The 72,089-nt window shown below is 37.5% G+C and overlaps 2 protein-coding genes across 2 annotated transcripts in view; one reads left to right on the plus strand and one right to left on the minus strand.

The window, feature by feature from the left end:
- LOC139742948 (uncharacterized) overlaps positions 1-462 on the plus strand; it is a 1,374-nt gene extending 912 nt beyond the window's left edge. The window contains exon 1 of the mRNA XM_071653455.1: positions 1-462. This exon is cut by the window's left edge and continues 912 nt beyond it. Within this exon, the coding sequence (XP_071509556.1) occupies positions 1-462 (462 nt within the window).
- A 6,705-nt stretch (positions 463-7,167) lies between these two features.
- Positions 7,168-35,253, minus strand: LOC139742959 (slowpoke-binding protein-like). The gene is made up of 15 exons (XM_071653466.1): positions 35,153-35,253; positions 31,388-31,461; positions 27,847-27,944; positions 26,284-26,364; positions 25,789-25,940; positions 24,833-24,943; positions 23,824-23,919; positions 23,080-23,165; positions 21,514-21,620; positions 15,169-15,266; positions 14,374-14,424; positions 12,652-12,717; positions 11,557-11,618; positions 10,973-10,990; positions 7,168-7,554 (listed from the first exon to the last, which is right to left on the minus strand). The coding sequence occupies exons 1-15, from the start codon at positions 35,168-35,170 to the stop codon at positions 7,227-7,229; spliced, it is 1,446 nt and encodes a 481-aa protein (XP_071509567.1). The 5' UTR covers positions 35,171-35,253; the 3' UTR covers positions 7,168-7,226.
- Positions 35,254-72,089: the final 36,836 nt, after the last annotated feature.

A 72,089-nucleotide genomic window follows, 5' to 3' on the forward strand; every position in this document is an offset into this window, starting at 1 on the left:
GATCATCCAGTTCCAGACTTGCGGGGTTGTCCGCGAAATGGAACCATTAACCTCAAAGTGTTGCCACACCAAGGCCACCATTTAAGAAGCACCTCAGTAAGAATTCACTTCACAAGTTTTGTAGCTACTGCCGAGGAACAAATTTGGGAAACGTCCTGCGCGACGTTAGATCATTCCACGGCAGTAGTCCGAAGTGGGCTCGTGGCAACCGGCTGCCCGGTTCACGATGGAAGTTCGGGCGCCGCGGTGTTCGCGCACTCCGGATCGTCGTCATGCTTCCTGGGTCTTATCTCACACGAAGTTCGTCTGGCGAGCTCGCAACATTATGTGGTCGTCAACGTCATAAATCATGTCCGAAAGCGGATTGTGTGTTCCATGATGGCAGCAGATGGATCCATTGAAGCTTGTTCAAACGTCAAGCCAACTAAACATATCGGATTCATCTCATACACTCGCTTGTAAATAGTGCTTATAGTCATCTCTAGCATTATCATACACTGAACTTTGAACTGACCACTGAACATTTTTTTTTTATTCTTTTCAATTCCTCAAGAAAGCGATTAGGCCGTATGTTATTATTCCACGTATTCACTTATCTAGTTTACATCATTAAGGATGGAGTGTGTGACTAATTGACAGGTGGATGATACGGCTCGACTGTGGAAATAATTATTGTTCATTAACCACTGGGAATTCATGACACCCTGTTACATCTATTGCAAATGTGCGTGTTCTTAAGTCCACGGAAGAAATCGACATCTGCAAACTCAGCTAGATCAATAAAGACAACAAACCAAACGGATTTATGTAATCAAAATGAGTTTACTTGTTTAATACATGTATGAAAATATACACCTCATCTTGCATGCATAAGCCTTAATCTGAAGACATGCTGTTCAGTCGAGTCATATTGATTGTTATATACACGTATAAGCTGTACTACTATCATTCGTCATACATTAAAAATACCCATGGTTTGCATGCAAAGCCACTATATTGTGTAACTTCCTCATTTCAGTACATTCAGGACATGATATGCATTCAACGAGTATAGGTCTGAACAATGCCTATACACCTTGTACCAGGGGCATTATTCGGTAATGTTCTTTACTGCTGGTGTACCATTGTGACCTACAGGGTGTGACACGTGTATGAACTAACAGAGTTATTCCTAGAGTAGAATAGATTAATAGAGAAATGAATGAGCCATGTCCTCTTCAAGAACAACCATGCAGTATCAGAGATGCCAAGTTCAAAAAACTTTTATGAGTGAGATTTTTATGACTCGGCGTCTCGGCGCTCGCGCGCATGCGCACGCGCACGCAAACGAGGAGGGTGTCCCGCTCCCATGGTAGGGAGCTTTTTTAAATTATTAGCTCTTAATGATGCGATCTGGTGCATACTGAAGTGACGATTTTTTTTACTAATTTTGAAAGGCAAAAGGGAAATATACCTTCAATTGCAAGTATCACTCTAATCCTTTGAGCTATGCTCCTTATTTTTGGCCCAAATTGCAGACTTCACCAGATGCGTGAGAAAAATGGGTGCCATGCGTGAGATCGTGAGACAGACCTTAAATGCTTGAGTCTCACGCAGAATGCGTGAGACTTGGTAGCTCTGCAGTATTTCATGGCAAACTTGAGAGTGGTAGAAATGCCCTTAGCACCCCCCCTTTTTTTTTGGCTTTTTACACACACTCAAACAAAGACACTTTACCACAGAGAGGAACATAATATTATCAAAATAACTACACTTCATAAGAAAAAAGTTAGATTTTGTTACCCTCCCACCACCACTTCTGAGACTGTAATTGATCAATTCATACTAGACATTGGCATTGGTGCCTATAATTATCCATTTTTGAAAACATTGCCACCAAATCTATTCTTTGAGGAATAACTATTGCCCTTTGTGCATCTGTCAACCCTGCAGCTTAACAAATGGGAGTACATGTATATTGGAGTAAAATTTGCAAAAATAACTATTACAGTGTTTTTGAGAAATATGATTCTTCCAAACTCTGTTCATGAAAATAGTCATAAAAACAGGATCGCAATACGTGATAAACCTTCCTCTTTCCTGAAAATATGGAGCGTACAGAATGCATTTCTATGATATATGGACAGTTAGCAGATATACACTTCATTCTGCATACTTCATGAGAATTCATCATGATTTACAATAATCATTAATTTTCATAGGAGGTTGGAAACCACAAATGACATTCCTCATTGAGATTTAACAAGATAAAAACATACACATACACACACACACATAATGGCAACACGGTACATAATACAGTTTGATAACATCGATATAACATTAAATATGAATAGATGTGAGATATACATACATCATATGATTAAAAACATTGCAATCTACTTTGGGTTCGCATTTCTGAAAGTTCAAATCACATGTTGATGAGCACTTTATATCAAAGACTGAAAACAAACATAGAATAAACAGACATACAATGTGATGTTCTTTTCTATGGAGCAGTGGAAAATTGCAGATATACATGTAGTTACGTGTCTAGAGTACACATTGATTCTGTTCTAGGAAGTTGCAGTGTAGGTAACATACTATGATCCTTCAAAGAAGCTGTACATGTAGAGTTGTACATGTACCTGTAATGTGTTCTAAACAAGCAAGAAAACACATTGTTCACATTTGACACACCCATAAAAATGGGAAGTACCCAGTATACACAGTGATTCCCTATGGAGGAATCCAACATTAGCAAAAGGTTCGTTCTCACTAATGCAGATGCAATGAATGTTTTTACAGTGCTCACTGTGTGGTTAAATTGTATTTCATCGTTCAACATCGTTGTTGTAGTCAGTTGTATTGTATTACATATGTATTTTCTAATTGTATTGTTATTATAGAAAATTTTGTAAAGCGCATAGAGACTTCAGTGTAACATGCGCTATATAAGCAGAATGTATTATTATTATTATTCATATAACGTTCACACAAAAGAAGTGGTGGTAAAAATGTGATTTTAGTGGCACTCTGAGTGTGTGAAAATGGCATCTTGTAAATAATTATAATGTATCCTTCTTCTGATTAAGCATGTGGTCATTATGAGTTTACTATTGTCCAAACAGTGTGGACACAGTTTGGCCACATTGTCACACATAATGACCATCCGATCACTCACCCTTGGCTCATACATTAATACCAAGCACCTGAGGAATGTAGTAACAAAATGACAAGTATTTCAAGCAATACAAGTTTGCATCCCTTCAAAAATCATGCAAAAAATGTTCAAGCAAACCAAGATATGTGAAAAATGAAAATTGAATTATTGCACAGCGATTGCATTTCTATGACACATTTATGATATTATGAATGCCACTGTACTATGCTATGTCTAGCTGACATTCCCTGAAAATAATTCTAGCTCACCATACTCAATCTACCAAAAGCAGTAACCAGTTGTGTGGTCATGCAGACACTGATATAAAAAACCTCACATCCATAAATGCATAAAAGTCAGTTGCTTGATTTTGATTGTTTTTTTTCTATGAAAGTACACACAATGTTTGACACAACTATGATATGTAGCAAAACTAATTGAACTCCAGAATGTAGTATTTGAATTTGCATACACTGAAATCACACAAAAGGTATTTCAATCTAATCAACTGTAGCACTGAGGCATAAGTGCATAAATATGAGACAGAAAAAGGGCAAAGCAAGACTGCTCTTCCTTTTGCCAGGTACAAGTCATGGTTGCTAATACATATGAGAAATATAACAGATTTAACTTCCTTATGCAATAAATAAAAAACAAAAACAAAAAAAAATAACCCACAAGTAATACATCTTTTTTTTTCAAGGCACAAAGAATTCTGGGCTTTGATTAATAACACAGCAAAGAATGCATTTCACAATCCACAGTATGATTAAAGTAAAGGGGCAATGCAGGAATGCTGCAATCAACTGCAAGTCTTTCAATCAGTAACCAATTTCCAATCAATTGCAACTCGACATTCATGCACCACTCCCCAAGTCTTCTCCATACATTTGCATGTTCTCTCTCTTGGAAACAAAGAATATTACAAACTTTGATTCTCTTGCATATGACATGGGCAAAGATATATCACACCTCTCCCCTAAAAAACAAAAAACAAACAAACATACAAAGTGAAAAGGTATGCAAGAAAGACATGGACACTTAAAATCATTTCATGGCTACTTCAGCAAAGACTTTGTGACCTTTACACAGGGCTGCAAACGAACCCATTTTTTCTACTCGTCCGACCTGACCCTATCTGACCAGTAGATACCCATTTTTCCATTTTCAATTAGTCTGAACCTAATATTTAATGGTCCTTATAAGTTTGTTTGTTTTTGTTTTTGTTTTTTGTTTTTTACTGGACCTGACAACGTTATTTATGTATCTTTTAAATGGTCATGTCAGACCGGTAAATTTGGCAATTTCTAAAAAGTTACTGATGCAACAGTGATTTTTACCAGTCTGGGAATGTCAGACCAGTGCTAGGATTGAGCCTTGCTTTACAGAACAAAACAGCCAACATTTTAGATCACAGTTCCCTGACATGTGTTCTCAGATATCTTGGATACATATAATGATGACAATAAAATTTAGACAAGCAAAATGGATAACTGAGGACGATGATAGTAACATTGATAACAACAGTCATGCATAGAAGTTTTGCAGGATGGCATATTCAATGTTCTTTTGATTACATGTACACACCCAGTTGCAAACAATGATGTCTTTTTTTTCTTTGAGAACTGAAAACAGCATTCACATTAATATTTGTGTGTCATACTGCAGTTGCATAATAATCCTTAGTTTTTGATAAAATGTAAGACCACATAAAATACAGACAGAGGTATAACAGTGCACAAAGTTATCGAGTGATTTGCATACATGTAACAATGAATCTCAAACACAAATGAACCAAATAGAGGAATCCATACAGCCCGAACAAACTTGTTATAGTGCACAGAACATATTACAAGTAGTGCCTGTGTGTAATTACAAAGTTAAGTATTTCCTGTTTAAGTATGCAGTTTAAAATACCTTACTACTCATTCCCCTCTCTCTCTTTTCAACTTACTTGGTTATCACAGCCTTTAGAGCTATGCCATTTACAACTTCAAACTGAAATTTACATTATCATACACATAATTCCTTTTTAGAGGTTAAATATAAGACTTGACATCAGTACAGGAGTATTATCCCCCCCCCCCCCCCCCCCCCCGAGATTACCAGTATACTTTCTCAGAAGAATGCAGTGCCGAGAGAAATAGCTTGCACTGAAAGGAAAACATACTGTATTCGAAAAAGCGGATACTTTCGCACAACTAATTTTTTCCCTCTCGGCCCGCGAAGAAAAGTTTCGTGAGTTTTTAATTCTGCAGAATCAAGACATGAAGTACTGGAACATATGGCAAGCAAAAATATTTGCATGCTTTTATTTTCACACTAGTTTCTACTGTAGTTGTGCGAAATGCACAAAAATTTCAACACCGTGAAAATTTCCACTTTTACAGTAACTCCAAAGGGACTGTCAGGTGTCATCATAATCATAATTGCACATAAGGCAATATGTGCTATTTGATCTTATGATCTACATATGATCTACATATATATTCAATCTACATCATTTCATTCTAGCTCATCAGTAGTCAGTCAAATTCTGGAATTACTCCCTGACGAGATGTCACTGCTTGCAAAGTAACAGTTTGATCCTCACTGCATTACTAGTAGTCACATGATTGCATTATGACCAATCACTGATCAGCATTTATGTAGAAAATTCTAAGTTCATTTGATTCAAGTTCATCTGAATTTGCATTTAAGTACATTTGATGTTGCAACAATTACATCACCTTATTAACAAGTGTATAGGGTAAGGATATTAAAGTGGAAGACATGATTAACATTATGAGAAGCAGACAGACATTAATGCAAACAGCATCACAGCTCTTCTTGCTCTAACATTTGATTTATCTTCTCTTGCTTTCTGCTTGTTTTGAAATAGGCATACCAGTATTTACACAGTGTACCATGTGTGACTACAGTGACAAGTTGTTGGATTTGTGTGTTATGCAAGGCAAGGAGCACAGTCACGTCCACCACTTTATGACATTTATCGGGACTAAAAGAAGAGCTAGATGTGATGATGCTATCACTTTTGACTTTAACATAGCACTATACACACAACACGAGTACAAAGCATTTGGTGGAAATATAAAGCAGACAATGTTTTCAGAGAAAATGCAAAAACTTAGCATAATTAATCAGTGATAGAGCTATTAGGTCAGTGCCTGCATCTTACAGAATTTTGTACAATCATACCAATCAGAAAGACACAAAAACAAAGATCGTGCTGGAAAGAAAACATTATTTTAAATTCAACTGACCCATTATGGCTGTACATGAATGTGCACTGTGACCTCACTTTGCGTTCACAGGAGTAATATTTCAGTAATTTGATATTCACATGCATTGTTATTTCTTTTCTGCATGATTTCCTAAACCTTATAGTCAGAGTTCATGCATGTCTCATCACCATGACCATTGTGAAATTCTGGAATATGTTTGAGGAGTTTCCTAGGAATATAGAATGCTAATGATGAACCTGATAAGAATTGAGTGTATTGTTCTTATCGTATATCTTTGTTCATCTCTTAAACACTGTCAAACAATACGCAACATATGTTCACCCTTCATAAAGCCACCAAAATGTTCATTTGTCTTTGTGACATTTCCTTAATTTTGGAATGACTGAAGAAGAGTATATCATCAGATGTAAAATGAACAATCCCCAGCTTGACCGATTTCTGAGGATTCCCCCTTGTGATAGCTTTTATTTGTGCGTGTGTGTTTTACCAATAATTCCTTTCTATCTCTCAGAGCTGAACTGGAGGATAACCTCACCAAGCATCTTTTCCCTGTGTTCCCACTGACAATGTAACCTCTTTTTATCCCCTTTGTTTAGATAAATACCGATATGCACCATTCATACCTAGTGTTCTCTTTAATGCCACCATACATATAAAATAATGTAAATTAAATGACTTTGTGAAGGAACTTGTAAGTAAGTCAGCAATGCATTCTTCACTGGACTAGAAAATGTTCATACCTGTGATAAAAAAAAGAAAAATCCCTCCAAAATACAGTGCACATGCAAATCCTGCAAAACATGTAGTAAGAGAATGCCATTAAGTGGTGATACTGGCGTTCACACTCTGGGATTACTTCTGTCATTGGTGCTTGCTTTTCGAAGGGTAATTCCCTTCTGAATATCACTCAGCAGGGCACCCCTCCCTTCCACACGTGGAATGTCGCGGGTTGTATTGCTGCTGCTGCCACTGGGGGCGAACCCAACTGCTGGCGCGGGCCGAGGCGGGGGTGCAGCAGCCAGTGAAGGGGGAGGGGGAGGGACAGGGGCAGCCGCAGGTGACGGCATCGCAGGGTGACTGGAGGCGGTACCATTCGGGACGTCCGCCAGTGATGCTTTCTTGGATGAACTCTTGCTTTTGTTCCTTTGATGGAAAAGCAGATAAAAACTTTGTACGTGCGGTCCATCATAACAAACACAATTACATTCAAATTCGTAAAATTCTTCCGTCGAGATATTTTTTATTGCAACTGATTGACAAATTGCCCTACATTGACTCAAATTAGCACAATTAGATTGTGTAATGAAATTTTGTCGCAACAAAGTGAAATTCAGGTCCCCAAATCACTACATGTAGCTTTTATACACTTCATTTGTTAGGTTAAAATGAAATTTGATATAATGAAAGATTCATAAAGATGAAATCCAGATTAAACGTAAAAAAATCAATAATTTATTTCATTAATTAACAAGTAAATGCACTGATTAATTTCAAGACGTTTTTGAAATCACTCACTTTAGAAATCATCATATGTTAGCCAATAATGACATGAATTATAAACATTAGAATAACAATACTGGCCTTGGTACAGACATGGGCTAGTAATGAACAGATGATATGCCCATACAGTTTTTCTTTATGCTACAAACCACGTGCAGTACAGCGGTATTAAATCTGCATCTGCATGTGCTTCTGCATGTCTCAATATTAAAGTGGGAGCACCCAATTCTTTGATAATAACCAAGTCATGTGTGTGGAAATGAGACACTTGCATACTTCAAACCACCCCTCTAGAGATGCCATGTTTGCATTTAGAATCATTGCAGCCAACTGTTTTTTTAACAATCTTTCTCCCCACTCTGCCCCTCCCCATGTTTTCCTACTTCTGCCTATCCCACGCACATGAGAAATGAAAGCTTGCGCTGTGTGGTAAGTTTGCACAGAAATTCTGTTCCTTTTTTTTCCATTCCTGAATGTTTGCCTGACCAGATCAAATGACAGTATGGTCTGCATCTAAAGGTCCTTTCGAGTCACTGTGCATAATTTTAATGTGTCTGCTTGTGGTATGCGTGTATCTGGACGTCAGCCAGACAGATACTGAGAAATAGAAATATTATGTTGAGAGAAGAGTGAGAGAGAGAGAAAGATAGAGAGAGAGACATTGATGGGAAGAGGGATTGAGACAGATTGATAGACAGACAGATAAAGAGAGGAGATTATGATACGTAGATGAAGAAAGATAAAGATAGATAGATGGATAGATACATACATACATACATACAGACATACATACATACATACATACATACACACATACATACATACATACGTACATACATGTCCAACACTGTAAAAGTGAAGGAAAAGAGTGAGATACAGATAGAAGTAAATGGAAATATATAGACAGATATATAGATAGAAAGATATATATAACCATGGACCTACAACGTCCATGATATAACTATACAAAAATATGCAGAATGTGCAGTTGCACTTCATACCCCTAAGGTACTAGTACCCCTAGGGCCTTAAAGAGGGTGCTTTTTAAATACTCTGAACCTGCAGGCATACACCCAGTGTGAAATGTACCGTGGTTGCCTGGAACGAAGCACCACAATACCCCCAATTGAAGCCTCTTAATGAGAACCATATTTAAAGGGATGGTGTAGAATTGGTTGAGGTGAGAATTCAGCCTTTAACTTTGTGTGAGATATTTCAAAACCTCTTTATGAAATGTTAAGAAGCTTACAATTCTAAGGGGAAGTTTATTTGATTTAAACCTTCTTTGAAATGACCCGAGATATTCAAAAAACAAAGTAAAACAAAGCGATTCTAATAAAATTTGGGTCCCCCTTTTATTAGGATTGCATTGTTTTGGATATTTCAGCCATTTGAAAACCAATTTCATCAAATAATCTTTGAATTCCTCTTACAATTATATGCTCTTTCATATTTCATAAGAGGTTTCTCATCTGAAAAAAAAAATCATCATCAAAAAATGTTGGAAACCTCAAACCCCTTTCCAACAGAAACTGTACCCTTTAACACACACACACATACATACGCACACACAAGACTGCCAATGAAGAGCAAGACTTTCTTTACTCACTTTGTCTGTCTGGAGGCGTGCCTCGTCTTTTCTGAGGAGCGATGTCTGCATTGAGGGTTGCAGTGTGGGAGGAAGCATGTTTGCAAGAAAGTCGGGTATTTGGCACAATTAAAGCAGGTCATGTAGGGCAAGCATGATTTTTCTTCATATTTTGTAAAAGGTGCGTTTGTCATGGGTATGATAAAGGCTACATATGGTTTGAGCTTATTTTTAAACTGGTCTGCAAGACATGTGGTTCTAGGAAACATGAGCAATATGTTGTTATCAATTCAGCCATGTACGTACAAGTATAGCAAAGTACAATGTAGATGATGTGCTATCTATGCATGAAATGATGGTATCAATTCATTAAAGGACAAGTTAACCTTAATATATGCGTGGATTGAATAAATGCAGCAATATTAGTAGAACACATCAGCGAACGTTTGAGGAAAATCAGACAATCTGTTCAAAAGTCATGAAGTTTTGAAGTGTCAGTGCCGCCATCACTAAATGAGAAGAATACTACAGTTTGCGACTTGCATGCGTAGAACGATATAAAAGAAATATAAAGAGAATTCCATAAAAGATAATTTCCTTTTAAAAGTACACATCCCCTCAACTTGTTTTCCGACGTATGCTATGGGTAATATTATTCCCCCTGCCTTCTTGGAGAGGCAAGTCAGGCGCTCTTTCATTATGTGAGAAAAGTGAAAATATGTTTAATTTTCTTGATATTTTCTTTATGTCATTCTATGCAAGTGACATCACAAACTGAAGTAGTCTCATCCAGCAAAGGCAGGAGGGAAAATCCAAAAATTTGTAACATCCAACATCTGAATGGATTGTTTCGATTTTCCTCAACCTTTCACTGGCCTGTTCTACTAATATGGCTGCATTCATTCAATCCACACATACATTCAGGTGAAACGGCGATGTAACATACTTTTTGTCTTATGTTACGACAGTCATCAGCAAAGAGTCACACTGGCTACACTCTCTGGCTGGTGGTGATTCATGGGTAATGACTGTATTCTTGCTAATACTGACTCATTTTTTGCTTCCAATGCTAAACATTTCAAAAAGATTAAATGATGATGGACTCTTTACAACAACTGGAAAATAAAAAATCTATAATGACCTCTCCAGAGCAGGCAAACAGCAACTCTGCCCTTTGCATTGGTAAGATTAACTTTAAAAAAAAAAAAAAATTGTATTCACAGTGCATCAAACTTTCTATTCTAATTGATCAAGAATGATTGCTCTATTTCTCGGATTAATTCAACTCTTTATGTGCCATGTTCGCACGCCCCATTCAGTCAAGGACATGCCAACTTTGCATATTCTACTCAAATGCACAAACCTGCCCAAACCGATAGATAAATCACCAAAAGCCACAGTACAATGGGAAGTTTTTTTTTGTGATTTCATTCCAGTCACTTGTAGCTTGTAGCCTGCATTTTATATGGTGAGTGACTATCAAGTAGTGTTTCCTACTGCGTTTGCGAATAACTTCTACGTTTCTGTCACTGTTTTGTGTGCAAAAGTCATGCCTGTGCAATAATGTAGCTACTGGTTATCTGAAAGAAAACAATCATAGATTTGTCATAAAATTTACATCAAAGCAAAGCTTGGCATCTCTACAAGTTTGCTGCTTACATATCCAGGGTAAGAAAAAAATCTATAAAAGTTACATAGATTTGCAAAACAGAATGCTTTCCCAAGGCATAACTACATTGCTGTCTCAGAATAATGTGGCACACTCATAGAGGGTTCACACCATGGCACATAAAGAGTTAATAAATTTTGTGAAACTTCAGTGATCTTCACTAAATGAACTCTATATACACTGCACTCTTGGAAGTAAATAAAAATAACTTCTAAATCTACATACAGATTAAGTGGATGGTTGCAGATGACTTGTGATTTTTCCTCTCCTTTTTTTTTTTTTTTTGTGAATGAGGGGGAGATTAGGGGAAAGGAGGATTCTAAGGAGCAAGACACCATTCTGGTTTGAGCTGGAATTTTTAAGGCTGGAGGCTGAAATTTTCATATCATAAGCTTTGGTACCGAGAACTCACTTCAGAGCTTTGCCCCTCTTGGTTGCCTTGATCAACGACTTCATGGCGGTCGTCAAGTGCACCTGTAAAAGTTACAAGAAGGTATAAAAAATACACAACAAATACATCATTCAACAATGTAATATGAGAATATGAAGTAATGCGAGAAAAAGCTTTCAGTGAGATTCTCATTTGTTTGATATTCGGGCAGACGGACAGTCATGGTATTTTGCATGAATTCTCGATAATTACGCAAACATCAGGTTTGGAGTACATTTGGGCATTGACATTCTGAATGTGATATTTCAGCACTTTCTACCTTTGTCCTTTCGCAAAACTTTCACTGTTCTGTCTGTTGTTTAGGGTCAGTCCTTTAAGTGCACTTTGTTGTCAACATGGACATTCAAGCCTTTCACATTTGAAGATAATGTTAAAGGCCTGAATTCCCTAAGGCAGTTTCAAATTTACGGTTCAAAGGGATGGTACAGTATTGGTGGAGATGAGAATTGGGCTTTTAACTTTTTGCGAGATACCAAGAAAACATGTATGAAATAGTACAGAGCATACCACTTTAAGAGGAATTCAAAGTTTATCTGATGAAAATCCGGTTTGGAATGAGTGAAAGCTGGGTCCAAAACTTAATCAGAATCGCTCCGTTTTGTACATGTCTGCCATCTTAAAACCAATTTTCATCAAATAAATGTTAAATTCCTCATGGAATTACATGCTCTTTCATATTTCATAAGAGGTTTCTCATTATCTCACCAAAACATGTAAGAAACCTGAAATTAGATCTCAAAGCTATATGATCCCTTTAAAATTTAGTCCCTAAAACAAGCATGAAATAGATACTCCAGTATACTTTTCACACGTGTGCATCAGCACGTGTTCATTATTGAATGTCTGTCTAGTGTTGGTGTATGCAATCTGTCATGCACATTTACGCAAATAGAATTTGCATACTGGTAATCCATGGACTAAATCTCAAACTGCCTTTGTGATTTTGGGCGAATAGGTTCTCTGTCTGATGAATGAAATGGACCATACTCTGAATAGGTCACTCAAATGCAATGATCATTCAGAGTGACGGCCTTGATAAAGCAGACTCTGACTCACATATTTTGGTTCTTGCTTTTGGAGCTCTTTCAGCCTGACCTCTGCAAAGAACTGATGATCTGCAACCTGTCAGGAGGAAACCATTCAGGACCAAATATTATTATTTTTATATCATAATGCATTAAAGAGTTTCTATTTTGCGTAAAGTGACAGCCACAATTAAAGTCATTATCTACTATTAGCAGATGAAACAAAAACCACGCTTTAGTGCTTCAAAATAGTTCTAAAATGTGAGTTAGGGATAGAAAATTTTAATTAGTACAATCAATGCTAGATACAAAATGTGAACAATAGTTATAATGATTGTTTCCAAAGTAAACCATTTAAAGTTGTGGTTTATTGAGAAAAATAGGGATATCCCCTTAGATTTTAGGCTTTATTGCAAAATGTTTATATGTAGGATGTTTTGTGATACAACTGACCTACACATAAGCATCGAATGTGATAACTCAAACATTTTTAAATCACTGTTCCCAATTATAAATAATACCTTCAATACTGAAATATTGTTGATGCAATCATCTTTGCTAAAGTCCTTGCATAAGTCAAAAGACTGGCTAAGTCAAATCAAAATCCTACCCTGGATGAATACAAACATGTGTATTAAATTCTTTTGTGTAAGTCAGAATTCAGGTGAGTCGAAGAATCTTCTCAGGTCCCTTTTGATTTGAATTATGCTAGTCTTTTAATTTAATTTTTTTCTTTTCTTGCATCTACTGTTTAGTTGTAATGGGAGCATAATGGTTCACGTTTCAGTCTGGCCACCCATACTTGAGAATGTCTTCAGGCATCCTCATCAAAACTCTGCTACATGTGTGTATGTATATTGACCGATTCTGGTTCGTTGAGGGCAGCAGACATTTCATGGCACTGGGCGCAGCCATAGTGGGTGTCTGAGCTGACCCCCCCCCCCCCTGCTCTCCCCCAACAACATGTTTATCACGCACTTGTAACAAAGGTTCGCGCACTAAGCAAGCATTCGCGCACTCAGTACGAGACGCCCATTGGCTAAAGCAGTTTTTCATTCTGCGCGCATGCTAATGTAGGGAGAGGGGTGGGGAATGGGAAGGGGGGGGTCGGCTAAGACACCCACTATGGCTGCGCCCATGCCAAAAATACACATAGCGCGTCACAGAATCGGTCAATAAAAACATGCTTGCCAACTTTACCACTTTGAGAGATTTCAAGCTGCCACTGCTTGCATAGGCAGCTTGGATTCAACCGCTTTTTCAAATGCAAATGTTGGCAAGTATGTAAAAACATATACATATATTTTATAGCACTAACATCTAAAGCATATCATCACATGTACTGAAGTGGCAGACAAAGCACAGTATAAAACATTAACCCTTTCTGAGTCAAGGACTTTGGACAGTGTGTACAATGCTATGGGGTTTTCTGTGCCAATCACCACTCAAAGCATACAAAGGCCCGAATTCATGAAGGTTGGTACAATCGAAACCATGGTTTAAACCATGGACAATTTGTAAGGAGCGCCAAGTGTCGCATGGCCTATTTCATTACAAAATCAGTCAAATAATCAGTCAAATTATCATTTCGTAACAAAATGACAAGATTTCATCGACGAACTGACTGATTTCGTCACGAAATAGGGCACGCGACACTTTTGGCGCTCAATACAAATTGTACATGGCTTAAACGATGGTTTCAATTGTACCACCTTTGTGAATTCGGGCCAAAGGGTTAAAGAAAAATACTCACATTAGTGATGGTGGGATAGTCTCCAGCAACATCAAAGATGAACTCCAGCAACTGGAACAAAAAAAAGGAAAGAAAAGGAAAGCTGGTGATGAGATTATCATAATTATGACTCAAAATTGACAATCCATGAGTAAGAAATATTTCATAACTTTTTTGAAAAGAAAGTCCAAGCTTCTCTAGCTCAGTGACTACTTTGGTGAAAGCATTTGACTCGATACTCTACGGAACTTTGTGGGTCCCGCTGACAAAGTCTATGAGGATTTTAGAATCCAGAAGGAAACAAGTTAACTTTAGTGAATCAATATATTGACATCTGGTTCCTGAGCTTCAACATATCTTGTCCAAATTATCCTCAACAGGATAGCTAATCCAATTTGCAACATCAGATTTAAAAAAAAAATTGCAAACACTTCCTTTTTTTAAATTGATGATTAGTTAAAAGCTTAAAACTTTACCATAACCTTGAGCCATAATCCTGCATTTGTCTCCTCAATCAATTAAGCCTACTACTGACATATGCCATAATCGTGCCAAGTTTACTGGACTTGTGACTTGTTCTGTGGGGTTATGAACACACAGATGAACAGATGAACTACAGGACAAGTGAAGACTGATCCTGGAAGATGCTTTAAGTGCAGAGATACTACAAGACCCCAAATTAATCCATAGCCTCCAGGAACCTGACAGTTTCTGTACAAAGGCTATGGAGATTTCAGATAGGTACAGAGAATGAGTTAAAAAGATAATTGCAATTCCACTAGACTTTAAGCCAGAATGGCCGTGAAACACACTCACCTGTATGAGCTCTGGGTATTTGCATCGATTGAGTTGCGCCCTCGCTGGGAATGCCTCCTCCAGTTCTCGTCCAGCTCCCATCTCGAACAGCACGTGGCCTTAGGAACGAATTTGTTGGGCACTGTTACACTGTAATTGTAAACTTAGTACTTTTGGGGAGGTTTGGCAGATTAAATTAAAGTCACCTATTAAATTATGTTGCCACACCCACATTCCAAGAGGTCATAGTTTACTGATGCTTAACCCTCTCACGATCACTAACCCAACACGCCATTGAGATTGCACATGAATTGCTGGTTGATGGTGCTGATAGGGGTATTGGTCCCAACCATTTGAGGGATTTCACTTTAAACATGATATCTAACGATGTGTGACTCAGTATTTTCTTCTGCGTTTATGAATTTTCCCTAAAAAAAATCAATGTACAAACATTCTGCAACAAAACAGACTTGCAAAATGAATACAAGTGTGCAAGACTCCCTCTTTAACCACTCCTATCAAACTTGTCAGTTTCCTACTACATGTAGGCGACTGTCGCGATGTTTTACCAGGCACTAGAGCGGCTATTTTGCTAAGTGCAAGAGAGGAAATTAAGATCAGATTTCCATATCCAAAGACCGGTTTACACAGCTTAAAGGCTACGTATCTGTATTTGTTTTATGTTTCCTTGTTGAGGTGTCATGCAATGGTCTTTGACATTAATGAAACATCAGGACATGATTTTTTTTTTAAATTCCAAAGTCTCATTTATTAGGAATGGGTTATATTGAATAAACATGGGAAAACAAACTAAACAAAATGGGGGGGAAAAAATGCGGATCTGGGGATTGCGTTATAAAGAGGCATGCAATTCTATTACATAACACTTCGTACAAGCTTTCAGAGGGTTAGCATATTCCTGCGTGCTTTGGCAGAGAGATCACACCAAGGAAATTCAAAGTCTTTTGTTATGATAATGAGTTTGGCACCCCAGTCCCTATAAATAGCAGGTATTCCCACTATTCGACATCTTTTCTTCGTGTGTTCGGCAGAGAGTTAGCTTGCACAGTGCGACTGTGCGTTATAAGCTTCGCTTACTGATCTTTTTCGACGTGTGACAAACCTGAGTGATACAGAAGACAACGGTTCACAGCCGCCGGTAACGGGGCTGTATATCAGGTAGAGCTACGGCCTAATCTTTCGGCGCAGAAGAGTGAGATTCAACGTTTATCGACCCAATTATCTCGCTTTATGGATGGACAGATGTCTGTCTCAAAAACCTCTGAGCCAGCCCGCCATGCGCTACATGCGGGAGCACTTCAGACTGGCTCCTTCGCGGTGTGACCGCGAAGTCGATCTACTGAGCACTTTGTGGAGACAATCAACCAGAATTCTGCAACCACTCACCTGCCCAGCTCGGACCCGAAGGCGGAGTTCGAGAGCTTAGTGCAGGCAGCACAGCCCGTGGGAGGCAGTGCAAACGCCGCTTCGGCGACCAGCTCATAGAGCTGGAAGCAGACAATTTGTATGAAGGCCATGAGGAATTCGGCCTTGCAGTTTCTGATGGATTGACCGCTCAGCTGACAAGGCGGTCACATTGCCCCCGTGAAAGGAGAGCGTGGAAAAAAGAATCCATGCACTACAGTACATGACGCCCTCGACGCCCCCTTTCGGTGTGTGCACCGAGAGTCGAGGAGCAAATGTGCACCTCGATCCCCGGGAAAACTGTCCAGCTGACAGAAGTGCAAAAGACGGTGATTCAGTGAATGTTCACTTTAGTAAATGCTAAAATCACCCGGGAGCTGCAGACAGCAGCTAGGGAGCAACGGTCAGTCCATTCAGCCCCCGTTGCTTGACTGGCGGTCAACGGAGTTACTCTGTGCGGTAACATCCTCGTATGAGATGAACATGAGAACCGAGAGGAGCTCAAACTTGCTTTCAATCAGAAGTACAGGGGCATAGTAATTTATGCAGTAGATCGATCTCCATAGGGAAAACGCTATTTGAGAAAGACTTGCAAACAACATGAAAAATGCTGGCGAGTCGCCCCTCGTGCGTGGGCCAAAAAGTCACCTTCTCCGACCGACCGCGTCGTCGGTCGTTCGGTAGCACGCGGATAGAACATACCGTCATATTTTCCAGCAACGCACCATCTAATGTAGGAAAACTAAGAAGTCCCCGTTTACATGCGGGACGACTCTGATTTTTCAGAGAGACGTGATCTCTCATTATTTCTGATCCCTGGATTTCAGACGCTATTTGTTGTTACAAGATCTTATTTGACGGATATCCCAACAAAAATTATTCCTCCTCAATTACTACTGTCGGAGGAGGAAAATGCGGCAATTAATTTGGAATTTCTTTCGTTGTTAACCAGAAAGGGGCAACATCAGAAATTCCCCCACGGGAAGCTTCATTTCTGTCCACTATATTCACAGTTCCAAAGAAAACCGAGGATCTCAGATCCTTCATTGATTTGAAAAATCTGAACTTGTTCGTTCAGTATGAGCATTTCAAGATGGAAATTTTTCGAAATGTTAAAGAAATCCTAATCAATGCAATCTGACTACTTAACGTCACTGGATCCCAAGGATGCATATTTTTCCATTCCTATTCATGAAGATTATCAAAGTATTTGTTCTACGTGGAATGGTCGTTTTTATTGTCTTACTTGCTTACCCTCTGGGTTAAGTTCAGCGCCAAGGGTATTTACTAAAGGAATGATACCCGTTATTGCTTCTCTTAGAAGCAGAGGCAAGAGAATAATGATTTATTTGGACGATATTTTAATTGTTTGCCCGCTCTAAAGAGGAGAGTATTGCTAACACGAACTGTGTTTTGGATTTACTGGCATCATTGGGATTGTCATTAATTTTGGGAAGTCACAACATCTCCGACCTACTCAGGCTTTAATTTGGTGGCGAGCCATCTAGGCAAAAAAAAAAAAAAAAAAATTGACAAGATATGGAATCTTGGGCATCCTATTTTGTCGTCTCCCTCGACAAAAATTCGAGATTTAGCAAAGTTCATTGGTTTCTTTCTTCTCCATTTGACCCCGTACCGGCGGGTCGTTGACATTATCGTGTTCTAGAGTCGTGCAGAACCAAAGCAGTGCAAGAATCAGGTGGTAATTTTGATGCATCTCTTTAATTCAATAAACAATAATGCCATTGAAGAAATTCGTTGGTGGCTTCCCTTGCCATGCAAGGAATTTGGGTACTGCATCGACATTCCTGTCATCCATTGACAATATTCGTACAGCTGCCAGCACCTCAAGATGGGGTACACTCTGTGTAAATGATAATTCCTTTGCTCAAGGTGTCTGGTCTGGGAGGAAGCTAATCTGCATATCAATGCGCTAGAATTACTGGCTATTCATCGAGGCCTTGCCTCCCTGTGCGACACCTCCCATAAGCAACACATTCATATTAAGTCAGATAACAGTGCAGCTGTCAGTAACGTCAGGAAAATGAGTGGTAGTATTCCATTACTTAATAAGCTGTCATATGACATTTGGGCGTGGTCGCTGAGTCGCTACTCTTGGCTATCTGTTTCCCACTTGGCTGGTGTTGCTCATATAGAAGCAGATAATTAATCTATCTCGGAGAGATATGAAGAATTAAATTAGCCTTCGTCCTGATATATATATTCGTTGCTCTTATCTATACCTTCCTTCAGACCCGAAATTGATCTTTTCGCATCCAGTGCCAATAGGAAATTGGTTACGTACTTGTCTTGGGAACAAGACCCCTAAGGCTATCGATGCCTTTTCAATATCATGGGAATTTTTACATCCCTACTATGTTTTTCCTCCACTTTGTTTTTGCCCACTGTCCAGGGTCCTTCCCAAGTCCGCAGGGACAATATTAACTGCCAGAGAGCAGTCTCGATCACCCCCTTTGTGGAGGACACAATCGTGACTCCCGCTCACCCGCGATCCTGGCAGCCCCACCCCTCCTACCAGGGGACTGCCTGGTTCCCCTTCCTATTCCAATGCCCGAGCTGAGGTTACTCACCTGACCCAGGGAGATATCTCTTCCCACGTCCCTGCCTGACCTATCTCAGTGAACGTTGGCGAGCATTAGGAATTTCAGAGCACACTTCCGAGCTCATCGCAAATTCATGGCACAACACCAAAAAACATAACTCAGCTTGAAAGCAGTGGATTAGTTGATGCCGCAAACAATCGCTTGAGCCATTTAGTTCATCCATCACCAATATCGTAATGTTTGTCTGACCAGCATGTGTTAGGGAAAAATACAGTAAGGTAGATTCGTATCGATCAGCCTTGTCATCTGTGCTGCCCTCTTCTGACGGATTTCCCGTGGGAAAGCACCCGTTTGTAGTACCTGTGTTGAAAGGTAGAACCTCCCAAACCACGGTACAACACCACATTTCTTAAGTTTCTCAATTATGTTCATTAGGTGATAATGCAAGACTGTTACTTCTAAGCGAGAATTTGATTGCCCTGGCGACTCTTGTTTCAACACAGAGATTGCAGACTCTGAGTTTTTTGGACATTACATAATGTCAATTCCTAATGACAGTACAGTCTTTCAAGTGGTTGAGTTATTGAAAACAACTACAGAAGAAGGGTATTGCCAACCAATCTATTAAATTGTCTTCTTTCCTCACAAACGAGAAGTTGTGTGTTTTATCAGTGCTCATGGAGTACTTAAGTCGAAAAGAACCCTTGCGTCAGGTTCAAGTTGTGACTAAACTTTTTATTTCTACTAGAAAACCTCACAAAGAAGTAATCACTTCCACCCTGTCTGTATAGGTGGTAAAAGGGCACATTGAATAAGCAGGCATAGATACATCGGTTTTCTGCTCACATTTGCCGCAGTGCCTCGAGTACTGCAGCTTTTAATCAAGGCGTTACCATTGAGGAGTTGCCAATGCCAAAATCTTTCGAGATTTTTATTTTAAGCCAGTTCAAGAAGCAAAATTCGCTTCAACCATTCTCAGCTCATCTTCACAAGTTATAAGGAAGATAGGGGACACGATACGTATGTAACTCACAGTTACTATACTGTTACAAAACTATACTGTTCTTTCCTCCTTGTGATCATGTGTTCATACGGAACATACACCTTGTCATGGTACTACTCAGATTGCTCATGAATAAAATTTGACCTATCATGAACGCCCATGTGCAGCAGTTTTTTTGTTTCATTTGCCTGAAACATATCTCAATTGACAGTTTCTGCGTATTACTTTGAAGATGCTAACCCTCTGAAAGCTTGTACGAAGTGTTATGTAATAGAATTCCTAAATTATGCGAATAATATTATGAAGTATAATTAGAATTCTATTAATAACAATGAAGTACAAGATGAAGAGGGTCCCACCCAACGCGTTGCGGGTTCATAACATATTGTTTGATAACCCTCCCTCTCTCTTCTCATCACAGAAACTGTCAACTCATTTGCCATACTACCTGCGGTCGCAACTTCCGTGACCAGGCTCGTTACTTTACTGTCTGGCTTCATGCCTGTAAGATATACATGTATATGACTGATCCAGATGAATAATTGTTGATACGTATTCTGTTCAATGTTAGTGGAGACTGACGTTGAGTGATCGTGTGAATGTTTGGATACTGCCTCGTATACTTTAAAAAGATGTCGAATAGTGGGAATACCTGCTATTTATAGGGACTGGGGTGCCAAACTCATTATCATAACAAAAGACTTTGAATTTCCTTGGTGTGATCTCTCTGCCAAAGCACGCAGGAATATGCTAACCCTCTTCATCTTGTACTTCATTGTTATTAATAGAATTCTAATTATACTTCATAATATTATTCGCATAATTTAGGAATTATCAGTAAGTTACACAAACTGCAATTGTCATTGTGGCAACGAGGAGACAAACCAATCACTTATCAGAGTTAAGATTGTGGCCACATTCTCAGCAATCAACGTGGATTACAACATTTGAAAATATTGCAACTGACTGACGAATTGCCCTTATTGAAACTGATTGATAAATTGCCCTACATTGAGGTAAATAAGCACTGAATTGATAAGTGTTTAAAAAACTGATCAATTCAATGCTTATTTATGTCGATGTAGGGTAATTTGTCAATCAGTTGCAATGAAAACATCTTGATGGAAGAATTTCATAAATTTGAATAAAATTGCCCTTAACTGACGTAAATAAGCATAAATTATTTGATGTTTTAGTAGAAGCTGTGACAAAAAAAAACAAAAAATATGGGCATATGTACTTGGGTTGGATTCAAATCAATGATCTCCTGATTACTTGACAGACAAACTTGAAAGTATCATTTTTGAAATAAGCAACCTAACTTGAGACATCTCTGGCCTCACGAGGTGAAGAAAGTGACCCCAGTGAACCTACCAAAGGATATTGTGTCGATAGCCTCAGCCTGGTCTTTCAGTAACCTCTTGATGCTGGGGTAAATCCTGGACGTGTACCCTAGGAACACATTTTCCAGTCCAGACAGCCTTCAGATAAAATGGACATAGAGAACTTATTATCTACAAACATGGCACCCACAATGTCTCTCTCTCTCTATCTCTCCCTCACTACCATATCCAAGGACTCACTTTTTCTGTTACTCACAGACTCTTTCTATTTCTGTCTCTATATCACACTAAGACTGTTTTTCTGTCTGTCTGTCTCATTCTCTCTGTTGAAAACACAGACATACACGCTTTTTTCTCTCTCTCCAAAAAAAAAGACATATCCACAAACACACACACACACATATATATATATATATATATATATATATATATATATATATATATATAAATACTTTCTCTTACTGTCACAAACACAGACATGCCCATACACAAACGGTTCCGTGACATTTGCGGCTGCGACAATTGTTTCCAGGAAATATCTGCACGCTAAGCCAAACATAACTTTTAGCCACAAACTTGTAACTCTAACCCTACATCCTAATCCTCATATCAAACTAAACCAAAAACCCTATGACAACCCTACCATAACCTTAATTCATTGGAGAAAAGAGCAAATGTTGTGTCACCCACACAAATATACGTACTTTCTCTCTCTCCGCCAAAATCACAAACATACATTGATATACCTATGCACAATATACACACGTTTTCTCTCCATCACAAACACAGACATACCCACACACACAAAATAAACACCCTTGAGAGGATCTCCACATGTTGACTAGCCTGACGGTTATGAGAGGGGGATGACGGTTAGCTTGAATAAGCGGGAGCAGGGTGTGGTGACAGTTTGCATGTGAGTATTCCAAGGGTGGCATTCTGAAAATCTTCCTAAGTTTCTTCCTACGTTTCTTCCTAAGTCAGAAACTTAGGAAGTGCGCAGGAAAGACAGAATTGGTATTCTGAAATTTCTTCCTTGGCACTTCTTAATGCAAATTAGGCCATTCTTATCCCCGCCCACGTCCTTTCTTAAGCTTATACAAAATGCTGCATCATAAGGGACCAACCAATGACAATCAAATCAATCAAATGCGCGAGTGCGCAGCATGTCCCCTTTCTAATGCTCATTTTGTGCATCAAAGTACATATTGCGTGCAGTGATTGACAAGCGCGCCTATCACAATGTTTGCAGCTTGCTATTCTTAACAACGTACTTAGGACAGGGGCGGAGCTTTCCTAAATATCTTCCTAAAATTCTTTCCTAAGCGCATTCTAGAATACCAGCTTCTTCCTAATTAAGAAATTTGCATATTCCTGCCCCCTTCCTAAGTTCTTTCCAAGTTAACTTTGGAAGAAACTTAGGAAGATTTTCAGAATACCACATAGGAAAAAATCTTGACTTAGGAAGAAACTTCTTTCTAGGAAGGATTTCAGAATACCACCCCGAGTCTTTCCATGGTCAATGCACAGACTTTGGCTTTAAATGGAAGTGTAAGGATTAATGGTCAGCAGGTCAGGGATTTAATATGTCTCTCACCTGCAAGCACCCTTGTGGACAATGACATTACCAGACTGGATGTGGCTGTGTGGTGGGAAGCCATTGTCCTGAAGATATATGACAGCCTGTGGGAGAGAAGGACATCACGTGTGTGCCAGATTTCTTTTTATTCATGAGCTGGCTCATATCAAAGGGGAATCACCATAAACACATACAGCTGTATGTAGATTCAGCAAATACAGACATATTACTTCTTTCTCTTACTATCTTCCCACCTCCTTCTGAAGGCAGGGTAAATAGCATCACCCTCAACATGTTATCAGTAACAAGTTGTGGGAATGTGTACTATTCATTAAAAAAGGAACTTTGGGGAATTCTATTAATATTTTCTTTACATCGATATCCTACTGCGATATCACAAAATGTATTAGTCTTCTTATCTAGCAATGGCGGAACTGGAACTTTAACTAGAAACATAGAACTCCATTTCTTGCAGACCTTGCCTTACCAATATACATTACATAACATAACCCTAGTAATCACACAGTACTTATCTTGTAGCCAGCAGTAATACAAAGTGCAGTGACCAGACAATCATACTTGTTCAAATGCTTGCTAAGTGTAAAAAACAAACAAACAAACAAACAAACAAACAAACAAACAAACAAACAAACAAACAACAACAAAACAAAGATAGTCCAATATAACAACGAAAATTACAAGAGCCCTTATAGGGAAGAGAGGTGGTTTTTTCTGGTACCTGCATTTCCCCCAACATCTCACCTTGAGGATCTGTAGCCCAAAGAGCTTGATCTGTTTGAGAGCCAGACCCCTGGACTGCATGCCGTACTTCTCTGACCAGTTGTGCCTCGGTTTGACCTGGAGACAAGGACCAGCAATAAATGTCTCACTTCTAAAGCCTCTCAGTACCACAGTCAACTTTAAACCCATTATAATGTTAATGGTACTTGACAAGCAATGCCCCAGGATGGGTAGCCTGTTGAATCTAAGCATACCAATTTATCACAAAACCATAATTAAAGAAGAAATCCACCCAAAAAATAAATCAACTTCAAAAGAAAGAGAAAAATATTCCCTACAGAATGATGCAAAAATGACAAAAATTGTATAAGAAATAAGGAAGATATGGTAGTTTGAAATTTCACACTTTTTTGGAACACTTTTCTTGACCAGTCCTTACAAATATTCAAATGAGCAAGTTGATTATGTCATACCCTCACAATTTTTCATGTATGTTAAATATTAAATTCAGAAAATTTTTTTATTTTTAGCAAAAACAAGTATTAAAGAGCATTTTACCATACCAAGATACAAGTGTACATGTATATCAGAGTTAACATCTGTTCTTTTCTTTTTTTTATTTCGGGTGGGTGTAAAGACAAGTTTTATATCTATACAGCTGAAATATGACATTTTTATCATATCTGTATATGAAATGAATAAAAAAATGTGACATCATGACATTTTTTTCTTTCTTTTGAAGTTTATTCATTTTTTGGGGGTGGATTTCCTCTTTAAAGTGACAAATTTTCTTTTAAGTTTCTTTCAGTACGCCTGACATGTTGTTCAGAGTCAATAATGATACGGTTGATGTTGGATTCTTGGCATTTTAACGTGCATCTGAAGCTTGGAAACACATCTCATTTGGGGACATTGAAGGCTCTTGGAGAATTGTGGGAGGAACGGGTTGGTTGAGAGAAGAAACTATCAGTTACAGCAAATAAACAAAGCAACATCTACAACAAATGCTACCAAAGCATTGGGTACTTACATTGTAAATGTAATCTTTCAGGGAGCCACTTGAGTTGAAATCCTGGACGACAATTACCATCTCATGCTCCTCCCACAGGTCAATGTCCAGGATGGGCCATATGTATGGATGCTGAGGAGGGAAATTTGTTTTGTTTTGTTTACATTTTGTTCTATTTCATTTTTGAAAGAAAATGAAAGCTCCTGGACAGTGAAGGCTATAACACTTGTATATTATCATAAGCACCAACACTTCATTTCAGATTTGTGATGGTACTTTCAAAATATCACCTGAAAAAAAAACAAAAAAACAAAAAACAAAAAACATAAGGATAAAGACAACAATTTGGCATCATATGATAGCTACAAGGTTGCACAGGAAATGCAATCTCTGGCATTGCCAGCTGACACAATTACTGTGCCATCATGGTCATCTTTTTTTTTAAGGGGTTGTTGAGTTATATACCGTGATTATGACATGTTCATACAAAAAATGATTGGTACTAGTATATTGCTTAATAATGGTTTTTATTGCATTTGTTAAAAGAAGTCAGCATGAAATTCATAAAATGAGAAAGAAGGGTGCAAAATGGAATGTACTCAAACTTTTCACACAATGACGTAATGAAATAAGAATGTTATGTTCTTTATGGTCTATGTGAGATATATTTACAAGTGCTATCTATCTAATCTATCTACGTAGCTATCTATTTCCAACTATTTCATGAGATTGCGGTTTGATAGTATCTCTAGCTTTACACCTGCCTTTCAACTTCTGTGTAATCTGAAATGGTGCCTTTACTGACACAAATTACAGTGTATTTGGAGCTGACTGTTTGGTCGGCTTCATCAAATTTAGGATATCAACATGGGATTGTTCATACAATACCGTGACAAAGATATTTCTTCCTAAGATGGAGGGATGGCAACTGAACCATGCAACGATGGGCTCCATGGTAACAAGGAGGTGTTTCTTACCTTCAGACCGAGCAGCAAATCGCGGATGGTCTTCTGGTTGGAGAAGGTGAAGGGGACAGGGCAGGTGGGGCTGCGACTGCACTGGGTCACCACCTGGTCCGTCCAGCGGCCCTGGGGTCGCACCATGAACCAGTGCTTGTCCATTCGACTCCCTGGGTGAGTCAAACATATTTGGACATATGCCATAAAGTGTACAAAGCAGGAAAGATATAACACACATATATACTGCAGGTATATTTACATGTAACATACATAATATCAATGAAGGTCAAACATAACATGTCAGAGATCTATGATTAATCTCATAGACAATCCCTTGTTTATTATGTAACATGGGGCCTGACTCTAGTCCACTTCCATTTCAATTTCAATTTACTTTCATATTTCTTATTTCTCAGTAAAAAATACATCAAATATAACAAAATAAAATGATACATGATATCTAGGTAGGAAACACAATCAAATGAGGCATTATTGCCCCCTCTCAAAGCTTACCCATATCTGGGAGATGCTGACTGAAGGCATACTTTCCATTTCTTGAGCGGATGAAGTACTGGAAGTTTAGGAGAGCATTTTCTGTGAACAGAGGGCAAGAAAAAGACAGCTTTTACGTTGTATGCATAGATTTGCACTACATCAGCATGGAGTTTGTCAAAGGGATGTATACTCATCAACTGTGAAAACTTTAGAAGTATGTCTGTTTATATTTTGTGAGGTGCAACATAATTTTGTCTCGACAACCAATGCAACAAAGAAAAACTTTTCCTCGCAAAATCCAGGTGCTGTATAAAATTTGCATTTTTTTGAATGAATAGACATACATAAAGATAATTGCAAAAAGTGAAAGCACACTCCTTTGAGTCATTTCAATTCATTTTTTTTTTCAGTTCAGTTCAGTTCAATTCAATTCAATTCAATTCAATTCAATTCAATTCAATTCAATTCAATTCAATTCAATTCAATTCAATTCAATTCAATTCAATTCAATTCAATGCAATTGAATCTATTTATTTCATAAATTCACATTCAAAATATTAAGAGATGTGTAGGTCAAAGGAGGAAATTACACAAAAGCCGAGGGCTTGGAAATGAATATCTCCTTTGCAATACACTTCAAATTAATTTTCCTTTCATTCCTTTAAATTGGCTTTGATTGATTAAAGTTTTGAAAAGTAAATGAGTAAAAAGACCTGATGCTACATTGTATTTGCTGACATATGGAAGGATCAGCTGAAGGCAGGAAAGTTCTAGTAGTCAAGAGAAGGCAAATGATTAAAATGTGTTACAGAATCTCATCTCATCCCCCGATTATCCAAACTCTTAATTTCATCTGTTTTTGATCCTCTAGTACCTACCAGCACTGTCATGTCAACAAAATATTCATACCATTATAAAGTGATTCGGAATTTGTAAGTTCTACAATTGTCTCTTGCAAGCTGTATGAGCTTAGGGATCATCACTGGCCCTACCTTTCCATATTGTTTGCCCACTCTGTTGCTTTAATCCCCTTCCATGCCTGATTGGCTCCCTGCTTATGACACAAAATCCACCCTCTTTTCTTTTCATTGCTATGTGTCCCTGGCCCCGCCATCATAGTGCATGTTATGTTGTAAGGTGTGTCTGTAGTCCACATAGAATGTAAGTGTGTACTTTACACCTTTCGTGTTTGCCATTTTGCCTCTGACAAAGATTCTGCTAGGATTAAAAGCTCAAGCCCCTTTAGACTCAGTTTTACTCTACTAGCTTGATACTAATGGATAAGCAGTTTTCAGTGGCTATTTGTTTGTGTATCTTCAGTCACATGAAAGATAGCAATCTCTCCTGAATATGGAGCATACTCCTAAGGGCATGATAGAAATATTTTTCCAACTTGCCCCATAAGGCATTTAGGCAAGGGCACCGATTCACTGCCAGACAAGGCCCAATTAATTTTAACTTGCCCAATAGTGAGTTGCAGTTGCCCTGGGCTAGTGAGCAGGTGGATTTGCAGCACCCCAAACCTGTACCCACTTTAAATACACCCAGTGATTGGGATATGGACTGGGGCCTACACTGTACCTCGCACTTCGTTCCTCTGAATCTGCCTCGCTTGAGACAGCTTCTCTGGTAGTGCCATGTCTTCTTTCAGCGGTGTGTAGTCATAGCGAGTGCAGCGTCTGAGAGCGAGAAGAAGAATGCAAGCTCATGATGAATGCACAAATACGGGATGCAATCGCTCCCACAGCCCTAAAACTACATCAAAGTTTGCTTTTTCTTACCCATCCATGCATTGATAAGTCATAAAAGAAGAGAGCATAACTGCTCAAGACACTAGCTGTATACACTGAAATATTTGTGAATATCCATCGCAAATAAGCTCACAGCCACACCAGTGAAAATACTGACACAAATATGAATAAATTTGCCCCACATGCACTGTCCCAGGCCAGCACACTTATGATACCACTAACATTCTTATAATGCCATTTATGAAATAATAAAGAGCATACAATTCTAAAAGGAATTCAAAGATTATATGATGAAAATTTGTTTTGAAATGGCTGAGATATCCTAAAACAAAGTACATGTAAAACGAAGTGGCCCTTATAAAAGGTGGGTCCCACCTTTACAATTAGGAACACTTTGTTTTTGGATATCTCAGCCATTTCAAAACCAATTTCATCACACATACTTTAAATTCCTCTTAGAAGTGTATGCTCCATCATTTCACTAGAGGTTTCTCATTATCTCACAAAAAAGTTGGAAACCTGAAGCCACGTTCCAACCAAAACTATATCAAACTTTAATGAAGACATTACTATTCTACATACATTGTATGATAACCTTTTTTCTCATATCTTCTTTGTATCTTAAACTTATGAGAAACCTGCAGTCACCATATTTTCCTTTTGAAAACCTGATTTCAGCAAATGTTATTTTCAGCTGGCAATTTTAAAACACAGAGCAAGTTCAACTTGGAATAAACTGGCTGTTCATTTCTCACATGAAAACTATATGCAGATACTTCCTGAAAGCCTTTACCATTTCAAAGATTAAACCTGTAATGACTACATCATCGCCAATGAAAAGCTCTACACTCTGAAGATGAATTAAAAGTCACTCATGAATGGGCCATCTTTTTTTAGCTAATTTACACTATTTCATTGTTGTTGTTGATGTTGTTGTACATTTACACTATTTCTGCTTTAAAACCTTGAAAATGACCAGTTTGCATGAACTGAACAGTTAAAAACAGCACAACTGTCTGTAGTTTCACATTACACGCATAGATGCCACAATATGATCTTAAGTATGGTCCAGCCAATATGAAACTTCTCGTTTTATAATTTGTTTTTTTAGCACTTCATGGTAATCTATCGACTTATTATATGTCTTTCAAAAATAATCTATGCCATTCATGGAATCATGCAGAATACAGAAACTCTACTTGACAAACCAGAGTCACTGTATAGGAGAAGTTATCCCACTTCCTGTAAAGTGTTTCCTCTTTTTTCTCTTTTTTTTTTAACCTGTTCCTTATGAGAACCTGGTATACCAGGTTCCCGTAGTGTCAACTCATATACTGAAACCTGGTATTCCCCAAACTGTAGGCAGGAGTGTCTACATTTGTGGTCTAAATTCATGTTTATAATTATAACATGCCACGCTGACCAGAAAATGACTTTGATTGAAAGATAAGAGTTTCTTCTATAAATATCTGTTCTTTTTCTGTATCAAAACTGCATGTATTTCTGTCTAATTCATATTTTCCAAAGTAGAAGTGTGAAGATGTACCATCGAAGCTGAGCTCAATAGCTTTTGACTTTCGCTGACCCCTTTCAGGTGCCCTTATTGTGTATAGCAAAAGAGTTTGTGAGCCCATCAGCACACAGCGTGTTCATAATCTCAGGTTAGATCGAAATTTTCTATTTAATGGCACATGCAATTGACTGTAAAAAGGGAATAAATGTACTGCTTGACTGCTTTCGCACAGGCTGATTACCAACCTGTCCATTCCTTGTCAACAGGCAAAAAGAGTTGCATTTGCAGTGGCAGATCTGGGGGGGGGGGGGGGGCCAGGCCTATGCCCCCTCTTAATATTTTTTGTTAAATAAAAGAAATAAAAAGAAAAGATGGGGGAGCATGTGCCCCCTTTCAATTTTTTAAAGGCGCCTCCCCTTAATGGAATTCCTGGATCCGCCCCTGATTTGGGGGCCTTGAAGTCTCTCAGAGAATCGTGGAAGGAAGGGGTTAATAGAATGACACAAATGTGAAACATTGGTCTAGATTGTGGTAACGAAGCATACCGTCATCTGGGTCTCTCAAATTACACACCCATTGTGACAGGTCTATGGATTTATATCTAGAAGAATTATACAATTTCCTTTAGTATGTGAAATCTTACTAACTTTAAACATTCCTTGGATTAAAATGCACAAAAGCCTGCTTTAATAGTCAAGGACATCTATTTCTTCAGGCATTTTTAGTCTGAGTGCTAAAGCAATGCTACACACTGGCACTGGTCTGACAGTCTGTGAAAAGATGAAAATCACTGTTGGACCATTAAGTTTTTCAGGAATGGATCATTAAAAAAAAAAATAAAAAAACTGGGTACAGACAGACAAGTCAGACCAGTAGAAAAAATCGGTTACTGTGCAGCCCTGGCTAATGTCTGATTTGGGGCCTGACGTTGCTTTACCATCTACCCGATTTTTTTTTAATGGTTTTACCCTATTTTGAGGGTGCTGAATCCAAATTTGGTTGATGCAACTCTTGTATCCTTGATGGTCTTGAGATATTCAAGTTTTTTGATGTTCATTTTGGTGGCCATCCTCACTATCTCAAAAAAAAAAGGTACCTTTGGAAATGTTTACATCACAATATGCAAAGTGGTGAAACACATACATTGTACAATGGATCACCAAAAATCTAAGTTTGACAAGAAATGCAAAAAAAAAAAAAGTTATGACCAATCAAACACAGGAAAGTTAGTATCATCTTATCTTAGCATTTGATAATCACCCCCAAATGGTAACCTTTGCAATGTAGTATGAGACATCACATATCAAAAAATGTCTTTATGTTGGGATGCCTGTTTGATGCAATTTCAACGCCAACCAATAAAACAAAGCAAAAAAAGGGGTAACATTATTTGGTCAGATTTTGTAAGGATTTTTTTTTTTCACTGATCACTGGCTATCAGGCGTAAGCCCGGTAGTATAGATATGACGCCTGTCTAGCATTCATCAGGTCATGGGTTCAAATTCCACCCGAGTATGTATGGCCCAAGATTTTTATCACAAATGTGGCTACTGTATTACCAGTACTCAAAACACTGAATAATCAGTGTTTCTTTCTGTTGAAGATTTAATTTGTCAATCACTTGTTCTGTTTGTTGTTTGTTTGTTTGTTTGTTTGTTTGTTTGCTTGCTTGCTTGCTTGTTGTTGTTGTTGTTTGTCTGTTTGTTTGTTGTTGTTGGGTTGGTGTTTTTTTTTTTTTTTTGGGGGGGGGGGTCGTGTGTGTGAGGGTATTTTTTTTTCTCATTGAAATATCATCCCCAAGTGTAGTCAACCCCCACAAATCTGACCAAAGAAATAAGAGCTGGTATCACACTCTCACCTGTATAGCTTGAAGAGCAGGAAAGCCAGACCCAGAGCAACAAGCACGCTCAACACCACTATCAGAGCTATCAACTGTAGAAAACAACGTCAAAATAAAGAATAAAACAATATTATTGAATGAATCAACTGTACAAAGACTCTATCGGGAATTCTTCAAATACTCAACAATATACCAATTAACTCATGTCTACTCAAATTTTATGGATATCTTTACAACAATGCTTGTTCCTCTCAATCAGATATCTTCCCTATAATGAGGCTATTTTTGACACAACAACAACTTAAGTGTACAAACTGGATTCCAAGTATCTATATATGGGTCTAGGGCAATTACCCTAGATCCTTCCCCTGACCCTAACCCTAATCCTGAACCTAATCCTAAGCATAAACCCAGACTCCAACCCTAAACCTAACCATAACCCTAACCATTGCTCTAACCTTATCAGTAACGGGTGGGGGGAGGGGGAGTGCCTTGACATGATCTTAATGTACTGATTGTACAAGTGGCTGGAATAGCTTGACACTACATGCTGGTCCTGAAGGGGTTACAAAACCCCATGAATTTACATACATCAGAACATTGGTCAACACGAGGTATTTTCTTATCCACAATCAAATGAGCAGCAAAACTTTTCTTTCTTTTGTTCATGAAGAAAGAAACATGTACTCCACAAGTGACAGTGATTAAGCTAAGAAATATTGATGAACATATGACTGTAGAAGGTCAAATGCAGAATTTTCAAACAAGAAATGAATGTGATATACTGAGCATTTCCATCAGATATAATTTGTCCATGTAAACAGTGTTCGACCTCATTGTTCTGACTGTCAACATGTCGAGAGGAAGAGTAGAGTGTAAGTTACTGGATTAAAACTTTAAATTTAGCCACTTTTCATGCACACAACAGTTTTCGCATAATCAAAACTATATCAAGCACTCCAGTATCTGTGAGAAAAAACAGTTTTCTGACATGCTTAAGCTCACCAAATCTTTTTAAGAAAGCTACATCTGATACATCTTTTCTTTCTGTCCTGAAACAGGTACACATTTTGAGGATGGACTGATTTTGCTGTAACACACATTTCCCATAGACACCTGCCCAAGTATTCTCAGGACTAGTCTTCAACAGGCAATCTAGAGGCCACTGAAGCACATGCAACATTGGAAAAATAGGTATGGGTATGCCCAATAGTGTACGGTACTGGTAACAGGGCCCGGCGCAGTGTTTTCAAAAGTGTGGGGGCCCACTTCCGGGTTTCATGAGCTAACAAGCAAAAAAGAAAAAAAGAAAAAAGAAAAAAAAAAAAGGCTCATCTCATCCCTCGTCCACTTCCGGGTTTCTTCAGCTGACAAGCAAAAAAAAAAAAAAAAAAAAAAAAAAAAAAAAAAAAAAAAACAGGTCCTCAGCTCTTCTCTACTCGTCCACTTCTGGGTTTCCTCAGCTGACAAGCAAAAAAACCAAAAAAAAAAAAGGTCTTCAGAGAAAAAACATAACCTTACCGCCGCCATACTTCAAGATCCCTAGATCTATTTCTATTTTAGTGCCACTTACGTACTTCCAGGTTAAAAAAAGTGTGGGGGCCCAAAGTGATGACACCTTTATATGTATTCCTTTGTATGGTGCACAAAAAGTGTGGGGGCCTGAGCCCCCACGGCCCCAACGGCTGCACCCGCCATGGGTAATGTCTCGAAACAATTTTAACTTTAAGTTTTGCAAGACCTGTTATATTTCAAAGAAATCAAGTATTTCCAAACTCATTAACATTATTTAGACCTAAAACGTGGTAAAAGATTGTGCCTCTAAGCCATTTTAGTTCATCGCAAACTTATCCACATGGTAGAAGTAACAAACTCTTCTTCAGAGTATGCAAAGTGTGCACATGCCTGATGTGTGGCATTTCAAAGCAGGCTGAAGTGCTTACATTTATGGAAATTTGTCACAAAAAAATCTTGCTCCAGATGTAAATTGACAATGTTTATTCCATTCATAATGGCAAGCTTGTTTTCTCTAAAGATTTCACTACTGTAGACGCTCTATAGACCTTCTAGTAATGTAGTTCTAATCTACACTGTAGTGCACTACAGTTTTCAGTATGCAATACAATTTGTATTACAATTTACTTCTGAAAATGTGCTTTAGTTGAATTGCTTTCTACAAGGGGCTAGAAGATTGCATGCTTTTGTATTGTATCATCACCTAACTGCGACCAGGCCGTGTACAAGCAGTGCCCAGATAAAGGGATGAACTTACTGAACTTACTGAACTTACTGAACTTACTGAAGGGCCGCATCCGTCTTGGTAGTGTACCAATGTAGTGCGGCTAGGGTGAGGAGGGCTTTTCGCCCTTAGTAACCCATTGATAATCTTAATTCTGTTTTGAAGCTGTTTATTGATGTTGCGTGGACTGCTGCTGGGGGGAGATTGTTCCAGTCTTGAATTACCCTTTGACTGAACGTATATTTCCTGGCGTCAACTCTCATGTGTTGCTTCTGGATTTTGAGTTGGTGTCCTCTTGTGCTCTGGTGTGTTGCTAGTTGGAAGATCTCTGTTGGGTTGATTCTATCAATCTTGTTGAATATTCTGTAGGTTTGGATTAAGTCTGCTCTTTTGTGTCTGTCTTCTAGTGTAGTGAGGTGGAGTTTCTGGAGTCTTTCTTCGTACGGAAGGTGTCTTATGCTTGGGATGAGTTTGGTGGTTCTTCTACAGTATTGGTGGAGATGAGAATTGGGCTTAACTTTTTGTGAGATACCAAGAAAAAACTAATGAAATAGTACAATGCATACCATTCTTAGAGGAATGCATACCATTCCTAGAGGAATTCAAAGTTTATTTGATGAAAATCAGGTTTGGAATGACTGAAACATCCAAAAACAAAGTAAAACGAAGCAATTGTAAAAAAAAGAGAAAAAAGTGTGGGTCCCACACTCAATTAGAAATAGAATCGCTTTGTTCTGGGAATCTCAGCCGTTTCAAAGCCGATTTTAATCAAATAAACATTGAATTCCTCATTGAATTACATGCTCTTTCATATTTCATAAAAGGTTTCTCATTACCTCACCAAAAAAATTAGAAACCTTAAATTTGGTATCATCTAAAAAAGAGATACAAGCCCTTTTTAATATAATAATAATCATCACCCTTCTTCTTCTTCTTTTTTTTTTCCTTGTTCTTCTTCTTCAAAATACTCCTCGACGTTCCATCTGAAACCAAACGAAGAGGAAGGGGGAGTACGTGATGTTGCTCTAGCTGCTAGTTTGTAGCTTGAGTATTGCCAGTCTTGGTTACAGGAATAAATAGCAGCTTGCACTTCGGTTGCAGTTTAAAAGCGTCGTTGTTGACTGTGCTCTGAATGTCAGGTGGTACCGTACAGTAACTCGTGATCGTGTAAGTAATTTAATGATAATGTTGTCGAGCTGGGCATAGGCCATAATATGTCAGTCAGTATTCCATTCAAACCATGAACGATTCATGAGTATTAAACATTGTCGTCATAAGGTTGTACATTACGCTGCGTCATACGGGCGCCTTTTAATACATGTGTATAACTTATAATTATAACCGCGATGAGCAGCGGGTTTCTTGACTGTAATCTTGTGTCGCATGCCGCCGTGGTAAACAAACTGCGGTTACAAACATACATCATTGCCTACGTACGGGACTGAGCGAGGAACTGACCAGAGCAAGCCGACATGCAGTACAATTTACGAGGATTCGTATATTGGCAAAGAACATTTACGAATTAACTTTCAAATGCTACCTACCCATGTCTGCATTTCCATTTTTGATGCGTAACTTCAGTCATTGGAGTATCAGAAGATGTGTCTTTTCATGTTTTCGGCACTGTTTACAATGTGACGTTCAGTATGAACAAGATCAGGGATCGGCTCAGCTTTCCAGCATTATAAAAAAGTGCAGTCACATGATTATCATGCGATCAGCGATTGCAGCCTCGATCTATAGTTTCGATCTTCACATGCACAGGATGACCAGGGAGGTGGGAATAAAACTGGCAAGATAAAGCAGGGATCATCTCGGCAGTTGGTTGACCATAGAGCCTTCAAGCCTGGAGCACTCCCTACCCATCCGTCTATGGAGGATGATAATGAAGAGGAGAAGGAGGAGGAGGAGGAAGATGATGGTAATGATGGTGATGATGATGGAGATATATGGTAAGGGTGATGATGAGGAGGAGGAGGAAGAGAAGGAGGGAAAGATGATGGTAATGATGATAATGGAGGGTGATGATGATGATGATGAGGAGGACGATGATGATAAGGATGATGATGATGATGATGATGATGATGATGTCGATGATGATGATGATGAGGAGGAGGATGACGACGATGATGATGATGATCAATGATGGTGTTGATGATGATGACGGTGATGAGGATGGCGGTGATGATGATGGTGGTGATGAGAAGGATGAGGATGATGAGGATGATAATGATGATGATGATGATAGTTTTATACTTTATCCATATTCGAGCAGCAGTGAATACAGTCTGATAATTATGGTTCAGATGATGGTATTAATGATGATACCATTGTTCTGGTCATGCAAAGCAGGCAGTATTTAGAAAACATGAAGTGAAATCCATGATTGTTGGCACAGATGTCTCCCTGAATGATGATGCCCATGTTAACCTATATTCCTCATTAAAACTCATCGTCTAACTACAAACTAATGAATGAACATTTGAGAAAGGGAATAAAGTGACAAGCGTGATACTTGATGATGATTATAAATATAATGATATGTTTTCCTGCTAATCTCTTAAAATTGTCATTATTTTCAAAGGAATGACTTCAATATTTAGCACTGTGTGTGTGTATATATATATATATATATATATATATATATATATATATATATTATATATACATTATCGATTAAAACATTTTTTTTTAAAGTATGCTGTTTAAACTTTTTATAATGAATGTTTTGCTATTCTGGCTTCGTCACTATATTAGTTATGTCTGTAGGAAATTAAAAGAAATATATATTGTTGACGTTCTCCTGTATATAGATTTGTGAGATCTTATTCACAAATTCTTTGGACGTTCATCCAAACCTATAGCATTCCATGCATTTATTTCACAATATCAATTTAAAAAACACACATTGAACGGAAGGAAAGATTAATTCGAGTGGCCAAAACAACAACAACAACATACAATTAACAAACAAACAAACACAAACAAGTTCGCATGTAGCTGCTATATTTTCTGCGTTTGGGGGCCTTCCGATAAATATGGCTTTTGTTCAGTGATTTTCTTAACGACAAAGAGCATAATGAATGATCCCCCTAAAACAAAATAAACACACACACATATACATATATATATATATATATATATATATACACACACATAATGTGTGTGTATTATAAAAGGGCTTATGACAGAAGAAGATTTACGTATGCAATTTTGTGTAAGAAAACAAATTCAAACGAACAAAATCAAATCAAATCGGGATACTATTACATCCTAAGATTTGATTCTGTGTTTCTATATTCCATCCATATAATTGAAAAAGATTAAGTGTAGATGACCACAAAAAAAAGAATGCATTTTGTAAGAAAATCTACGCAAATAAACGACAGAAGAGGCATTTGAATATGACAGCAGAAAAGATTCATCACAACTATAGAGTAGCGAAACAAATAAACATTGATATACACACATACAGACACACACTCACACAAATGCGGAGAAGTTTGCACAAACTATCTAACAACAAATCAATTTTGATACCTCCTCCTGTCAATACACAATCTTATGGTTCTAGAGCTTTTCAGTCAGCATCACCTCAACTCTGGAACAGTTTACCTGAATGCTTGAAACAAATAGACTCAGTAGACAAATTTAAATCCATGTTAAAAACGTATTTGTTTATTGAGTGGTAGTATGACTGTGTCTCATGTCTTATGCAGTTTCTGAAACTGTACCTTCTTCCCTTTCTACTGTTTTCTTTTCCTCATAGCGCTTAGATACATTTTATGTAATAACGCGCTATATGAATGTTGTGAATTATTATTATTATTAAACTGTACACGTACTATTTGTAATTTTTTTTTGACATCCGATAAATAAGATTCTTAGTCGGCGACTTGAAATAATAAAGAAATGAATTAATGAGCTCATTTAAAAGAAAAGCAAATATTTGAATGGAAAACTAAACCTGAGGAAGATATAAAAACACTTATATGGAACAGCAATTTCAATTCATTAAAATAATTGAAAGCACAAATTGAATGATAACAAGTTCAAGTTGATTTTTTTTCCTCCATGCATCTCAACATATTCAATAACATTAACGCACAACGTATACATCCGTATAAGTAAATGAATATCAGCACAAGACTATATTTTGATATTTTGATGGGGATTGCAGAAATAGGCATTTTGATGAGACACATTGGAGGATGAAGGTGAGGCCACTAAAAAGCGAATCTTGTAGATTGTAGGTCCCATTTGTTACAATATACTATGTCCGTACACACACACATACGCACACACACACACACACACACTAACTCAAGAAAAATGTGTGAGCACCAAACCCAGTTCAATCTTAATCAATTAATCAAATTAAACATGGATATATACATAAATTCATATTGTTTTTTAGGTTTTGAAAAAGCTAAATAAAATTCAAAATCCAGCACAGACGAAAGCATGAACAAGATTTCAATTTCAAGTGCAAACAAGGACACTTTACGCTATAAATTAAAACAATATAATGAAAATCGGGACAGAGAATAGAAAGAAGAGAAGGAGAGAGGAAAACAGGTATAAGAATCATTCACAATGCACGGCAATATAGAAATTCTGATTATACTAATCCATAAAAAAATACTCAGACAGTTGTTTTATACGACTGTAACAATATCCGCTCCAGTTTACTGTTAATTACTAATAGACAAGATTTTTGAATTATTATTATCACTTAATGCATGCCAAAATCTTTACCGGTCATAATAAACGTATGATGTGCTTTTCAACAAGGACATCGCCAATGGTAAATGATTTTCTACGGATCGTCTGGTAGGGTATTTATGAATGGACAAATATTTATGAAACATTATGTTCTATGTATTTCACAATGATACATTTCATGAAGTAGTATGTCATGCTTGATCGTGTCAAAGGCTTTGGAGAAGACCAAGGAAATGCCTACCGTGCGTTAAGATCTATCGAGAGCAAGTACACTACAGTATTTCTTTTTGTACAAAGAGCATGGGGAGTACTATGTTATTCTCTGAAAAACCAAACTAGAACTTGGAATGAATATCGTTCTTTTTCATGAAGTAGGCTGTCCTTATTATCTTTTTTTAAATACTTTTTAGACACGTGAAAATGAAGATATTGATCGGTAATTGCTGACGCCTAATCTGTTACCTTTCTTAAACGGAGGAATAACCTTATATTTGCAATCTTTATTGCATCAGTGACATCGCTTTTAAATAAAGAAGAATTAAAGATATGAACTAATTATAGATCAATAATTCAATGATATTATACTCAATGATATCATTAAGAATACAATTATCAATGACATCATATTATCGAAAACTTTTATTTGGCCGATTTCAAACAACCTCAAAACTTTCACAATAATCATGTTTCAAGGAATAAAAAAAAAAAAGAATTAGGGCTGTTATAGAGGGACCTAAAATTAAACAAAGTGATTATTTGACATTGTTCGTAGAAGGATGTTTATCGACAAAAATTTTGCGTGGTTCTTACGTTGTTCTTACGTCTTTCCCACGGCCGTCTTTAATACGAAAAGAGGGTTTCAAACAAATTAGAATATGTGGAAAAACCTTAGACAAGACCATTGACCAGGCTACGAACTTACGAACGGTTTGAGAAGGGTCTACGAACTCTGGTATATCGTACAGCCTTTTTAAAGAAGATCTTATGAAATGGTCTAAAATCGTTCGTTTGTGACCTAGCCTTTGAGATGGTATTCTAGCTTTATTTTTGCGGAGTTCTTTCTCATGGTAGTCAATGGCTGTACTCGGCGACTGGGCAGGACCTGGCCCCGTTACGACGGGTCCATCGGAAGCTGGCAACGGTACTCCCTGCGTTGGATTGGAGGTGGCGGTGTAAGGAACCGTAAGGTACCTCTTCGCTGCCGTTCTGATGGGAAGACGACACAGACCCCATGACGGTAGAGTAGTTTGGAGGTGGTGGGTAGTAGGTCGCTGGTGCAGGCTGCGTAGGATAGGCAGTTGAACCTTGTACAGCAGTTCCGGCGGCGTAGGGATAATTTCCACCACTCACGGTGAAGGCCGTTACAGTTTTCTGTGTCCCAGCTTGCTTCCTCTTTGCCGACGCACACGCAACAATGATTATGACGAAGAATGTGACAATGAAGACCAACGCAATTACAACGATAATAGCTATCACCCACGTTTCAATACCACTGGAACCTGTAAAGTGACACAAAGTGGGGTTTTTTTTTCAGTCATATCGTTGCCTATTGGCAATAAAAAAAAAGAAAAACGTAACAGCTAGAAAGACAGGAAACATAAAACTCTCGTGAACACTGAGCAGATCCGAAACGTTTCACGCCTAGAATAAAAAAGAAACAAAAAACCTGTGTTGAACAATGTTTAGACTTACCATACACTTACGCATTTACGTTTTTATCTTTTAGTTTCATTATTGTGACTGAATAACAAACCTTAGGGCCTAACACTTCATTTTCAGATTAACGAACCGCTGGAAAAAACGAACATCACCCGCTGGTTTACATGGTTTATAAGCAATTCAAAGGAGTTCCAGAGCAGTTGAAAGTAAGTCTGGAAAGAAGGAATAACATTTTTTAGCACAGCAATGAAAGTTTGATCAAAATGAGATGAAAAAATAAGGACATTATGACAGTTTCAAACTTCCGCTAATTTTTTAAGGGAACATTTTTTTTAAAATCTTAGTCAATATGTATATGGAAAAAAGTAAAAAATGAAGTGACGGATATCACTTCTCCTTACTCCATGCCAAATAGTTTGTAGCTACATAAATCTGTGAAATTTCCAGTTTTTTCATGCAAGCCAAGTTTAATTCGCCCCAGTCTCGAATACTGATAGGCCTATATTGAACTGATCATTGTTCTAAAGCTATTCAACCAGGAATACCATCATATTTTACACCTCAATCAAAGAAACATCTATTTTTCCCCATTCTTTATTTTGTGTGTACACAATCAATTAAAATTATCGTCAGGTGATGACATCATCAGTTCACTCATTTGCATATTGAATAATGCCAGCTATACGAGGACTGTTCTTCAGAACTTAGCGCAATTTCTCAATTTCGTAACATCCCAAATTTCATTCAATTTTGATCAAATCATTATGATCATTGTACTGGTAAGATTTTACTCTTTCCTGTAAGATTAACCTATTATTGGATTAGAATCTAACACACTATATGTAATAATAACAACAAGCAAATTACCCGGGGCTGTGGCGCTGCACTTCACTCCAACGTCTTCAACGTGCGTACAATCATTCTCCTTCCATGACCGATGAGAACACTCGGCCAACCTGCTCTCGTCCCCCAGGCAATCGACGTCGTCGAGGTGGACGGGGTCGTCACCGCTGCCGAAGTAATAGTCATGATCGACGACGTCGGGGAAGCCGAGCTGACGACAGACTACTTCGGCGTTGGAAAGATCCCACAGGTCGTTGCACACCGTCCCCCACTCGTTGTCGTAGTAGATCTCCACGCGACCTTCCAAGGAAGGCGATCCATCGGCCAATCGGACGCTTCCCTCGTCACCTGTTTAATACCGATTCGGAAAGCAGATTCACAGTTAATGGTCTGCAATGACCTTTGAACCATAAACCTTTTCAAGACACGGATTGAGGACCTACAGCCTTTGGAAACAGCACTGGCGTGAGTAAGGAAAATATTTCATACCGTCTCGAAATTTTTAGTCATGTGTATAACTTATGTTATATTGTATTTTCCTAACAAACTCTTGGAATCTATTGCATCATTTTAACAACATTTCACATGATCAGTATCTGTAATGCAATTACATAGCATATAATCAGATACTGCTCTCTCCCTGTGGGGGGGGGGGGAGGGGGGCTGCAGAGTTCTAATTTGATATTCATCGCATAATAATTGTGAAGGGTATTTTTTTTTTTACTTTGAAGTTAAGTTTATTATCATGTTGTGTAATGAATACCATATGCATTGTTGTTACGTTCATAACAACCTCTTGTCAGTTTCTGTTTCTTCATGTTCTCTGTGGAAGAATGCTCATATATTTTTTCTCTATGAGGTTTTTCTTTACTTCTGTTGTTTTTGTATACATAATATACTGTTATGTTTCTCTATTTACTTTTGTTGCATGCATGCACTTGCAAAATAACGGCCACTGTCTGTAAGCAAGTCCTTTTTTTCATTGTGCTGAAATGAAATGAAAATGAAAATGAATTTATCATGACTTCAATTGATATAAACTTGTATGAGAAATGATGGATGGGGCCTGTAGGCTACTTTTTGATAGATTTTGTTTATTACCATAGAGCCCGCCGAAGCACTGGACTGCCGCAGTGGCGTCTACTGAACATGCGATCACTTGCGCATTGGTGTAGCTACAGTCGATGAGTTCATCCTCAAGCCCGTGGCATATGACGGAGGTGAAAAGTACCGGTAGCCCCGGCGCAGAACCGTAGTCGTCATAGGTGACGTATCCCTCATCAAACCCAAGTTGACGGCACACAACTTGCGCGTCCGTGTTGCCCCACAGTAAATCTGGGCACACGGTCCCCCACTGACCGCCCGAGAAGATTTCGACCCGGCCTTCCCTAGGTTTCGAACCTCCTGACAGACGCACCTCTCCCTCGAATGCTGCCGGGAAGGGTTGAAAATAGATACGTGAGGGTTGAGTTTAAACCGGGGAGTCCCAGACACCATATCTGTCTGGTTTGGAGTTGTATATCTCCAGGTAATGATTTTTACTGTGCACTGTTAGTACTCAGTCATGTGCAATAAGTAGTTCAAGGGATGGTATAGTTTTGGTTGAGATGGAACTTATGGTTTCCAACTATTTTGTAAGATAAGGAGAAACCACATATTATGAAACATAAAAAACACACAATTCTAAGAGGAATTCAAAGTTTATAAGATGGAACATCGTTTTGAAATGGCTGAAATGCGAAAAACAAATTTAAAGGACCCTTAGTCCAATAAAAGGTGGGACCAATCTTTAATAAGGATCACTTTGTTTTACTTTGTTTTTAAATATCTCAGCCATTTCAAAACTGCTTTTCATCAAATAAACTTTGAATCCCTTTAAGAATAGTATGCTCTGACATGTAACATTTCATGGTTTCTTATCTCACAAAAAATTAAAGGCTCAATCTTCATCTCAACCAATACCCTACCATCCCTTTAACAAACAGCTAGCTCTTTTTTTTTTTCCTTCTACGGCTCCTTCATATTTTCTTTTTATTAAAACATGGGAATTGCTTCATTTCAAACTGCTGAACTTACATACAATGCATTGTGAAAGGGTTAAGTCTTGATTTTGATACTTTACCAGTTTCTTTCAAGATCTTTCTTAAATATAAAAATATAATATTTTCTACCTCGTTATCAAACATTTTAGTGTACTCACCTTCAAGTGACGCCGGCATCTTCGGCATGGATGCAGTCGTGATAGTACCAGCTAATAAATTGGCAGTCACTCAGCTGCTGCTCGCTGCCCGTGCAGGCCACGTCGTCCAGCCATATTCGCTGCGCATCGTTTCCCTTCCCGAAGTAGGCCGACTGTCGGACGTCCCACGCTTCTTGGTAGCCGAGTTGCCGGCACACCACGGCTGCATCGTTCATATCCCAACCGTCGTCACGCACGGTGCCCCATTCCCCGTCGTGGTAAATCTCTACGCGCCCTTCACGGGCCAACCTGCCACCTACGAGCCGAACTTCTCCTTCTGCACAAGAGATGATTTCAGACCATTTTACGCTTGTCTAATACTTTACTTTATGAGCTTCAATGTGGAAACTTATCTATGAGCTCAGCGACGGGAACGCTTAAATTTGTGTGATCCCTTGTGGCAACGATTTCCTGATAAATGCTGTTTGATATGAGATCCCATGTGGAGAAACTTTCATGAGCTCTTGTGTGGAAACACTTATTTTTATAAATTATGAGCTCCCCTGCGAGACAATGAAGCTCCTATACGCAGATACACAAACATGTACAATGTATATAGACCTACAAGTAGTTCAGTTCAGTTCAGTTCAGTTTTTATTTCTGCATTTCAAAATCAATACAAATCAACAAATCAACAAAATACTTACATAGTCATTTACACAGCTAATATTCGTAACGTTTGGATCTTACATACATTTTCTTTTTTTTTTCAAGAACGAATATCATATATGAAAGGAAGCAATAGGAAATGATAAAAATGAAATGCAGGGGACCATCATCATAAGCTAAGCTTGACGAGAAAGATGGCCCCATGACGAGGAAGATGGCCCCATAATATAGCTTGATTTTTTTTTTTTTTTTATAATACAGCACGCTTCCGTTATAACGAACACCGTTTTATATAACGAAATTACGGTTACAACGAAATAAAAAATCAGGCCCAACATCATTCGCTCTACTTTTTTTTATTGTTTAGTTGTTCGCTTATAACGAAAGAAAACTGCCGGTCTCGAGGACTTCGTTCAATATAGCCATGATAACGGGAGTCCACTGTATAATGGGTATTGGCATTGGGCCCCCAGTGTGTCTCTTTTTGTACAACTACAGCAACAACATAACTTTGCTTATTCATTCGTTTGTTGCGTGAGTGTTTTTTTTCCCTTTTCGATAGTTTCTCACTAAGATGACTATGAAACAGAATGCAACCGTTCTTGGGCTTATATTTCACATGGATGACCGAAAAGCGATGCCATAAATAAAAAAAAAGCAATAGTAGAACCATAACTGATAACAGGAAAGTAATATATTACACTGAATTCCTTTTTAAAACCAGAATATACCCCTCCTAAAAACAATAACAAAATTCATTTAAAGATAAAAACATGTAATCCAACAGAACCAAAAATGAACAGCTATCAGTCTGTCGGTGTCAGTGAAATTCAAAGTTTATTTAATGAAAAATCAGGTTTGAAATGGCTAAGATGTCCAAAAATAAAGCAAAACAAAGTTAATAAGTTTTATTAGGACCTCTAGGACCTGTTTTGGGATACCTCAGCCATTCATTTCAAAGCCAATCTTTTACCAATAAACTTAAAATTTCGTTTAGAATTGAATGATCTCTCATATTTCACAAGAGTTTTCTCATTATCTCACAAGAATATTCCATTGATTTCGTATTCAGAAATTTTGATAGATAATCGAATCATTGATCAAGCCGACAGTATTAATTATTTAGGAGTTATTATAGATGATAAGTTGACTCGGAATAAACATGTGAATAGTATTCATGGGAAGATTAGTATCTCTCTCTATCGACATAATGCATAAGCTCCGCTCAATACCGCCATTACATACTCTTTTTATGTTGTTTAATGCCTTTATCTTGCCTCATTTTGATTGTTGTAGTCTTGTATGGTCTGGAACCAGTTTAGGTTTTTTATTTATTATTTATAGCGTCGTTTATCTGTTTTACGGAAAAAAAGCAATTCGAATTTGTTTAAACGCCAACCATTGTGACTACACCGCTTCGTTTAAAAAAAAAAAAGAATACTCTCACACAATCTAACAGTGTCTCAGTCAAACTTGGTCTTTTTATGTATAAAATATTCGAATGCAATTTTACCTGATATACTTTATGGTTGTTTTGCAACGAATCGTACATTACACGACATTGAACTCGAAATAAGGGTGATATTTTGTCACCTGAGTATAAAAAAGCTACTTTATATAAATTGCTAAGTTCTGGAATGATTTAGATTTACTCTTTAAGAATGTATTCACTCAAAGTGCTTTTAAGTCTAGATATAAAAAATATCTTTAAAATGCCTATTGAATCGTGTCATAATGTATCAGTCCATCTTTGTTAGTTTTTATTCTGTCTGCTGGTTTTATTTGTTTAATGTAGTATATAGCATATGTCTTTTATGTCATTTTATTTGTCTATGTAATCTATAACTATCATTAAGTATTCTGAATGTAACTCTGAATCTGTACTTGTATATTTCTATGTATTCAATTCTACAAAGGGATCACATTGTGACATGCCTTCGGCTTTCTTTGTGAACTCTCCGTCACATTTTACACTGTATATATTTCTGTTTTTATGATTATCAATAAAGTGAATGAAGTGAATTGAATTGAATATTGAAAACCTAAAGCCCTATCTCAACCAAAACTATGCCATCCCTTCAATTGCACACCAAATATCAATATCAATCACTCAGTATTGTATTTTTCATGACAGGCTACGATGGCGCTTGCTGCGAAATTGGTAAAATCATATCGAACAATAAAATTCATCATTATAGTTGCCAACTGAGAGCACATAAAAGTATCAAAATGTATGCAATATCCTCTACGAATTCAAATACATCAACCTTACCATTCTGGCCTGCTGTGAATCCCAAGATAGCTATACACATGAACAAGATGGCGAATTTTTCCATTCTGCCCTTTCAGAGGCCCGCAAAACAGTGTGTTTCGGTGGGATTTGTGCCTCTAATTCTCCGAGGGGAGACAGTGAACACAATGTAGACCGAACATGCAAAATGTACGTTGACCAAAAACAGAAGGATCATAGCTATTCTTAACTGAGAGTTGTCATTCGTCATTTTTGCGTCATCTCACAAACACACACTTTGAACCTCTCGCCACAAGCAAAACCAATGTCTCTGGTACACTCTCGGTAATAAAATATATGACGATACATGACGCATGCATGCATGTATATGCTCTAAATTTGTCCGACCTTTCCGAATGTTTGCTCCAGGCAAATTTGAGGGAAAAACGGGTAAAGCGACTACTTAGGAAGCTTTAAAATGACGTATAACTCGATTCAAATGGATTCTCCTAATCTACATAAATGTTGAAAAGAAAGCGCACACTCTGGAAAACTTTGAACTGAGAAAAGACGCTGTAAAGTACAGGGTCTATTCAAGTGCCTAATCTTTACTGAGCCGTGCTACCCGTGCCATGAATGGGACAAAAACTTGATGTAAACCACTGTAGCAACAACAATGAAGGGATTATCAGATTAAGCTGAAATTAAACATGGTTGATAAACACATTCTGTTCATAATAAATGTCAACTTTCAAAGCAGTAGCATCATCTTTTCAAAATTTATTTCTCTTTAGAGTTGAAAGTGAACAGTGTGCAAAGGATTGTCAAGAAAAAAAAAGGGGGATCACACTACTTTACCAAAAAAAGGGTTGTAGAAAAATTGCTAAAAACCCACTTTCCATTCAATTTACGATCCCAAACTTCGGGATAATGTAGACGAAGAATAGCTCTTTCAGAAAATATGAAAAGCTCAAAATTGACTTGATTGACCCGTTTTCATCTTTTTTGAGTCCACACATAAAATCAAGGGGTGCGACTTTTTGTTTGTTTGGTGATGCAAGGTATATATATTATTATATATTAGACGTATACCCTTGTGTGTATGTTCTGCTTCAGAAACGGATTTTTAATCTAACATCACATCGCATCCTGGTCGCTGATGAAGAATGCGATGACTAACCTGTTTGGTGTCTTGTTTCTAAAACATGCGCTTTCCTCGCCAGGATAAAGCGTTTTAATGCCATGTTAGGTTTTAATTTCATATATATATATATATATATATATATATATATATAAGATAAGAGATACAAACACAAATTATAATATACAGCATTTTTCTCTCTCTCTCTCTTCTTAGTTTTGTTTTTTTTTTCATGTTGGTAACTATTACGATTCCATTAGTGCGTGTGACAAGTGTGTGAGTAGAGACCCTATTTCCGATGTTCTATGTCTGTTGGTGTGCTTTTACAATATCGACAAAAGCCTATTAGTATATCATGACCTCGTTCCCCCCCCCCCCCCCATTTTGCACAAGGCAGTGGTCTTGTGTGAGCGTTTCTTTTTCGTTTGTTCAAGAATCTGTTTTGACTACCGTAGGTTCCTATATCGTTATTTTGTACTGTGGTATAACTATTACAAATTGCAGCTATATTTAATGCATATTTTGCAGACTTTTCCTAACATGAAAACGTTGTTAGCAGTCTCTCTAAGGCACATACTTATCCTCCACAAGAAATCATCCACCAAGACTGTCATTTTATTCGTATCAATTCGTACAAACTCAGTACGTTAATAGAAGATATTCACAATTATGATCATGTATTGTAGTACACCTGTCTTTTCCATGTTGTTATCCAAGTTCCATCAATGTTCGCTCATTAATTATCTGTGAATTGCTTCTGCTGTCACTTTCTCTCTCCCTCACCCCCTCCCTCTCTCTCTCCCTCACCCCCCCCCCCTCTCTCTCTCCCTCACCCTCTTTTGTTTCTGTCATGTCTCACTGTAACCATTATACTTCTTATTAAATTATACAAGAATAATTAACAAAAGGAAAGGCACAAATAATTGATAGAGAGAATTGTACAATTTGTATGTTTCTTCCATTTTTAATATTCTACACTATTGACATTGTTTGACATTTGGGTTGGAGCGTAAGTTTACGTAGGTTTACTCAGTTAACTTTATCATCTTAGAATTAGGACCGACTTTTAGAAAGGGGGAAACTAGATATTTTCGAGCGATCGTTATTAATCTTGAAATAAAACGTCAGGCCGATATCTGGGGATTTCATTTGAGTTGATGCGACAACTTGTCGTTGCTGACAGTCATGGCTTTTACGATATTGGTTGTGATTGCTCTAAATTTAGAACAATCAAAGGGACATTTTTATTGGAACCTCATTTTATGAAACTAGGAGCAAGATACATCCAGCCCTTTTATTTAAAAGCACAGCCCCACCCATCCCTCCCCCCCCCCCCACCCTGAAAGGGAAAAAAAAAACACATGATGCGGACAGTGCGTACTTTCTGGAGGGGCGCGTCATGTCTGACTAGGGTAGAAACGGGTCTTCCATTTCGTGCGAGAGTCTTTCCTGTTTCGTTGATACGAGGTGCGTCACGATCAGCGGCTCTGCTACGAGCTCATTGATGGGACTGTTCGATCACGGCTAACCGGGCACGGCAAACAGAATGTGTTTGGTTTTGGCCTATCGCCGTCGGCGATCGTCCTCCTCTTCCTCCTCTGCCTCCTCTGCCTCCTCGGGGTCAGTCTGCTCCTCGGCATCTTGTTGCTCCTGCGCTTGTCCTTGGGCCTCTGGTTCTTCAGGGGCCTCTGGTTCTTCAGGTTCCTCCGTCTCTGTCTCCGGCTCTTCTACTTCCTCTGGGTCCTCTGCTTCCTCTTGTGCTGCAGGGAGAATATTATTATGACGATATCAGTCACCGCGTATCGACTCGGGACTGCATGCTTGTCCAGTATTCATATTATGTAATATGAGAACTCACTGTCTCTTCCTATCTACAAAATTAATCAGTTTCATCCTTTAGTGACCAAGAAAAAGCAAGCCAAACTTTCGAAAGCGTTTATCTCAGAATCAACTTTTGACCGTCAGGTGTCACTTGCGTCGGTTCGTGAAACGACCAACGATATGTTATATGTTTTATAAGAAAATAGAAGTCACTGATTGGATGAAAGCAATCACGTGATACTGGACAGTCGATAATGTTTACCAATATTATGCATGACTATGTTTACACATTTTTTGTATGTCGCCTCCAATTTGAACCATTTTCACCTAAAGCGCATACATGTATTGTGTTACTTAATTTTTCTGCATTGCGTTGTATTGTATTTGTCTTTTGTGTCAAATATATCATTGTTTTACATATCATATCATTATTATGATACAGATTATACATTAAATTGATAATGCTTTATCATTCAGATTGTATACAATCTAAACATTACGGTTGAAACTGTTCGACATCGCCATAAAAACTACAACATGATATGAAAGGAATAAGCGCAATGAAATAGAATAATGATGATAAAAGTGATGATAATATTAATGATAATAATATACACTAACGATATATTAATATAATGCAATCACATTATTTACATGTATATCTGTAATGCTTCGCTACAATGCACAACTATATGTACTATGACCATGATGACCATGAGTTCTTCCACAGGATATCCCAAGTTTAATAACTATAGTAATCAATGTTATCAATGGCACTACAGAGTAGAAAATCATATGCACACTCTGTTATGCCTTCTTGTAGTAAGTATACCCACGTAACGCGTTTAACATCCTAACGCAATTTACGAACTCCATCAAGCTTTAATGCAATCCTCTTCTTCTTCCTCTTCTTCTTTTTACTGCCCAACATCCCTAGTATAATGTTGGTAGCGCAGTAAGAAAAACTTAAAAACTAGTTGCTTTGCTCTTGAATGAAGTGGAGGGTTGCAGTTTTGATTGAAGAATCCTTGTTTGTGATTCCAGTGACTGTCAGTGGTAGTGCGTTCAATCATTCATTTGGTCAGGGATATTATTATCCTATCTAGTACATTCAAGTTCATGCAAACTATCGCAATAAAGACATGCGTTTTACTAACTTTAAAGGGATCGTATAGTTTTGGTTGAGACTTAACTTCAGGTTTTTGTCATTTTTTTTTTGGGTGAGATAGTGAGAAACATCTTATGAAATATGAAAAAGCATGTAATTCCATGAGGATTTCAACGTTTATTTGATGAAAATTGATTTTGAAATGGCTAAAATATCCAAAACAGAGTGATCCTAATAAAGTGTGGGACCCACATTTTTATTACAATCGTTTTGTTTTCACTTTGTTTTTGGATGTTTCAGTCATTCCAAACCCGATTTTCATCAAATAAACTTTGAATTCCTCTTAAAATGGTATGCTCTGTACTATTTCATAAGTCTTTTCTTGGAATCTCACAAAAACGTCGACTTACCGTATGAGGACTGCACGAAGAGTGTGACAGCAAACATGCAGAGAAACAAGACTGCGAACTTCTTCATCTGAATTTTGAAATGAGATACGATATGAAGATACCAGTTAGTAAGCTATGTATGCGATATGATAAAATAATCATCTCATCATATTATGGGTGCTAAACAGTTATACATGTTACACTGTAACTATACAAAAATTTGTGGGTGAAAATTTGTTAGATATCAGTCTCTAACACAGATTGAGTCTTGCGAAATATCCGAGGAGAAAACACAGTTTGTTGTGATGTACAATATAAAGTACCTATTTCATTGTTATTATTATTATTATTATTATCATTATTATTATTGTTATTATTATTATTGTTATTATTATTATTATTATCATTATTATTATTATCATCATTATTATTATTATTATTATTAATATCATCATCATTATCATTATCATCGAATCTATTTCTAACATTTCACGAAAAAAAAATACATTTCACTGGAAAAAAAAATAATAATCAGATTACAAGTCAAAACATACAACAATTGTATTGCTTCTACCAAACTGAATGCCAGGATATCAGGGCATATCGAAAAAAAAAATAAGGCCATGACTCTGAAAGTAAATGACGGAGCTAACTATAAGCAAAGCTTGTAAGTACCAGTCAGCTCCTAAAGTTAAATGTATTTCGTATACATAATGGAAGACAAAAATAGACATGAGAATAAAGATGCTCATATTTTTCCTGATATTTCCAATAATCAATAAAAAATTAAAAAGGAAAGGAGTTAATAACATCGTTATTACTAGAGAGGGGCCGTCAAAGGCGGCAGACCCACGCCTAAGTACAAAGTCGGGGTAAACATAATGTGCATTCGGTCATCTACCAGAATTCGGCCACTTAATTGCCAGTGTGCTTTATCACCAGCCAGTGAGTTCTACCAAAGATCGTACACTGAAGTGTACGATCTTTGGTTCTACAGTCACATCACACGCAAATCACATCATTACACATACGGTATTAACACTCATTCACGTACAGGAAAGTCCTTAAGTCTCCTCCAAAAATCCATCGAAAATCCCAAATTCCACCGTCAAAAGTGCAGAATCGGAACTTTTCCAAGCGCGCGCGAATTAAGTCCAGTTTTAAGAGTATTGTCTACGCGACGGGTCGCGGAAAAAGCGCTAAAAATCGAGAAATACGCCGTTTTCTTGCGGGATATTTTGATTATAGCAAGCCGAGAGTGTGATGATATCAAAGGTCGTATGAGTGTACGATCTTTGATGGTATCCACAAAAGTAAAAAAGAAAAACAAAATTTACGTACCCCCTAGGCAATTACCCCTAGGTTGAATGCAAATGTCTACTGCACCAGTATTCGGCCACCAACGAGCGCCGCAACGTCCCCGGTGCAATTTTGCACCAACAGTGTAGAGCGCGATGCATTTTCAGCGGCCTTGCACACGCATTGACATTGAGCACGCATATCGTGCAGTGTGACTGCGACCGAGCAAAATACTCCTCCAACGAAAAAAACAATCAATGTTAATTTGAAAAATCATCAAATATCAAAGGTCGTATGAGTGTACGATCTTTGATGGTATCCACAAAAGCAAAAAAGAAAAACAAAATTTACGTACCCCCTAGGCAATTACCCCTATGATTAGTGTCTACGGGAATTATTCAATGCAAGGGTTGAATGCAAATGTCTACTGCACCAGTATTCGGCCACCAACGAGCGCCGCAACGTCCCCGGTGCAATTTTGCACCAACAGTGTAGAGCGCGATGCATTTTCAGCGGCCTTGCACACGCATTGACATTGAGCACGCATATCGTGCAGTGTGACTGCGACCGAGCAAAATGCTCCTCCAACGAAAAAAACAATCAATGTTAATTTGAAAAATCATCAAAATACGGGCCAGTTTGTGATGACGGAGAACGAACTTTCATAAATCTAGAAGGACATAGTCCCTCAAATAGGCCTAAACGTAAATTTCGGAATTCTTACGAACATTTGAGCAGCGAAGTCGGATCGTTGGGGAGTTTATGTTTTCGTATGGTAGCGGAAAATCGCAAAGTGAGAAACGGGAAATTTTCGGAATGGTCACTATACCATGGGGTCAAAACTTCAAGGTCACACAGAATTTGCAAGGGTCAACCGATTATCACCAAAATCTAATCGATTCTTTCCTGTCATTATCCAAACATTCCCTGAACATTTCGTGCAAATCCGTTTACCCGTTCTCTTGTTATCTTGTACACAAACAAACAAACAAACAAACATACAAACAAACAAACAAAAAAAACAAACAAAAAAACAAACAAACAAACAAACAAACAAACAAACAAACAAACAAACAAACATACGGAACCCTTTACATAACCCCCTGCCGATTTTCATCGGCGTGGGTAATAATAATGATTAGTATCATTACTATCAGATAACAATAATACAAATCAAGTATAGTGAAAGGATGGGGTATTTGAAAAATGCAAAGTGACTCAAGTTCTGTGCTGAGACTGTTTCTCTGCGTTTTAATTCAAAAGGGTAAAATTGTTCTGTTGACATAATATGATCGCAGTAAAGAACCTGGGTTAGAATAAAATTGTGAGTGAATTAATCTATGCCGATTTACCTTCAGACATCGTATACTTTTTTTTTCCACTGTGGACACCTGAGATTCTGAACACCACCGTGCCCATTAACTCTACTAGATGTCATGACAGATTTTTATCGCTAATTTTCTGCTTTCATCTTAATTAAAGGGGAAATCCAGTAAAAATATATGTCAGTCTGATTTAAAAATTCTGATTAAAAATTCCGGACACCATCATCATATAGAATAATGGATATTGCATCAAGATTTAATGGATTTTACAGTCGCATACGGGTGTTTAGCACCCGAGGAAACAATGGGGAGGAAGGTAGCTGGTATTTACAAAGCCTGAAACCTGACATATAGTTTAAAACAAAACAAGGAATCATGAGAAAAGTGGAGTACAGATGCTGCAAACGAAATGTAAATAGTATTGACCGTTGAGGTTAGGCAAGACGTGCAATCACAATTCCCCTCCCCTATCTGTCTCCATATATATATATATATATATAGATATATAGATATATATATATATATATATATATATATATATATATATATATATATATATACATGTATCGGTTTCTCCTCCACTCACCTTGGTTGGTTTGGAGTGCAGCGACGTCGACAAAATATTACTTGATGCAGCAGCGGCGGATGGCTCAAGAGCTTGGAGCAGGCTACAGACAACTTGGGTCCTCTGTGACTAGACCTGATGCGCACCTGGGACTTATATAGTACGCATACTCCTACGCAAAAAGAGAAAAGGTGAGGGTGGACGTGAGAAGAGACCTTCGAAATTATAGTCACGTGATTACTTTCGTTACAATCGAACTAGCCCGCAAATTTTGCTGTTGTTTGATTTTATTACTTCTTTTGACAGGGAGCTATCGGAAATGGAGGAGGCATTGTTACCCTCATTTAGACGCAATGCCTGAAAACGATTAGGTTTGATATGACTCTTACTGGTAGATATAGTACAATGACCAACGCTCGGGGGGGGGGGGGGGGCTTGCATGGTTGTTTCTGATCTGACACAGGGAAGTGGGCAGTTTACAAACTGAGGTATCATCAAATACCCCCTAGTCGAGACGGCAGCTCAGGTAGATTTGATTTGCCATTTGTTTATTGAATTGACTTGTCTTACCTAGATGTATAAATCAAGCAGCTATACTGCGTGATACCATTTCGCGTTTATTCCAGCAACAGGAAAGTTATGCAAGAGAATATCAAGTAGTAGTGTGTAGGCTGAGGTAGCTGACAGGTTCGAGTTCCGTGGTTCCTTTATTTTCGACATGTTTGTTGAATTACAGATCAGCAGTAAGCGATCTTACAAACTTCATTTGTTAGAGGGAAACAAATTGAAGAAAATCAAACCTCAAGAGGAAAATTAATCATTATACAATGTTATACATCTCGACTAGACTAAGTAAAATGGTAAACTCAAACAAAAGCAGAACAGTATACAAGTCACATCCAAACTAACAACAAATTCAAAGGTACGAATCAGCGTGAGTTATCACTCATATTCACCAAATGGCGATCTATATGCGGTGACGATGTCATTGTCATTCAATGATATGCATTCAAATAATCACACACTAATGCCTAAGGGCAACCGTAAAATACTTACTTTTGTGAGCACTAGCCCATATAATGTTGCTTCCCTGTACATTCTGTTACCTACAAACTTCAACTGTGCCATTTCCATGTGAATGTACGTTATGTAACTGTTATTGTCATTTTTATTTGGCTGAATAAATACATAATGGTAATCTTCAGATTTCTCTCCAGTAATAAATGATAAAATAAGGAGCACACTTGGAGTTGAGTTCATTAGGTAAGGGTGGATTTCTAATGAGGAATTGTTATGATTGCCATAATACACACAAAAGCGCTGTCTTACCCTTCATGTATAAACCGGAGGTTTATACATAATATGAAGGGTAAGAAGCGTAAGAAAGAGAATCTACGAATCTACGTAGGTTAGTCTGAACCTTGCGAGAAATCTTGCATTGCATGCAATCCTCAGAATTCTTCGTGACGGGATTTAAATTCTCTTTTAACCCTTGCAGATATTTTGAAAGGTCTGTTGAGGAACGCCATCCGTTGATTGGTTTATTGGGATACCTTTCAAAGGAGGAAAAAATGATATGTCATGCAAAAGTAAACATTGAAATGGTTCCAAAACCTTCATACCAAGTTCAACATAACAAACAAACAAACAAACAAACAAACAGAATGATGTGCAATCGCATATAAAAACACCTAGGTGAAAGTTAAGTGGTTTTACGTTGCAATGTTAACTCAGAGGCCGCGGTAGAACCGCAAACGCTAAAAATGGAAAGAAACCAAACAACAAACAAACCGCAGGGTTTAGGCGACATGTACCGCATGTAACTATAATACTCATCTTCATATTTAACTTCATACCACACATAGGATACAAGATGTTTTAGTTTATTTGGAGGAGTTCATTTGTCAAGAATGACATTAGCAACTTTTCAACCGAAATTACAAGCTCACTAGCCATGCTGGCACGATCACTTTGCGTAACTGGACTAGTAACAAACAAGCTAAACGTATCGATAGATCAACAAAAACTGTAATAGAAATGCAATCGAAAGTACAGCTGATTCGATAAACACCATAATAATGGAGTCGCAACCAATTAAACAAGAGTTAGAGGAAATCAAAACTTGGTGACCTCATTCACAGTTTCATGGCAACGTAGCCTTCGTTCAAGATCATGTACTGTTTACCTTGACTGAACCGCCATGATGTCTCCAGTATAGGTAAACATCAACTTTGCTCTTATCGCTCGACCTTCTCCTGACGTCACTGCAAAATGATGTGACGATGAGGATGCGCTGTATCCATGGAAACTCATGAGCTTGTATATACACTTAACACAACACAAACCAGATGACCAGACGTTGTTGATGAAATCAGTGACTGCCAAACCAGAAGCTTGTCGAACCTGTGTGCACTGGCCGTGTGAAACTGAATTTTGGGCAAGTAAGGAACTAAGACTTAATCTCTGCTTGATTTGTTTACAATCCAGTGACTACATACGAATAAAAAAAACCAATAAGAAATGATTTACAATCCAGTGAATGCAGTACTAAGGTACAAAGAAAGGATCGCTCAATTTATTCTTTTACCGTGTAACCTCTAAACAGTACGTGGTAAAGAGACACAGAAATGCTTTCTCTCTCTCTCTCTCTCTCTCTCTCTCTCTCTCTCTTCACACGTCTCATGTATGTTTAGTATTCACAAATATGCAAAATGTGTTTGATGTTGTTTTTTTTTTTAAATAAGAAAAATTAAGAGAAATCTCGTAGGACACGAATATCTCGCGGAGTTGCTGCACTTAATATAAAATTAAGATTTTGAAGCTTAAAATGATGTGAACAAACATTGACACTTAAACAAAAATGACTAAAAATGACATTTTAGGCTTATTAGTTTCCCTTTTTGGAATAGTAACTACAGTGACAGGTTGTTGCACTTCTCACGTTGATTTCCTGTCGCTTTAATAATAAGTGAGTCCTACTATATCGGTTGAATGAATCGCCAAAGAGAATGAAAATTGCACAAAGTGAGAGTCTGTACTTCCGTTTGAATGTTTTGTCGAACAGGGTACAGATGATACCTATCTATCATTTTACTTGAATGTATCACCACAGGAAATTTCAATTTTTTCCATGTTACTCTGATAAATGGTGTTCACTTTCCTTCTTTCTACAGACAGTGACAATAAAAAAGAACAAACAAACAAACATACACACCACAAATATGCAGAACACAAGTAATGTATTGCCGCACCTTCTTTGAGTTGCTGTAAAAGAAATCTTCCATGACCTTCATTGTGTGTGTGTTCTCACTTCTAGTTTCGACTGGTAACCGTCTTTACAGCAAAAAGGAAATCAATTAAAATGATGAAAAGCTTGGTTTGTTCTTTGAATTCCAATGATGCATGTGCTGCTATCACAAACAGTTAGGCGTAACAGTGTAGGCTAGAAACACTTGATGAACTAAACATTTTGAAATCACTTTGATAACCACTCTAACACACTGTAATTCCTACATGGGCTAAATAAGTGTCGAGTTGCATTGGTTTCTTTTTCAGTAAATACAGAATACAACGCATTTTCATTGCTGATACAACAGGTCAAGTAGATATACCAGCATGTATTACTGTAATCGACAACAGCTAGGAAGGAGCTGTTTCATTGTTACGTAATAGTGACCCTGGCTACATAGTTTAGACATTTATTTTTTTTCCACCATTCAGATCAAGGGAGGACAATGCCCCATACAATAATACATTCAAACCTATTCTCTGATATTTAATCACACTTTTATTGTTGCACTACGCCTAATTTAGTGCTTTTGAAGAAAAGTGTGTTTTTTTACAACAGTGCTAATTCTCAATCACTGATGGGCCGCGATGTCTTCCAAAAATAAAGCACGAAAAAGATTTGTATTCGATACACACATGTAACAAAAAAAAAAACAAAAACAAAACAACAACAACAAAACTTTGAAGGAGCCAAAGTGCATGGGCCTCGGGTTCAAAAAAAAAGATTGAGAAGCGCGGGTTTTACAATTAATATACATTCAAAACCATATACAGTCTGCCTTTAATACTGGCAGAGTCGTTTCAGAAGGAAGGATTACCCGAAACCCCCTAGGCAGTGACGTCAGAATAGTTGGCAAATTAAGATTATTGGTATTCTTGCTATTATAATGGTAGATCTACACTTTACTAATGAGTGTAGAAAACTACAGGGAATGTCCGGGAGAATGCTGTTAAAGCATAAATACACAATACACAGATATACATGTACCACTCTGTAATATCACAACAATGTGCTCTTTAATATGCTACAAATTGAATAGTTGATATGGTGTGGGTAAGTTGATATAACATGTTTTTGTTGTTTGATCTTGATGCAACGAACACTTATTGAACCGGACAAATTTTAGATTGTGTAGAAGCTGTCCCAGGATTCAGTTCTAAGGTAACACAATTCAAATATCCTTTTATTTCAAAGTTTCTTTTTCGATTTTGTTTTTTAAGTTTACAATTTAATTCTTATAAGTTGAATACGTTTTAGATGGATTTAAAACTGCACCTCTGCTATTTTTCAGCCTTTATAATGTAGGAAATGCTATGTAATTGTTCAGGGTAATCAAGAAATCAGCTAATCATTGCATATTAATCGTCATCTCGTGGAGTAACGCAAACAATACATTGTAAATACAATATTATGTTTAAGTGTGTGCGCGTCTGTGTGTTATATCTCAAATTTCCTGTTTTGCTCGAGTTCTCCTGGGTAAAATATTGCTTTGCAACTTTCTCTGTGGTACTCACTGTGTGACATTTTGATACACTATCTGTATGTATGTACCATTATACGTTGTATATGCTAATTATTTTCTTTACAAAGAACCCATGTTAGCCAGGGTTTGCCCTTAGGTCGATCCTTACGTTTTTATGTTTCACCGAAGACGATTATAATGTAATTATATAACGCTTATTCAATCAGGAAATCATCATGACTCTAATCACCGTTAATCTTGGAAAAGACACCAATACTTGGACCATTTTTGCTGAGTGTCGACTGTTTTTTCTGTATGGCTAATATTGTTGAGAAAGATATTAACTTTAACATGATAACCAGATGATTAATGTGTTTTCGACACGACTCATCAGTATAGAAGTCTTCACTTGACGGCGCCATCATTTATAATCTACCATTTTAATTCTAGTTCTTAACATTGCAACTATTGATTGGGAGCTATAGGCCTCGTACACAAAAAAACATTTACACAAAAAACTGATTTAAAAAAATGAACACAAATCTATTTTTATTTTCACTGCATTTGTATCATTTTTTTTTTTCGTTTATGTGAAACAGTGCTGATGAATCTATGTTGGCGGCGTCGGACTGAAAACGCATGGGATATTTGTTATATAATTTTTTTCCATATAAGGCGTACGCGCACGGATTGTCTGAGGATCCTACGTGTTTTTGGACCCCGTTGAGAGTCGGGTATTGTGCTTGCACTCTATACAGTAATCTCTTACCGGGAAGTCCTTCAGAATCGCCCCTATCTTTCCGCCCTAATCTCACTCTAAAACCCTTGTTTGTGCTGATGAACCGAGCGGCTGTTCAAGTGTGTGGGTTGCGGGTTAGCTTTTAATCGGCAATCTACAATGTGAAAATCAAAATTTAAAAAAAGTTCGAGCTCCCTTTTGGTTTAACCATGACTTTTCCATCACCTTCCCTCATTCTCATGTTGATATAACAAAAGAGAACGAAACTGGCTTTTAGTTGACCCTGCTTTTATGTCTTTAAACAGGAAGTTTAATCCTTACCTGGTTATGTCATTAGCTAGTTCTTGTTTTGTTTTTATGTAATAGTTGACCAGGCTAAAAAAACAACAACACCAAATTAACCTTCCTATTATCCAATTAGGTATAGATTAGGTTTTGTGTATAGGTGCGTTTCATGGCTTTATTAAAAGTTTCATTTCTTTGCTACTGACACGCATGGAATCGGGTCTTTTTCATAAAAGACTAAAGATAAAAATTCAGCAGCTGCTGAAAAGCAGTCCCATCACTTATGGTACATTACTACAATACAATTACGCAAAACTTATACGAAATAGCAAACATGTAAATTAACAAATGTAAAAATACTTTTGTTATTACATCACTTGTAACATGACGCATAAATACACACATTGACACGCACTCTTACACAGCACAAAAATAACATTCACTGACAAGCTACTTCTCATCTCCAGAATCCCATCTTTTCTGTCTCAATCACTCTTTAACTCTCCGACAAAGTGATTGTAAAGAACCTTTCCACCCACATCTTGGTTCATATCTGGTAGAAGCCATTCCGAAGTGCACTCAGAACAGGAAGGGAAACTGAAAGGCACAAGTTATGCACAAAACCAACATGAATGTGTTGAATTACAGTTCGTACAAAATGCCACAGATTAGACTTATCGGAATCCAGAGTTTCTAGAATGAAGGAACTAAAGTGAACTGGTAAGGGGGGTGGTATAGTATTTGTGGAGACGAGGATTGGGCTTTTAACTGTATGTGAGATACCAAGAAACCACCTATGAAATAGTGCAGAGCATACCATTCTTAGAAGACTTCAAAGTTTATTTGATGAAGATCGGTTTTTGGAATGAGACATTCAAAAACAAAGTAAAACAAAGCGATCGTTATAAAATGTGGGTCCCACCTTTTATCAGGATAGCTCTGTTCTGGATATCTCAGCCATTTCAAAACCAATTTTCATCAAATAAACGTTGAATATCTCTTGAAATTACATGCATGCTCTTTCACATTTTGGTGAGAGGTTTCTCATTATCTCACCGAAAAAAATGTTAGAAACCTGAAGTTAGGTCGCAACCAAAACCATACGATCCTTGTAACATATACGACAGTGCATCAGCTGAGAGGGTTCGCTCCCGAAGGGAAGTTGTATCTCACTCCGTATACATCCATGTGTTACGTCATAGTTGGGTTAGTTTTGATACGACTCACAAGTATACTGAACGTATAATGATTAATCAATAGGCTCGTCGTGACAGTCAGTGAGTCAGTTGGCAAAATATAAATGCCTGCTTGCTTTTCGCGATTCGAATCTATTTTTCTCTCTCCTTTTTAAAAATTTATGTGTCAATGAGTCAAATAGGCACTAATCTCATACACAAACCTATAATGGACAGGTAATAATATAATGTGGCACGTAGAGGGTTGATGCGTGTTTTGAATGCTGATAATGATATTCTTTGTGATTTACCACACTTGTGCAATAGTAGAATAGTAAGTACCATCGTTATGTTGTTAGTCTTTTGTTATCTCATCATTGCAAAGTATCCTGGCTTCAAATATGAATCTTCTTCGAACGAAAAATCATTATCTTTGCTATAATATTATCCTACTCAATGAGGGTCAATGATGGACGGAGAGGTGATAAAAAAAAGGAAAAAATGTGATCATTTCTGGTCCTTTTATTTCCCCTGCCTGTAGATGTTCACTGTCATAAACCGATCCAGCGGTATTGGAAAATACAATTTTCGTAATGAATTTCAACGCGAATGAATGCCTGGGACTTTTCCAACTGGAATATAGGATTACATTTTCAATTAAATTCACGCTGTTTCTACCACATCGGCCCCCACCCCTTCGCTTTTTTAAAAAAAATTAGATGTAGTGTTGGACAACTTCAAGTATAATGCAGCGGAGAAAGGACATAAGTGTACTCAATATGGGAAAGAGCTTTGAAGACAGGGGGGTAAAACATGTGAGGGAGGGAGGGGTGCATTGCCACACAACGACAAATCAGTCTTTTTTTTTCTCTCTCTCTCTCTTTTCTTTTTGAAAAGTCGATCCGATGTGATTGTACTATATTTGGGGTAATCCAGAGAGTGGGATTTATTGCAAGGCCTGAGATGAACTCGGTGTCACGTGACAGCGAAGTGCACAGCGAGTAATCGCTTCCTTTGAGGGGAAAGTGTAGCTGAATCATTAGTCTCCTCAAAAGGCTGTTTAGTTGTTTCTTTTAAAAATCACCACCGATGTGTTGCTGTATAGTCTCTTTATATTTTGCCCGGGGCGGGGGGGGGGGGGGGGGGGGGGGGCTGGTGGTAAAGGGATGCACGGGGGTCTGACATTTGCGCTTTGTGTGTGAATGCGTCTGTTTTTTTTTCTGTTTTTCTGTTGTCTGTAGTCACTTAAGACAGTGTCTGCGTGCCGATACGTTTATTTCCTTTTAATTTCCTTTTTGTTTAGGCCTTCTCTAAAATCTCTTCATACACATTAATAAAAAAGTAATACGGTTACCGATTTAAGACTATCAAACATCAATATCAATCGACATTTCAAAACCAAGCAGTCATGTTTAAAAACCACGAATCTTTATGTTTCCTCTGAAGATCAAAACTAAAAGCCAAACTGAGAAACCAACAAAAAATAACAGCGGAAACTTGAGACAATGGCATTGGTGGTATAATAACTAGCAAACATAGCCATGTCATGTTTCCGTTCAACACTTTCTCCATAATAGGAAACATATGAAAACAACACTCTTGCACGTTTCACGACACTAACACGCCCACTATTAACCCCTTGGGCTCTGATAAGTGCCACTGAACACATAAAACACCATAAGCACTTCATACATTGCACAATGTCCGTGGCACAGAAATGGTTTCACATATTATGCCTTTAAAAAAAAGAAATAAAAAGAGATCGCTCGCTTTGTATATAATCATAAACTCCTTTCATATTTTCACTGACTGGGTTGATTTCTTTTTTGATAAAATATAATAAAATTAAACTCTTCGACTTAATGATTTCATCACTGTTGTTATTATCATTATTGTAATTACCATCATCATCATCATCATCATCATCTGCTAATGTGTGTGTTTGTATTGGCAGAATTTGGCACTACTATGTCACTATGTCGAAAGTAATTATTGTTTAACGACCACGAGTGCAATATACATTGAGCAAACCATCATTACTAAACATGAAACCAACTGCAACAGCGCAACTTCCCATTCACATCGATAATCATCTACTTCTATTCTATTTGTGACACTCCCTCCATTGGACAGTTTATCATTCGACATCTTATCTCTGTGGGCAGGCTGGGTGAAAGGGAAAAATGAAATACTGCCCTCATCGATCATTTTTCACAGGTCTAATGACCGAGCTGACCTTGACATTTTGTTCTGTACCAGGTAGGGAATAAAACAGAGTGTATACTTGTTCCGCTACATTTTATTTTTTTTTAATTCTCTGTGTTTGTTTAGCTTGATTGCTATTTTGTTTTTGTTTTGTTTTTTGTTTTTTCTCAAACGTAAGAAGTGATGATTCTCACAATTAACCTTGACGCTGTTTCAATTATCAATCGTACAGAACGGATAATTGTACTGCATTCGATGTAAATTCTCCCAATTGGTAAATGTTACGAGGCGATTAGCCTCTTTTGGCAACCCACCGGGAAGCGATACCACATACAGAGTTCTGTGTTGTATATCCACAGGTGGATCATAACAGGGAGGTGACTATGTTATTGAAGTACATTGGACGCTCGGTTTAGCAGCAGATGATAACTGCAGTGCAAGCAATTTGATATTGGAAAGAATATGAAATTGTTTTGGAGCGCCCAGGGAATTTGCAATCACGAAATGTAATATAATTTCTATTCAGAGCTATTGCAGACCTCTCTCCCAATCTGTCAATCCCTTCTTTAGACCCTATCACATCCAAAAAAAAAAAAAACACACATTGTGCGAAATAGAAATGAAAGAGGTTTTGGACACTTTTCGACAATGGTTCTGAAAGGGGTTAACCGCATCTCTTCCGCCTCCTCCTCCTCCTCCCCTCTTCCCAACACGTACCTCTCCTAAACCTCTCTCTGTATCTCTCTCTCTCTCTCTCTTTGTGTCTTGTGTTTGTTTGTTTGTTTGTGTGTGTATGTGTGGGGGGGAGGGGTGGGTGAGAGTAGGGTGGACTGGAAGTGAAGATTCTGCGCACTTATAAAATGTCCAAGTCTTCACCCCGTTACTGGTTCCGGTTTAAAACATAAACACACACACACACACACACACACACACACACACACACACACACACACACAAATAAATATACAAATAAACTGATCATAAACCCTGACCATCTGTTGCTGTCAAACCCTTCATGGCTGCATTCATTTGGTACTAGCTATCTAATACTTCGGTTTCTGTGGTTACCTTTACATATCTCTGCAAAAGCCCCAACGCTCTCGTTCGAGACAACAATAGGATTAACATGAAAGGTCAATAACAAATAAAGAATCCAAATCAAATCTAGTAAAGGCTAAAGTAAATGTTTTATATGTAATGTCTTCCTAATCATAAGATTGCCGTACTACTAATCCATTTCCAATGACTGACATTTATTGCCAAAAGAGAACTTTATATAAATACTGCTACAATCCATTGCACCAGTATATTGTGACATACATTCATTCACAAAGACTGTGTCATAACTCAAGACCGACCACTCTTAACAGTTCCCTTATCGTCTGGCAAAGGTAATTATTCTCCTGTAGATTCGTGTTTATAGATCGTAGCATGAATCTGGAATGTTAGAAATAGATATATGCTCTGTATGATGTTATATAAAAGTATTTATCTATTGTGACTCTATGTCTTGTCACATGACTTCAACATGCATTTTTGTTATAATCGAGACGTTATGTGTAGAAAGTAAGTCTGCACTCAAAAAATGCATGCATAAACTCGATTTCATAAGCACCTATACATTACAAGCTCTGCTTTTTAATAGGTCCCGCACATTTCATGTTTGTAAAATTGTCTTCTCTTGTATTCTTTGTATTTACGACGCTATATCATGTCTTATGTTTAATTGATTATATCATTTTATTTGTGTTTGAGATGTGGAACAATAAGATCAAATCAAAATCTCAAAGTATCAATGCTGACTGCATCAGTATACATGCGAGGGGACGGACTTCGCTCTTAGGTCAGTTGAAAGATACAAAAACTGGAATTTTAGGTTATATAGGTCTATGCATTTTTAGAAAATTGGTGAAGATGTTTAGACAACATTTCAATTTTAATCTTGTCAAATTTTATCCAAATAGCAACTGCCAAGGACTGCTTATGAACCTGTTATTATCATTATAATTTTACAAAGGACAATCAAAGCAAATTATTCTTTGGAGAGCGTTCAATTTTTTTTTCTGATTTTTTTTTAATCATGACTCTTCACCTAAGTTTGTGTGAATGATGAAGAAAAAAAAAGCATGCGTAAAGCAAATCTTTAGAATTAGAAATTAGATTTTACATTCGTAATTACAAGTTATTATATTAACTGGAACATTTTTTCACCATTCCTTCATTCAGATGAAATCTTCAATCTTACTAGCTCTCTGTCTCATTGCCTGCATGGCTTTGATTGTCCCTGCACAAGGTAAGTTATGATTATGATTCCACGTCTAGCGAAATGATTGATCTTAAAGATGTTGCTTGCCCTTGATAATAAATGAATACTTAGTTGCTGATAACGAAGATGATGACCCAAATGCGGCAATGATGTTGATATTAATGATAATGATGACACTAACATTAATGATAATAATTACAGTACTACTACTTCTAACGCTATGAATAAAAATGGTAATGTCAACGATAAAGATAATGATAATGATAATAATAATCAGAAAGTAAAATGCACCGGTTCCACAAGGTGAAATACTCAGGGAGCAGAGAAAATCAATGTAAAAGGATCAGGAACAGAATGATTAAACATAAACCCCCTTTTTTATTGGTGTACGTTGCAAACTTATTTCAAGTAGTTTCAAATGATGATATATAAACTATTACTATTTACTTTGGAAAACGTTCTGGAAAATATAATCGACTGGTGTTGTAGAATGTTCACAAACTACTTTTGGTTACATAATTACGACATTCACTCATGATTTCTGTTCGCCAGTTGATGACTAGTTTTGAGCATTCGTGGGCAGTTGTCTATGGAAAGTGCGTGCTACAGCAAAATCTGCTCAACGGGTTAAGATTTTTCAATTTGGAGTTATTGTGTCTGTGTGTTGGTTTTTTTTTTTTGATGTCGTCACTAGATGGTAACTTTTTCCGTGTTCCCCTCACTCTCTCTCTCTCTCTCTCTTTTCTCTTTAAAATTACGGAAATATATCTAATCCTTATCCAATCATATTTTTCTCTATTGACATCAAATATCAATTCAATTCAATTCACATCAACTCTTATTCAATGTATTTAAAAAAAACTCAACTTTGTAAAAAGATGATGCCTAAGAAAAAAAGAATGATCACAGGGCATCATTGAGTTGTCACTTAAGACAGTGTCTGCGTGCCTATATATGTTTATTTAATTTCCTATAATTTCCTATTTTTCATATATATACATTAATAAGAAATAAAGTAATACTGTTACTGAGGGAGACTATCAAACATCAAAATCAATCGACATTTCAAAACCAAGCAGTCATGTTTAAAAACCACGAATCTTTATGCTTCCTCTGAAGATCAAAACTAAAGGCCAAACTGAGAAACCAACATAAAATAACAGCGGAAACTTGAGACAATGGCATTGGTGGTATATAACCAGAAAACATAGCCATGTCATGTTTCCGTGCAATAGTTTCTCTATAATAGGAGACATATAATAACAGCACTCTCACGTTTCAGAATGTTGGTGTTGGAGAATATTGTATTTCACAAACTACCGTTGGTTGCATATTAGGTCATTCACTCATGACTTCTTAACCAGTTGAAGAATAGTCCCGAGCATTCGTGGGCAGGTGTCTATGGGAAGTGAGTGTTATAGGAAAATCTGCCCGTCCATAACGGTTTAGATTCTTCAATTTGGAGTTGTTGCGTCTGTTGTTTTTTTATGTCGTCACTAGATCGTAACTTTTTCCTTGTTCCCCTCACTCTCTCTCTCTCTTTCTCTCTTTCTCTTCAATATTACGGAAATATATCTAATCCTTATCCAATCACAATATTTTTACTCTATTGACATCAAATATCAATTCAGTTCAATTCAATTCAAATCTTATTCAATTTATCAAAAAAAAATTTGTAAAAAGATGATGCCTATTTGAAAAAAAAGGAGCACAGGGCAGCATTGATTTGTCATTCTTCTCTAACCTAGCTGCCTCTTCGTACATGCAAAAAGTGTCACTTAGAGTAAAGTGTCTGTGTGAGAGACACGAAATTATGATGGACAATAATGAGGAATACTTTCAGGACTGAAAACTATCGTGAAAAACGGTTTGTTCATGGAGATATGAACAAATGTGACTAACGGAGTAAATCTTTATTTTTGCTAGTTTGTTTGTGTGTATTTCTGTTTGTATAACTTTTGTGTAAAGCAAAGGGTAACATATATTGTAATCAAAGTAAACCTACGAGGAGAGTCACAGAGAGTAAGTGTGCCCTTCGCCAGTTGACACGCTAAAACAAGTCATTTGTCTTTTGCCGTTGGTGGGGTGCTACCTAAAGTACCGTTCGAGTGACTGAAACTTTGGTTCACAGCGTTTCTGACTCACAAGCTAGATAATTATTTCGAAATCACTGCATCGTTTTTGTATGAAACCATGAAAAGAGGTCGTTAATGGCAATTGACTCAGACGCCAGTGTCACATGGGCGGACTTAAATAATACTCAATCACACTCGTGCCATTCACTTTAATGTACAATTTAATAAACCATTTGTAGAATATTTACAAGACTGAAATCAAGGAGTTGTGACCAACATAAAATGCAAAATCAAAATTCTGAGTGAGATAAATTAAATTACAATACTCTTATATTCGATAACCATGTGAACGGGACCCTGTCTTGGTCCGGTTCCACCTGTACTTTTGGCTTGACACTTCTTCAGAATAATTATAACAGCTTCACTATTAATTCGTTATCCCTGACAATACACTATCTGCTATCAAGCGCAACACTATATGGTTCACACCACCGTAGTGCTGATCCTGAGATGACCAGCCTGCACGCACGACGGTTTACCGCGGTTATAACACTTGCCTTCAATTACACTGCTTCCGTTTACATCCGGGTTCTGTGTTAACCCGCAACTATCATGGAGTGTATAAATACCAACATTCGAATTATGTGCACATCATATTCATCCTTTTACCAATTTAACATGACCTTCACCTCTCTACTTCGGCGACACTTCCTCGTCGTAACCAATCATATCAACAGGGTGTCATGCACCCGCCAGGTTCATCGCTCACCTGCGTTGTCCACAGAGTCACCTTAATTGTCAAACTATTCGCTTCCAGAACATAACTGATTCGTGGGTGGAGCGTCCTTGTATGCGAGGTTGCTGTTCCAGCTCCAAAGTCTCGCGAGGGACCCGCGTTCCGTATTCTTTGGCGTCCAAAGTCCTCCCTAGCGAGGGGCGGACACAGTCGCTCTGCTGCGAATGCGTCGGCCTGGGAGTAGGCTCGTCCTCGGCCTCGGCGCCATCTACAAAATTATTTAAATGCAACACATACCAATGGGGTGTGTTCTAACCACACACACAAAAAGATTATCAGCTTAAAATCCTGACATCACAGTGAAAATTTGAGAACTGCATTATTATCCAATTAGCATACAAAATTCACATAATGAAATGTTTCAAACATTGGAAATATAACAGTGCATAGCTTATCAACCATCACCGTATCGTTTTCAAAAACTGTACACCATTATAATATACTTTATCACTTATTCACGGGGTTCTCCGGGGCTATATGTGGTGCCCTGAAACACATTCACATCCTTACACACGACAAAGCAGAAATAAAATCGCAATTTAACTTACCAATGACCGGTGTAATATGACCAAAAATGCCTCTTCTTCTTGTCTACTGGGAGGCTGCAAAGGCTGTTGGAATACGCCTTCTGGCAGCAAACAAAATCTGAACTCAAATCAGCCAGTATACAGGCTGACGGTAAGGTGGACGGACGGCTCCTGGCCGCAAACGAAATTGGGCTTAGACACAAAATTATCTTGCCAACTGGCGCCTGGGTGTGGCAGGTTGGTTTTCTGCCATCACGGAGCTAACTCAATGTTCTCTCGGTGAAATCAAAATGGTGTCTGCCACGAAAAGATCCAACTCTACTGTTAAATTGCTACTCGACTACGACACTCCTTTTCGAGGCATTTGGAATATTTGATACAACTAAAAGGACTTGAACGAAAACACCTATACCGCACTCTCCCGGAACTGGAGCTATTTCCTGTCTTTTCTTTCTACATTAATTGACATGCAAAAATAAATGAACTCCTCTCGGTCATCGATGGCGCGACTTGTAAAACATTTACACCTGTCCTAGCACTTTCTCTCTCTCACTCTCGCTTTCTCTCTCGCTCACTCACTCGCACTTTTTGTCTCGTTATCCCTACCCGTAAACATGTTTGTCTAGTTGAATGACCGATAGGTGTTGTACATGAAACAACCTGGAAATGCATTTTCAATGTGACAGCCAGCATCGACATCGTCACACCCATACTATCATATCCACATGTATAGTTGGTTTTTTTTTTTGCATTTGCCAAACTTGTTTCCATCAACCCTCAAATATGTCGATAACTGTGGTAATGTGCTTTACAATTATACCTTGATTTCTTTTTTCTTTTAAGTATAATTCGTCTTCTCTCAGTTTTGCAACGGTGAAATTTTTAAATGAATCTTAACAGCCCACTAGTCATTCAAGACTTTGAAACTTCTCATTATTATTCCTACCTTGATGATCATTTGTTTGTTATAAACAATGATTCAAAACTTCGTTTTGATTATTTTACTATAGCCCTCATCGCTGAGTTGCAGATGATTAGATAGACAAGTGTTTCGAATCGCCCATCTCAGCGGCTTAATCAAGATGACTTTGTTTTTAAAAGATGAAATTATACAAAACTTGTTTTATTGAAATTGAAAACAAAACTAATTTGAAATGTAATCATGCAAAAGTCATCCATTTTTATCATGCATGCAAATGAGCAATTATGTCGTAATCAATATCAAGGCACACTCTGTTTTCTATCAAAAACAAGGTGAAAACATATTTCATCAATAAGCAGTTATGGAAACACTCCTGAAGCCTTTTTTTCTCAGCTGGAGCATAACTGTATTTTTGTCAGTATGCATGCATATCTATATCATTTATCCTTTGCAAAGTCGAATGTATATATTTATGATATAATTCCCGATTTATTCTGTGTTATGTTTTGTCGGAAAAAGAAGAATGAAGATAATTGAACTGAATTGAATGGAATTAAAAGTCATAAATGTCAAATCTTTTCAATTCATCTATTACAATCTCGAATAAAGGATACGCTTCTTTATGTTTCGATTAGAGGTAAGAAATTTAGAAAAAAATTATAACAGCAAACTAAAGAAAAGCACTGCGTTAAAGAGACATCACACTCTTAATATTCTTATGGTTAAATGGCTTACTGACTTTCAAGTCCCCAAATCAAAATCAATATCATTATCTATTCAACTTTTTGTTAAAACGTTTACGAATCTGTTACTTTTTCCATGTACCTTCACGAAAAATATGCATCATAGATTTGTCAGTACAGCATAACATATTGTGTTCTATATTCTACAAAGTATAATCATTGCATACTAGATACATTACATATCTTAGATCGATTTGTTTTTGTCAATCGCTGATAATCATCGATATTAACAAACATATTGTATCTGTTTTATCATCATCATACTGCATTGGTTAATAGAAGCGCCTTGTATCACTCATGTACAGGTCGAGTGCTTCCGAATAAAGCTCGGGCTAGGAGACAGGCATCCTCTGCAGCTAGTGCGGTGAGTGATTGAAATCATGCTAACACTTTGCCTACGTAAGTTTGACCCTGCAGCAGAAAACCAACAAAAAGTCTCCAAAGATATATTTTTAGTTAAGGGCAGATTCTGAGAAAGCAGACTTACAGCTTTCAAATGATGCATTACTCAATTCAAAATGGACTCGAGCTCCTAACCTATCTAAACATTGGAAAGAAAACACACACTCTGGAAAAGTGTGTACTGAAAAAAGAGACTCTGAAGTAAGGGTCTCTTCAAACGCTTAATCTTACCAAGCCGTGCTCTGTGCAATGAGTAAGACAAAAAAGGATGTAAAACTCCATGGCAACAACAATGAACAACTTGCTCTATTAACATATTTTAGCAATGACTATATACTACACCAACGTTCAGCAATAGAATTTTCATTTGAAAAGTTATTAGACTTGAAAGTGAAAAGTGTGTAAAAGGGTTTTTAAAGAATGAAAAGAAGCCTCTAAGGCAAACCAAATTATACAATTCTACAAGAAGTGCTCTAGAAAAACTTCTAAAACATAATTTCCCATTTTGTTTAAGATCACAGACTTCATATTAATGTAGAAAAAGAAAACTTCTCTTTCAGAAAATATGAAAAACTCAAGTTTGACTGGGCTGATCCGTTTCACCTATTTTGAATCGTCACGTAAAATGAAGGCGTGCGAGTTTTTGTTGGTTTTGTGATGCACGGTCACATAACATTGTCTATTTTGAAAGTCTAACACAAAACACATCCCATTCTAGTCTCATGCAATGACGTAGTAATACGGCTTGTTTCCTTAGCTAACATTGGTATAAGATAATACGTACGTGTGCCTTGTAAAAATTAAAAATTCAACACACGTGTCAGGTTAATCGCTTCTTTATTTCATGTTTTCTAGACTTATTTAGATATTGATCAATAATGAATGTTCTAAGAGGAACTCTCAGACCATTAATGGCATCTCAGTGATTGCGGTTGGACTCTGAAAATTTCAAGTTTCAAGTTTCAAGTTTGTAAAACATTTATTTTCCATCTTTTTCATGTTGTATATCACATACATAAGATTGTACAAGGAAGGCAGAACCTCAAAAAAGCAGAGCTTGTGGTGAGCTGCCTATGAACAAAATACATTACATCACAAACACAAGAAACAACAAAAACATGATAGTTCCCATGGCAATATTAAAACTCTGAAAGCTTGCACAATGATTTCAAAACCAGGAAATAACAGTGCATGCAATGTTGACAACACTTTATATGGAAAGAAAGAGACAAAGAAAGAAGGAGGGGGGGGGGGAGAAAGAGGGGAGTGAGCGAGAGTGGCGGTACGATATGTGCATGCACTATATACGATTCTGTGTTCTATGTGTTTATCTGGTATGTACATGATGAGACTTTTCTTCTTTGTTCATCCATACAGGAGAGCGCTGAAGAGGTGAGTGATAATTATTTCTTTGCTTGTGTGCTTATAGTGGATCTAGCACAGCCGTCTGATAACAAAACTTATATTAAGTCAACATTTTATCCCCTGTGTCATAACAATTGGTCTCCATCATGTCCACGCTTTATGGTGCAATATTCAAATTTTAAACAATACCATTTCATTGTGCGGTAAAATTGTGGAATTCTTGAATAATAAAGAGCCAGCTGTAATGCAAGTAGTAGATAAAGTAAAGATGTGATAT

The sequence above is a fragment of the Diadema antillarum genome, unplaced genomic scaffold (assembly GCF_040938485.1).
Source record: "Diadema antillarum isolate AM-2024a unplaced genomic scaffold, OU_Dant_1.0 seq00001039_RagTag, whole genome shotgun sequence".
In the NCBI taxonomy this organism is placed as follows: domain Eukaryota; kingdom Metazoa; phylum Echinodermata; class Echinoidea; order Diadematoida; family Diadematidae; genus Diadema; species Diadema antillarum.

Excerpts from the sequence above, each read along its gene's own strand:
- LOC139742959 (XM_071653466.1), bottom strand. Across the intron at positions 24,944-25,788 it reads ATTTGCTGCTCGGTCTGAAG|CATCCATACATATGGCCCAT; the intron begins GTAAGAAACACC and ends TTCCCTCCTCAG. Across the intron at positions 11,619-12,651 it reads AAAAGCAAGAACCAAAATAT|GTGCACTTGACGACCGCCAT; the intron begins GTGAGTCAGAGT and ends TAACTTTTACAG.